The sequence below is a fragment of the Cibotium barometz genome, chromosome 11, assembly GCF_041138505.1.
Source record: "Cibotium barometz isolate CiBa-2024 chromosome 11, ASM4113850v1, whole genome shotgun sequence".
Lineage (NCBI taxonomy): Eukaryota > Viridiplantae > Streptophyta > Polypodiopsida > Cyatheales > Cibotiaceae > Cibotium > Cibotium barometz.
This window is the reverse complement of record NC_141056.1, coordinates 12,903,955-12,976,043: the sequence shown is the minus strand read 5'-3', so window position 1 is coordinate 12,976,043 and position 72,089 is coordinate 12,903,955. Positions and strand designations below refer to the sequence as shown.

Sequence of the window (72,089 nt, the reverse complement as noted above, 5' to 3'; positions counted from 1 at the left end):
GATGGGTGGTTGCAAGATCAGGGTGCCCAGTTTTGTCCACTCAGGCACCTTGTAAACAGTAAAAAAAATAGGCATTTGTTTACCTTTAGTGGCTAATCTCTCCTAGTAAATGAATGAATTTTGTTTCAAGTTCTTTTGTTGGAACATCATATTCAAAGTTGAAAATATAGTTGCATAATTTGATTAAGCATTAGATAGTCAAAAGTCCTCATTTTCTTAGGTACAAAGTCAATGTATACACCCTGTCCCAAATTTGAACTGATTCCATAAAATGCTATTATCTTTTACATATAAACTCATACGAGATTCCCACTTTGTACCTTAGATCTTCACATAATATGGAGCTTAACTTGATTTTTTAAGAAATATTTAAGATATTTGTCTATTTTCTTTAAATATTTCAAGGTCGTTAAAGTGTTATAATATACGCCACTTTTTGTACCCACAATAACTACCACTTAAAATCCTCAATCTTGTAGATCAAAAGAGTGGGTAGATACTGAGACATTAGTAGAATGTGGTGGTTAGTAAAAATTGCAAATCCAATGGTTGGATTTTTAATGATCTCTTTTTCAAAATTCTTCCAGACTATCAAAAGGCCTGCAAATATTAATAATCTATTTAGTAAAATTACATTTTTGATGTAAATCATCTAAAACCTATAGGGACTAGTGTACTTGTAATGGTGCATCCATGGAAAAATAAATTGGATCACTCTAAGTATGGAAAGATCATTTGTTTATCATTTCATCATATTTTTGATTAATTTTGATTAATTAGACTATTTTATATTAATTTAAGCTATATTGGGTTAATTTAAGGGCAAGCGTATTTTCTTGATCTCAGTTTAAGTACCTTGCCTCCCAAAATTTACTCTCCAAGCATTGTCCCAGTCCAGCATAAACTGGATAAAACTGGACACCCTGATCTTGCAACAACCCGGATGAGATGTGATGTCATGTGAATCAAGATGTAAATGAATGATATCGGATGTGAGTAGATGTATGTGAAGAATGGATGTGAATGAGTATGTGAAAGAATGGATGTGAATGTGTATGTGAAGAATGGATGTGGATGTATGAGAAAGAATGGATATAGATGTGTATGTGAAAGAATGTGATGTGATGTAAAGAGATGTGATGTGACATGAATATATGTGGATGTGAAGTGATAGATATGAATGTATGGATAGATGTGAGAAGTCATACAGGTGAACGATTGGATGGATGTGGATGAATGAGATGAGATGTGTATGAATGAGATATGATATCGATAGATGTGATGTGATATTATGTATGTGATGGGATGGTGATGAGAATGAATGTGATGGATATGAGTGAATGTGATGTGAATCAGGATGTGAATAAATGAGATGTGATGTCATGTGAATCGGGATAGATGTGAATGAATGAGATGTGAGGTGAAATGGATGTGATGTGATGTGAAGTGGATCGGGGTAGTTATGAATGGATGAGATGTGAATGAATGTGATGTAATGAGATGTGGAGATGGGTAGATGCAAGTGGATGAGATCTGATGAGGATAAATGAGGAAAGATGTGATGAGATGAAAATGATGTGATTGGATGAGAATGATGTGATTGGATGAGAATGGAAATACATATGAAATGGATGTGGTTTAAATCAGGTGGATTGATGTGGAACAATATGATTGGATGAGAATGCATTCATATGAAATGGATGTGATTTAAATCAAGCGGATTGATGTGGAACAATATGATTGGATGAGAATGGGAATACATATGAAATGGATGTGATTTAAATCAGGTGGATTGATGTGGAACAATATGGAAAGATGAGAGTTTGCTATAGAAACTGTATTTATGACCTGTTTTTAAAATGACTATTTTATATCAAGAATGCTGGGGAAGCATTTTGATCGTCTTGTGAATGAGGTCGTGGAGACCTAATCTGATAAAGTTGCAACAGTTGATGGAGAGTCAATGGAGGACGTCTCACGTAGCAAGGTCGATCGAGGTCTTGACTAGCCTCAGTTTGATTTAAATGGTGAGCTTCCGGTATGGTGGATGAGGGACCAAGGAAGCGGCCTATGAGTGAAGCGCTAGGTGACATGCGAAGAAGGATCCTAGAGGGTGCTGACTATACGGTGCTCGGGCTCTGGGTCGCCGAGGATACCCACACGTGTATTGTGGAAGATATTGGAACAAGAAGTAAGAGCTGTTTTCTGAATTCAAGTATGGATCTGGTTGATTGACCTTGCTGGTCCTCAACGGATGAGTCCATGGCTCTTTTATATGGATCTGTTGGTTGATCTTGCTGATCTTCAATGGAGATTCCATTTTGATTTTTATAAGTGAAAATATTGCCGGTTACTATGAGCCAGGAACTATCAAAAAGGCCCCTGAGTGGACAGGTGGTGAGCGTTCTGGTTGCCAATGATGCCATAGGTACACCGATGAAGGGAAAATTGGAAATTAGGATTCAATCGGATATTTCGGAGGTTTATGATCAGTGATACTATAGTTTCATTAAAAGATTGTTTTAAAGACAGCTGAATCTGTGAAAATTTCATATTGGGTGTGTAAGTGGTGTGACTAGTTTTAAGTTTGCATGAATATCCGGCTAGGGGCCTGGGAATCTGTGAAAAAGGCAATTTCATATTGGGTGTGTAAGTGGTGTAACTAGTTTTAAGTTTGCATGAATATCCGGCTAGGGGGCCTGGGAAGGCAATTTCATATTGGGTGTGTAAGTGGTATGACTAGTTTTAAGTTTGCATGAATATCCGGCTAGGGGGCCTGGGAACTCTTTTCCCTGGTACCCAGGACAAAACCTAACCAAATTCTTACTTGGATTCCATCACTATAGTGGTTGGGCGGTTGGCTAACCCACGGAATTGGATGGGGTTAGGCTGGACTGATGGATCCCTAAAATGAGACTCAATTCTGTTATGGTCCAATAGATGAAGTAAATCTCGAATAAAAATTGTTCTATGGAAAAGAATCAACAGCTGTGCTTCTCAATGAGGAAAAAAGCATTGGTCTCTATGATCCAAGTGCAATCTTTTCCTTGATTTGACTATGGGACTTATGGGTTCGGTCAAATCAGTTCAGTTAGATAAGGCTCTTGTCTACGTTAGAGTAAAAATATCTTGGAGGAATCGCCCGTGCTTTCCGGGCAAGGAAAGTTTTTCTGGGTTCGGAAGAACCGAGGGATTAGTCTTTTGTCCGGATATCCGTGGGCGAGGCCCCAAGTGAGGGACCCTGCCCCATGCAAGAAGTGCTACTTCTGCTACTAGCACCCATGAATTCGTTGTGCGGTGGGGACAGGGATCTGGGGTTTAGGCATGGCCACTTGAGGAATAGGCACTAGGGGATTTGGGGGCACATGTGGGGCAAAATATTCATTTGTCAATATCATGTTGGCAAATGGATCTTCCTCGGCCTTAAGCATTTGCGGGGGCTTCTGCCTTACCTGGTGCAAAAGTTCAGATTCAATGGGGGACAGCGTGCACTCAGGCACTGGGTCAAATGTTACAGAAATAGGTGGTGGTTCAAGTTGAGCCTAGTATTGCTCTACCAGTGCTTGGGCCTCCTGAAGATGTTGCTTCTCAAGGATGGCATTGGGCTATGTGGCCATCCATTTTTCCCATTTGGTGATTTTTTGCTGGGCTGCATGGGAAAGTGGCAGTTCGGCTCGATCATCACTCCCAGAGAAGGCTAATGCGGACCCTAACCCGATCTTCTCCATGGTGGCCAAAGTGCTTATAGCATTGTTTCTTTTAGGATGTGGCCTTCTTTAGCCTGGCCTGCAACCATGTGACGACATTCAATGGGACAATCAAAATCTTCCCATGTTGAACACTCAACACATTAAGGGATAACATGCCTTTGAATGTGGAGTGAGAAACTGATTGCAAAGGGCAATCCTTGAAGTAATGGTCGATTCCAGAGCCATGACATTGTGGTGTCACTGGTAGGTGTTTCTTTTGAGGGCATTTAGCCACTCTATGGGGTCCTTAGCAGAGGAAACACAAAAGAGATGGTTTCCTTGTGGGTGCACCTATAGTGTGCACAAGTGGTTTAGGGTCCATATGAGGGCATTGGCAAAGGGAGATAAGGTGTTAGGGGTGCCTCGGGGATGACAGAAGAGCGCATGGGCTCCACAAGTTTAGCAATGGACCTAGTTTAAATCTTTCCATGAGCAATGGGGTTTGCCTGGAGAGGCAACGGTTGGAATGGAAAGATTGGCACTGGAGAAGGTCGTGGTGGCACGTTGTGTGAGTAGTTAGTTTGGGGTGGTGCCACAAGTAAGGCTTAGGGCCCGGGAAGGGAGGAAGGTAATGTTATAAATGAGCTTTGGGTTGTTATTGGCACAGTGACCAGTTGCGTGGAATAGCTTTCTCGCATGTTATCATCGAGAAAGATCACCCATTTGCAGGCCTAATCAAAGGTGGAGGGGTCCTTGACCAACATGTGGTCGTGTAGTCTTGGATTGTGCAACCCCAAGAGGAAACGATCCATTAAGTTCTTGTCACTCAATTTTTCCCTCTCTTCGTCGCAACGCGAATCAAGGTACTTAATGTGATGTAGTCGCATAATGTTTCCTCCGATTTTTGTTCCAATTGAAACAGTTAGATGATGGTGCTCCATTTGGGCCCGTAGGGTGCAAAGCCAAGTATGAAGGCCTCTCTCACTGCTTTTGAAAGCGTGTGTATGCCGAGGGTCCAAGGATTGGAACCATTGCACAGCCTTGCCTTCAAGGTTGAGTCAAAGGGAGATGGACTTTGGTTGCACTTTGGTTGCATCGTCAAAAATTTCAAATGCCTAACAAATTTGGTTAAAGACCTCGATGTGGTATACGCAGTCTCCAACTTTGTGGAATTTCGATAGAGGTTTAAAAAAATTTTCCCACATGTTTTGTATGTGATGTTTGTGTGTGCAAGTGTTGTGACACTCCCCTTTCTAGAGCTTGTGCTAGGCTCAAAATGTCAAGTTGTGGTGCAAGGGTGGGGGGTGGAAATAGATCCGTGGTGGATAGAGAAGAAGGTACGTGAGTGTGCACAGGGTGTCTATCCACATTGGGGTGCAGGTATGGAGGGGCCCCACTAGATGGGGGCTCTTCAAAACCATTTCTCCCTCCTGGCCAAACATGTGTGGCGTGGCGACCACATGTGAATGTGTAATTGAGGTCGGGTGCTGTCGAATGGAATAGAAGCATTGGGGGCATACAACCATGACCGAAAGGTGTCCATGATGTGCAGGGACACTTAGAAAAGCTTTGACCATGCGCACGTGGGCTCAAAATAGGAGTTTTAGCTCACTTTTACCTTGCGCATGAATGCAGCCTTAAGGTTAAAAGTGGTCTTTTGAGACGTTTTATGCATGTAAAAATGACCCTAGTGAGTCGGGGAGGAAAAGCACCTCTAAAGATTTGGAAAAAAATTTAAAAAAAATAAATAATATTTTTTCGAGAATAGTATGTCCATACGCTTAGGTTGGCAGCTGTACGCTTAGGATGGTACGCCCGTGGCTAAGGTTGGTACCGGGGTACGCTTAGGATGGTACATCCGTGGCCAAATAAAAAAAAATTTAAAAAAACTTTTAAAATTCAAGAATGGTACGACTGTTTTTGGCTTAATCCTGTCCAAAATAATTGGTGGCCACTCTTGATCAAAACAAGAGTAGAACCCTTAATCCCTCAAGCCAAAGGAAAGCTTACAAACTCTATGTAAGCTGAATTCTTCTTACTTTTAAATTTTGAATCTATGGTTTTCTTAATCTTCTTGTTTTTTATAGTTGATTATATTAAATTCTGATGCTTTGCCTTGATGAAAAGGCCATCCCCTTCTAGGATGGTATGCTCGTGGTAAATTTTTTTTTAAAATAATTTTTTTTTTTAAAAAATTGGTCTCGTACGGCCTACGCTTAGAAGCGTACGCCCATGGCCTTAGGTGTGAACGATCGTGGCAAGCTGAAATTTGAAATTGAAATTTGAATTTGGATTTTGAAATTTGAATTTGGATTTTGAAATTTGAATTTGGATTTTGAAATTTGAATTTAAATTTTAAATTTAGAGAGAAGTGAGTGGGAGACAACTAAGACCCCCTCATTAATGCTAGGTAGGTGGAAAAAGGCTAAAGTTAGAGGAACCCTCTAAATTAGTTGATTTCGACTAATTTAGAGGCACTCTAACTTAACTAATGATTAATCTTCTTAATCTCACTATTAGTCACTCCTTAACTCTCTTCTTTGCCCTCTAATTACGAGGAGTTTAAGCATGGGGATTTGATAGGTGGATTAGCTAGGCTCAAGAGCTCCACCATAGTCGCTTGTCATCGCTATCGTCCCCCACTCGTTGTCACCTTGAGGTGGTTGCTCTAATCCAACGGGTGATAGAAGCTCTCTCACGAAGATCGTGTGGGACCTCCGCTGAAGAGGATCACGTTGGTTAGCCTAATCACTCAAGCAAGAGAGAGAGAGAGAGAGAGAGAGAGAGAGAGAGAGAGAGAGAGAGAGAGAGAGAGAGAGAGAGAGAGAGAGAGAGAGCATGAGGGAAGCATGAGGAAACAAGTGATGAGCACTAATCACTCCCAAACCATAACCCTAAGCACACCTCCTCCGCCGGTTTCATGTCAAAAACCAAGGAAATCGAATTGTGCCTTATTCCCAAGCGCGTGGCGCTTATCTCGTTAAGCTCCCCCTAATTGGAGCAGGAAATACAGGAACCAAAAGCTTTGGGCTGGCCTTCCCATTCGTCATTGAGCCATATGCGAGGAAACTTGCACACCACACATGCTAGATTAGAGTTGCAAGAGAGAGGGAGAGAGAGAACAGCCACTTCTATTTCACAAGTGGGAGAATGAGTTACAAACAAGAGAAATTGGCTTTTATAGTTCCAAACCTTTTGCCACTAGGCTGCCCGGAAGTAAGTGACCCAGGACGCCCAAAACATAGTTACAAGACTTTTCTCTATGGTTTGGCCAACTGACCAAGATCCTCTTGTCTTTCCATCGAAGCTTAGTACTTGGGAGCCTCTTTAGGGAGTTTCCCTCATCAAATAACGGGATTTACAATATATAGTGCCAGTGCCCATTACATAAGTGTGCGGACATAGTTCTCGTAGGAATGTGCACCAATATGTGGGTAACACCAAGTGTATAGGTCAGTGTCATAAAATACAAGGGCTTACAAGTCACAGCAGTCTTGGATGGTGGCACTAAGATCAGTATCATCACCAACAAGCAGTGATGGGATATGCAACATTGGGGATAATACTAGTCTAATAATGAAGTTGGCTATTCGATCCACCATAAAACCAATGGGACTTTTGCAGGATATCAAAATCAAAACCTTTGGCCTAGGCTTTTGCCAATATTTTATGGTGATGAACTTTGCACAGCTCTTACGACTGCATCTTAGGCATATCCGGCATGCAAAAAGCAAGATTGGCTCGTGATGATTGGGACACATATCACATTTGAAACCATTACAATGGAAGAACCTTTGGATCCCAAAACCAAAGAGACAGAAGAAGAAGTGCAAAAATTGCATCTTCATCAACATGGCCCAAGTCATTGACTTGGAGGAAGAGGAATGTGAAGTGAAGTCAGTCTCATAACCATGGAGACTGGATTGAAACATAAGTTAGCTCTAGCTGACATAGGAGCTCACCATTACCTTATATCTCATGAAACCTAGGTAAATCAACAATTTCACCCACTAAGGCATATATTAGAATGGTAGATTCATTTGAAGTGGCATGACCTAGGGTATTTTTTATTATGTTTCACATTGGAAATAATCCCTTGGAGGGAAAAAAAATTTATGTAATGCATGTAGGGACTGTCTCTGCAAGAACCATGCAAGAAGAAGTCCTCATGGGGAGCAGTCACAATGGAGGCCAAATTGGACTTCAAGAATGGCCTCATTACAACTTGCCTTCTTCAGGCAAGTAGCAATACGACAGATGAGAAACCAGAAATCTTGAGAAAGAGAAAATAAAAGGACATCTCCACCAAGGATACCGAACCCAAGAAAACCTCGTAGTAGTCAGTATTGCCTCTCAAAAAGAGGCTTGTGTAAGATGTGATATTCCTTTAAAATCCTCTCCAAGGTAAGTGTGGCAACCTCACATTTGCCTACCTCCTAGGAATAACTACCCTTATTACCTACTAACACTAACCCAACTAGCCTCATCGCCTACTAACGCTAACACTAACACTACTAACACCTCCACTAACTTAACTAACCTCCCCACAAAAACTCTCCTTGAGAAAACCCCAAAGGACCTCAAACCAACAAGATATATCATCAAGAAGGTCACAAATGGTGGGTACTACCCTACTCCAAGCACAAGGCTACTGCGAAGGTAGTGGGGTAACCTCTAGATACCTGAGAGAGTTGTTAAACACATACCCCTCACAAAGAAGAGAAATAAGAGACCAACCCATAAGATCTCAAATCCTCAACCATAGACAACGTGGGTCAAGGAGGAATTGTGGCTCTCTTAGGACTCAACAACACAGTCCTCTTGCTACCTCATCACCTAAGAGGTAGTAGGTCCCATAACCATTGCGGGTAACTACCAAATTTGGGTGCCCAAATTAATCATCTTCTCTAAACCTAAACCATCTCTACCTCATATGCTCCAAAAAACCAAGTGAACGACCAAGCTGTAATGGAGGCTAATATCCCCCAAGGAACCGCAATCACCACCTATGGCCTTGCCGAAAGGCAAAGAGAAGATTGAGGGCACCCACTTCATAGAGTGTCAACTATGCCACACTAAAGAGGAGGAAATACCCTCCACATCCTCTTACACCACAAGACACTACCTAATAGGTTCAAAAGCTAGGGAAATCATCAATCACCAAACAACCATAGCCCAATGGAAGAACATACCCTCCACATCCTCTTACACCACAAGACACAACTAATATTCAAAGCTAGGGCAATCATAGCCCAGTGGAAGAACTCCTTGCCTCACTACCATAAGTGACAAACACATGGCCACAAAGATGCCACCATCTTGCTCACCCACCCACGCCTAATCAAGCTAAAATTATCAAGCCTTGTCAAGTTGGAAAAAAATAGGTATTAACCATCAGCAGAGTGGGGTACCATGAACCTCAATAGCCTTGAACCCCCATGCCTAATCAAGCTAAAATCATCAAGCATTGTCAAGTAGGTAAAATAGGTATAAACCATTAGAGTGGGATACCATGAACCTCAATAGTCTTGAATGTTGAGATGTCAAGCTCAACATGAGCTAACACTCACGAGGTGTCTGCATGATCGTTTGATATTTGGTAGCTGGCACCGACAAATCTTCACGAGAGATTCTATAGCTGGACTACACTGACTAGTCCACACTTACCCACTCCTCTTAGCGTGTTCACATTATGGACCACTTGTATATACTCTGTTGTGTATGTTAGTCACTTTATCTTCTTATTAGACCTCTTTTGTTGTGTGAAGAAGAAGAAGAATTTTTCAACCTCTCACCTTGTATGTTCTCTTCTAGGGTTTGTGTGTGTGTGTGTGTGTGTGTGTGTGTGTGTGTGCGCGCTTACAAGAGCTCAAGCTCTCTTCTCCCCTGCATCTTTTCATGGTATCAAATCCTAGTTCATGCTAAGGGCTGAGTGGCAAGGAAGAGAAGCACAGGAAGCGATACAAGGGTAAGAGCTTCATATACTCTTCCCCCTTTGTGTAATACACCCTTGTGTCGAGGAGCTCTTCGGGAGGCACTGGCAAACGAACTCCAATTGAGGAGCTTTCTTCGCGGGGCGGGGGGGGCTATAGAGGACAACTATATTATCTGTTGGGCCCAATTTTTTGGGCTAAAAAAGCATTTCAAGCGCATCTGGACCTCCATTTTCCGTTCGCATGCGTTCACGGGCATTGCGGGTAAGTTTCGATTCTCTGCAAAACTCTGTTTTACGAAGAGTGTGGTTGTGGAGATACTGTGTGTACTGCAAAGAGACCATAAAGTTGCCATTGGGTGTATGTATGTGAATTGAGATCACCAGTTTGTGACAGTTTGGGTGCAGTATAGTACCGTTGCAAAGAATACAGTAGTTATGCAAGTCAAACAAGAGTGATGTTTTTAGTAAATTTGTATTGCAAACAAGATGTCGAATGATGGAATAAACCAAATTGTTGCAGAGAAGCTTGAAAAAAATAACCTCCATGCTTGGAGGTCTAGATTGACAAATTTTCTGATGAGAAAAGGTTATTGGGACTACATAAGGAGGCACCATAGATACCAAAGATTAATCCAACTGTTTCAGATGTAAAAGAAATCAAGGATTGGAATCAAGGAGCAAGGAAAGTTATGTATTAGCTTTCTACTATCAGCATACAAGACACTATGATTAGTAGGCATAAAGAGGATGCTAAGTCACCTAAGGAGGCATGGGACACCTTGGTGAAGCTGTATGAAACTAAAACCAAGGCACGAAAGATTCAGTTGAAGAATGAGCTTCATAATACTGGAGAAGAAAAATATGTCTGTGAATGATTATGCCTTGAAGATCAAGGGCATTGTGGAATCCCTTGCATCAATTCGTGTTTCTGTTGATGATGATAATAAGGTGGAAGTGTGTCTACGTGGACTCGGGCCACAATACAAGGCACTCAAGACGTCTATTCAACATTCCCAACTTCACAGATTTGGTGTCAACGCTAATCATTGAAGAGAAGAATTTAGGTGAAGATCAACAGTCTTCACAAAACAAAAACAGTTCAGAGCAGTAGGCCTTCTACACGTGTGAGAAGAGGATGAGATAGAGGTCGTGGACGTGGCCAAGGTGGTGGCCAAACAAGTAATCAAAATTATGGTCAGCATCAACAACAGTCTTAGGATTTGCAAAACAACAATACACAGGTGGAAGAGGCCAGTTTAGAGGCAAGGGGAGCCAACAAGGTCTTGGTAATTGGCAAAGGCAGCATAATGATACATGAGGCTATTTTCAGTATGGTAAGCTTGGACATGTGCAGGCATATTGCTATAAGAAGGAGAGTGCCATGCGAAATGGAAAAGTGCAGCAAAACAACTATGCATCCTCTAGCAGAAATAATGAGCATAATGAGAGGTTGTTTGTTATGCAACATGTGGTTAATGATGTGTCTGGAAATGATGTAGTAGCATGTAAGGATGATGTATGGTATGTTGATTCAAGTGCTTCGAATCACATGACAAGTCATGTGGTGAGTGGTTCAAGGAAATGAAGAGTCTTGAAAGACCAGGTTTTGTTGAAATAGGGGATGACACTACTCATCCGATTGCCCATGTTGGGAGATGTGTCATTGTCTATCACGATGATGTGTCATTGTCTATGCACGATGGTAAGGTGAAGTACCTTGCAGATGTACTTCATGTTCCGAACATTACAAAGAATCTAGGTTCAGTTGGCCAAATGATTTGAACAGGGTTTGTAGGTCCGATTTAACCCTGATGGTTGTTATGTAGAAGACTTTAAAGATAAGTGCAGGTTGGTTGCAAAAGACAACAGAGTAGGAAAAATGTTTACATTGAATGTAAATATGCCTAAAGTGAGTGCTGCAATGTTTGCAAATGGTTCAGGAGTTGTTGCAGATACAAAAATTTGGCATAAGAGAATTGGGCATGTAAATAAGCAAAGAATGAAGTCTATACAGACTAAAGAAATTGTAACAGGGCTGCCTAAGTTTAAAGTTGAAGGTATGTAGAAAGTTTGTGAAGCATGTCAATTTGGAAATCAAACAAAACATGTATTTCCACATGACAACAATGTGAGCAGATGTTGTGCATTCAAATGTATGGGGTCATGCAAAGGCTGTCTATGGGTGGCTACAGTACTTACGTAACATTCATTGATGACCACACGAGGAAAGTGTTGGTGTATTTCATGAAGGAGAAGAGTGAAGTGTTCACTCATTTTCAGAATTTCAGAGTGATGGCTGAAAAAGAGAAAGGAAAGCATGTAAAGTGCCTAAGGTCAGATGGAGGGGGAGAATACTTCTCCAATGAGTTCTCTGAATTCTTGCAAAATAATGGCATTCAGAGACAATTTACATATAGATACACTCCGTAACAAAATGGAGTTGCTGATGAGCGAAAAAACAAGCACATTGCAGAGATAGCATGAGCATTGATGTGGCAAAGAAGAATATGCCACATAGCTATTGGGCTGAGCCTATGTCTACAACAGTTTATATCATGAATAGGACTCCTAATGCAACCATACATGATATAATGCCAGAGGAGAAGTTTACTGGCAAGAAACCTTATTTGTCTCACTTGAACGTTTTTGGATATATTGCATATGTGCATGATTTGCGTACTAAGCTGGATCCAAAAGCAAAAAAATGTGTGTTTATTGGGTATTCCCTTGAGCAAAAGGGATATAGATTTTATAATCCTACTACACGTGAATTGAGGGTAAGCAGGGATGTTGTTTTTGATGAGATGAGTAGCTGGTATGTTGCTGAAAAAGATGTTGTTGGGGCTGATGTAAGTGGGAATGTGGTTGTACATAGAATGCAAGTTAGCAATCACATGAGTGGACTAGGAAAGTCCTCATCCAGTGGTTCTAGTGGCAGGCTGCGTCATAATACCAGTCCTAAAAATTTAGTTGGTACACACATAAAGGCAAAGAGAAAGTGGTTGATCCCCTTGGTATATATGATGTTTTTGCAGGGTATTATCTTGTTGATGGAGATTCTAGTGGCTCAAAGATGAGCCTTGATGGACCTTGGGATTCCAGCAATGAGGAAATCTAGTGTGAAGAAGGCTATGGAAGCCATGAATGCAAAGTTATGAAGATCTAGAAAATTCAAAAACCCTGTGTAGAGGCTGACTTATGATGGTTATGTGGCACATCACTATGCTTATATGGCAAAAGTTATGCAAGTTGTAGAACCCACATGTTTTGATGAGGCTATTGGAAATGTGTGTTGAGAGAAAGCTATGGATGATGAGATGGATGCATTGTATGGAAATGAGACTTGGGATTTGGTGTCATTGCCTAAAGGCAAGAAAGCTATTGGCTGCTGTTGTTAAGTGGGTGTATAAGGTGAAAAAGGCTGTAAGTGGGTGTATAAGGTGAAAAATAAAAGTGATGGCAGCATATGCAAGTACAAGGCTAGATTGGTAGCCAAAGGATATGTGCAGACACATGGGATTGATTATGAGGAGACATTTGCCTCGATTGCAAAGATGGCAACTGTGAGAGCGGTGATTGCGGTGGTTGTAGCTAAAGGCTGGTTTTTACATCAGATGGATATAAAAAATGTGTTCTTACATGGCGACTTGCAAGAAGAAGTGTATATGGATCAGCCACCTGGTTTTGAGGATACAGGTCACCTAGAGTATGTAAGCTTCGTGGCCTTGTATGAGCTGAAGCAAGCTCCACGAGCATGGCATGACAAGATTGTTGCGTATCTTGTCACTATTGGTTTTCATATGCAGATGCAGATCACTCTTTGTATGTGCACAAGAGTGATAAGGGTATTGTGATTATCACCATATATGTAGATGATCTTATTGTTGGGGGTGACAACTTGGATGAGATTGATTATGTGAAAAGTCTTCTAAAAAGGAAGTTTGAGATGAAGGATTTGGGAGATCTACGGTACTTTTGGGAATTGAGGTCATTCGTACACCTGAGGATATTTGGCTATTCACAGAGACAGATGTATTGGACATGTTGTCCAAGTATGGGATGGCTGATTGTAAGCCAATCTCAATGCCATTAGATCAAAATGGCAAGCTTAGTATGGATGCAGGTTATGTGTTAGAGGATCCCACTATGTACAAGAAAATTGTGGGGAGTTTGATCTATGTCACGATCAGCAGGCCAGATTTGAGTTACACTATTGGCTTAGAGAGCCAATTTATGCAAGTTCCGTGCAAACCACATCTTGATAATGTGTGTCGCACACTTCGGTATTTGAGAGCCACTATTGAATATGCATTATTTTATGGAGTAGGTGTACCATTGGAGCTATATGGGTACACAGAGATTGGGTAGGTAGCATCTGAGATTGGGTAGGTAGCATCTGAGACAGGAGATCTACAAGTGGATTTATGTTTTCATTGGGGAGTGCTGCTGTGACATGGAGCAGCAAAGAAGCATCCCACAGTTACCTTGTTGAGTACATAGGCAGAGTACAGAGGAGCTACGGTGGCAACGTTTGAGGTAGCTTGGTTATCCAAGCTACTTGTTGCTGATTTTGAGGTTGCATGTGGAGAGAGAGGTTGTCATATATTGTGACAATCTAAGCAGTATACAGTTGGCTAGGAACCCAGTTTTCCATGCGCGGACAAAACATATTGACGTACAGTACCACTTCATCAAGGAGAGAGTCTTGGTGGGTGACATCGACTTGGCCTATGTCAGCACCACACAAGATCAAGTCGCTGACATCTTCACGAAGGCCTTGGGAGTTGAGAAGCTCTATAAATTTTTAGATATGCGTGGAGTTCATGAGCTGGAGATAAGCTTGAGGGGGAGTGTTGAGATGTCAAGCTCAACATGAGCTGACACTCACGAGGCGCTTGCATGACCGTTCGACATTTACATCATTGGCGACATATCTTCGCCAGAGATTCTACAACTGAACTACACCAACTAGTCTGCACCTACCCACTCCTCTTAGCATGTTCACATTATGGACCGCTTGTATATACTCTATTATGTGTGTTAGCCACTTTATCTTCTTAGTAGACCTCTTTTGTTGTGTGAAGAAGAAGAATTTTTCAGCCTCTCACCTTGTGTGTTCTCTTCTAGGGTTTGTGTGAGTGTGTGTGTGCTTGCAAGAGCTCAAGATCTCTTCCTTCCTGCATCCTTTCATTGAACACCCATGAAAAGGGGTTTAAGGGTAAATGTCTAGGAAAGCAACAAAGAGTTGAAGTAAGCATAAGAAAGAGTAAGTGAAGGAGTGTCCCTTGCATGAATCTACACACCACACTAACCACCATAGCCTCTTCATCAATAGCCATCCAAGTACATCACTAGATGGGGAGGGCATCATGGATGCAAACCTAGTCCACATTTGAACCCAATGATGACGTTGGTCTTGTGTGTCATCTTTTCACACCATACCTGCACATTCTAGTGGGCATCTACCTTCCAAGCCCCTTTTCCCTTTTTTATATTATTCCAATTGGGGTCTACCTTCCATGTCCCTTTTTTACATTATTGTAGTTGGGGTCTACCTTCCAAGTCCCTTTTTTACATTATTCTAGTTAGGGTCTACCTTCCAAGTCCCTTTTTTACATTCTAGTTGGGGTCTACCTTCTAATTCCCTTTCATCCCTTTTCTCTTTTTTACCCTCTTCCTCTATGTTATTGTTTTAAGCTTTGTCTTTTCTTTATCCAAGTTAGAATGCCTAAGTTCATGGACCTCCTACTAAGGATCATTTAAGAAAAGATCTTTATAAGTTTGTGTCATGAGATGAGAAGCGATCACACGAGCCCAAAACATGGCTCTCAAATATCGAGCAGAAAGGCAACCCATCACCCTTATCTCACCAGGTATCTTGGCTTCACCGATCCATCAAGCACGCCATCGCACGTTTTGCCTTGTCAGGTCACACTCGTCTCATGTCTCCCCACCATGGCCAAGTTAGGCTCGGGTCATTCCCTCCATCTCGATTCCATGATCCCCACCAGTTTGGCCTCATTGGCTTATCGGCTCAACATAGCTCGCATCTTGATGGCGTTGTCGTTTCTACCATTTTTTCTTTCGTGGATCCCATTTTTACATCAGCACTCTTTGCTGTCAAGGTGGGGAGGGCATCCCCCAAGGTATGCGGCACCTCAAAACCCCACCGCCAGGCCTAGCGTGCCTACGTGCTACATGAGTGCATAATTAAGTATGTCTGTCTCTCCTTTGCATAATTAAGTATGTCTGTCTGTCCTTTGCACTTCATTCCCATCCAAGAGGCCTAACGTGCCTAGGTATGAGTTTGTCTCTCCTTTGCACTTCATTCCCATAAAGATGCATGAAGCTCGATGTGAGCCAGCATCCCTCCAAAGCCCCCGTGGATAGAAATCCCAACCTCACATGCACCCCCTCTTTGTGAAATTGACATCCTTGTCAATTGATTTTCAAACTAGACTGAGCATCTTCATTATCACCATGTGCCTAAGTGCTGCTAAGAAAAATGAAAAGCGAGAGGTCTTAACTTTTTCTTTATAAACATGAGTAAAGTCAGTGTCTAACCCATTACATCTGTGAATATTTTTATTTATGACCATGAGTAAAGTTACTGTCTAACTCGTTATACAATTGTGTATATTTTCGTATTATTGATCTACATTGGCCTGAACTACAAGCCCCTGCTTGTGAGAGTCCCCCAAATCCCCAATGTGTGAGGCACAACACTATAGTGTTGGTCCCTCATGACTCCTATTTGAGTCAAATGTAGATGTCTTCTAGACAATGCAACACTTGCCTTGAGTTATGAAGTACCACACCACAATGTTGGCCTTCACGAATGCCTTCTTTTTTAAGACTAATGTAGTTCCACAATAGTGTAGCACCTTGTTGGTTCCTATGTCCTGTATTTTCTGGCCTTCTTGTCATTGTTGCAATCTCAAGAGTTCCCAATGATCAATCGCCGGGGAGATCAAATTCGTTGATTGTCATGAACTTTGTCTTCTTGGCCTTCCATCACGCCATTCTAATCTTTGTTGTTGATGTTGTTGAGGACAAAATTTTCTTGGTCACTAGCTATCTTGACACCACGATAAGCTTTTTGCATGTTCTTTACCATTGATTCCTTGAATCCTTAGTTTCGTGTTGAGCTTGTTGCCGTTTACACTTCTTGGACATGAGTTTCCCAACCTTACTTACACCAAATCTTCATGTGTTGATGAACTTGCTTGTAATCATGGGCACAAAGTCCTCTGGCTTGAGCATGCTCTAGCCTTCATGACACCATGCCGGCCTATACATGATCTCTTACCTTCATGAACTTCAACCATGTATACATGTGAGCCTTGATGCTCAAATCTATGTTGGTTCCATTATCTTTGTGAACTTGCTTATGCTCGTGGGCACAAGGTCCTCTTGCTTGAGCATGCTCTAACCTTCATGACACCATGTCGGCCTATACATGATCTCTCACTTTCGTAAACTTCAACCATGTATACATGTGAGCCTTGATGCTCGAATCCATGTTGTGTCCATTTTCCTTGTGAGCCTTCATGCTCGGATGTAGAAGTTGTGGACACAACTCTTGTATACATGTGAGTCTTGTCTCTCAAATCTATGTTGTGTCCATTGTTCTTGTGAGCCTTCATGCTCAGATGTAGAAGTTATGGACACAAGTAGCTTAGTAGGCTAATCCCAAGTTACCTACTTGAGTGTGTGCCCTTCTGGTCCTCCTTTGACCTCATGTAGCACGTTGTTGTGTACAAAGACGTTTGCCCTCTCTTTTGGGGTGCTCCTCCTTGTCACATTTACTTGCCCAATTGTCAACCAGTTGAGGAATCTCCCTTGTACACACAATGTTAGCAGGAACTTCAAGTCGCCCATGTCTTGGTACCACACCCAACACAAGGGTCCCATACCCGCCACATCATGTTTCTTAGGACTAACGCCCCAACCCCATAACTGATCGCTTTAACTGCATGCATGGCCCTTTGTTGTTTCTTTGTTTTTTGTATACATTCCCTTTTTGACTTTCCACCTTTGCTCACAACCTTGTAGGTTTCATCCACATGTCATTTCTTCTAGGAGGAGTACATTCCGCGCACCTCACGCTACCGTATGCTGGTGTCATTTGTCATATGCAAACTTCTTCCTTGCATCTGCACAAGAACAAGTCTTCTTCGCTCTACGGTGCATCTTACTTGCCTCATGGTAGTCTCTAGCTTCATAATCACAAGCCTGCACCTCCACGGGTCAATTTCCCCATGTTACCTTCAACCCTATTCTTTTGCATTCTTATAGCTTCAGAGCCCCTTCATTTCGGCCAATTATCTGTTTCAAGTCAATCCACTTCCTTTGGAACCTACATTGCCATCTTTGCATTATGTTGATTCTTGCTCAATTCTCATCTGCTCATGCATTCAAAAGATCTACATTCCCTTGAGTCCCATCTATGTACATGTCTTCAAAAGATCTACAGTCCCTTGAGTCCCATCTATGTACATGTCTTCAAAAGATTTACCTCCCAAGTCATACTTTTCAGCTAGCTCGACAACCCCTGCCATATTGCAGTGGATGGTCTTAAAGCTTTGTAGACACTTGATGACACCTCCTTTGATATTTTTGTGGCATTCCCATCTCGCAACCACGAATTCAGATGTTGCCCGTTCGTAATGTGCCACTTTATCTTCATTGCGTGCCTTTGCCATTTGTTTCAATGCTTCACCTTCCATGGTGGCTTCTTTATGTGAGGTCCCAAGCCCGATGTTATTATTTGAAGGGTTGTCAGCCCCACCAAGACCAAGTTTTGTATCTCTTTGATTCAACTCGTCTATTTTGGGCCTCTGTTTCAAAATTGGCCCTTGCAAACAACTTAGTTTGGACTTACACTCTAATACCTTCCCTTTGCATTCAAACCATCATTCCACATGCCAAACAACTTACTTGTCAACTTTAGATTTTCACAAAACAAACAACACAATGGCATTCAACTTGAAAAAACTGATCACTTTTCATGTAGAACATGTCCCCAAAATCCATCGTTTGGGTTACCATCCAGAGCTGCCTTGTTATTCAAGCTTATGTATCTGCAGCCCGAATCCCCGACGGGCCCAACCAAGCATGTCATCATGTACCCTACGTCCACATGCTCATGATAGGTATATGTATGTAATGATGGACAAATTCCTTCATCTTGACAACTCGATGCTCAAAAATGTGTTTTTATGTTGTCGGCTAATTTCGTGTCATCGTTTGTGTGGCCGTCACATAGTCTTGCTCGAATCACCATTTTTGCCTTTTTCTAATGTTTTCCCTATCCTGCCATCACACGCCCCTTGAGGCTTCCCAAATAACTCTACTTTATACCAAGTGTCACGGACCCAACATGTGGTTCCCGGACATCGGGCCGCAAGAAGGCGACCCATCACCCCCATCTCACCATGCATCTCAACTCCATTGGCTCGTCGAGCGCATCATCGCACATTTTGCCTTGTTGGGTCATACTCATCTTATGTCGCCCCAACCCGGCTCCATGACAAGGTAGGCTCGGGTCGTTCCCTCCATCTCAATTCCATGATCCGTCCCGGCCTCGTTGGCCTGTCACCTTGACACGGCTCACCCTTATGACAACTTTACCATTTCCATCGATTTTCTTTCCATTTCTGCACCAACACACTTGTCATCAAGGTGTGGAGGGTATTGTCGGGGCACATGGCACCTCGTAACGCTACCGCCATCCGTGAGGCACATTACGTGAGGCCTAACATGCCTACCCGGTGTGTGAGTACATTCCTAAGTGTGCCTAGATATAAGTATGTGCTACACCTCTTCTTTGTACTTTATCCTGGATAGAAATGCCAACCTCATGCCGTGTCCCCCCCCCCCTTCGCCCTTGGGCACCAAACAATGCGTAGCAAAATGCCCGAACCTCCCACACTGGAAGCATGCCCCCAAGTTCACTTCAATCAATTAGCACGGATATGCACACTTTATTTAAGGTCCTTCCCATAGAAGAATCTGTTGGCACATATAGGGTTGGACCTAATTGTTTGGCACGATGCCTGAAAGGGGCATTCTGAGCTTCCACCCTTTCTTTTCCATTTCTGTTGCCACTCATGTATGAGGGCATTCATGATGATGTGTGTGTTTTCACCAAAACTTGATTGTGATGTGTGCGCGCGTGCGCATAGGGTGATTATGCTGGTGACAATTGTTATTTACGGTGCCTACTTCCTCCTGTTTCTGCCAGAAGGGATGCCAGCATGGCATGGCAAAGGGATACTCGGTAGCTTCTCTTCTTTTGATTAATCACCACTTTAACCTTCACATTGATATTTTAATATCTTGTTCACCTACTTAATAGCTCTCTTACCACCCTTAGCCCATAACTTTGTTATTTGATGTTTAAATTAGTAGCCATTTGATCATGTGTATGGACATGACGAGTACTCATCATGTCCACTTCAATCACGTTCATTTGATCATATATGGGTTCTACCTTGATATGGGTTTACATTAAAAGGAACCCATCATGTCCGGTGTCATTTGAAGGCCAAAATGGGCTTCAAATTTAAGCATTGATCTGATTCTGATTCCTCAACAGTAAATGAATGACTTTACTTAAAAATGACTGACTAGAAATGAACTGCATAAAGCAACTAACTTATAACCTTGTTCTAGGCTTTGAAACAATATGACCATCGAACAATAAACTTAATGGCCAATACTAACACCCCTTCATGTTCTGTATTTTAAGCACATATAGCGTAATACTCACATATCATACTATCACAGGAATGGATTTTCCCTTCATATATATAATTAATTGCGGCTTCTAAGAAATCACTACAAATGGGACGAAGCCAATTCAATATTCATGCTAATGAATGCTCTAGGGACAAATCAACAAGGAACTGAAGACTCTGACAGCTCCGATATCACAACACAAACTACTCCTATTGCTAGTCAATGCCTCGTGAAGTCTACATGTACAATATAATCCTTTGTCCTAATCAATAACTAATGGACAATGTCCAAGTTTTTTTTTGGGCATCTTTGGGCTTGTGTGCATGTGTGCGTTTCATGCCGCCGTCAACGGTTATAGCCATGGCAGGACCATGGATATACAGGAGTAGTGCTAACAAAGACATCATACATAGACGCAAGTATTGAAGTTAAAAGAAAGGAAATCAGCCTTTACATGAGTATCTTTATGTAACTCCAGATTCTATGTTTAAAGGACTGCAGCATGTTGAAACCACTCTTGCAAAACTAGATTACCACAAAGTGACATAAATATCATAATACTATATTTATTTTCTGGTAAAATTGTGTTCTGTGCACACAATACAGTGTTGAGACACTAAGCTTACTCATGAATGTCTTAAGGGTGCTGCGTTTGTTTAGAAAAAGTACGCTAGAAAGTCTGGACACGAGTGCCAACTTAGCTTCCTGATCTTTACGTAATCATGATCTCTACTTTGGCAGCAGTAGTTTTGGTTCCACTCGTGCCTTGTGCCAACAGACATTTTGCCCCTACATCTTTTGAGGTAGCCCCAAACATGAGGCCTAACCTTTTTGTAGCCCAACTTCCACATAATAGTATCTCTCACTGTGATCGATGACACAAATTCAACAAGAGCTACTCACTATTAATCACTAGACTTGACCTTCACCAAGCAGAAGCGTTTCAAGTACACGTGTTGAAGAATACAATAGTGCTCAATCCATAGAGCTTCGAAATAGCTTCATCAAATGTAGCTGTTTTTTAACCACTAGCAGGAAACTTGGTGTTGATTTTTCAGTTCAAGTTCAAGGATTCCCACAACAGAACATAATAAGCATATTGCTAGTGTACAAGTAACTACAAATTGTTTAACAATGACTCAAGACCAATGTTCCATGCTAACAATTCCATAAGTGATGTTTGTGAGGGGTCAGATACAAATAATCATGTCATGTAAATCAAGCAGTGGAAAGCTCGTCCATTAACTAAAACTCCCTGTGCACAACTACTCTGACACTAGATTATGTGAAGATGGCACTAGCATCACAAGTCTACAGTTTTTGGGTCAACGTTGCATCTTCTTTCTTGGAAGGATTGGCGCTACTTGCCTACTTAATTGTTACAGAAATTACACGCCCTGTCAAAGTTCAACACATTTCATATTCAAGACATTCCCCTTTGCATAAACACACATGTACTCTCTCTCTCTCTCGCTCTCTCTCTCTCTCTCTCTCTCTCTCTCACACACACACACACACACACACACACAAAACAATACAAATTTCAAATTCTGCTCAAAGCCTCTAGAGAATCTAGCTTAGCGACAAAGCACTGGAGACAGCAAGCTCCCATTTACATCAAAACCTTATTTATAGCACGGAAACTCCAACAAAAGCTGAATAGAACCTTCGGGCAAGGATTCATAAGCAGCGAGGCGGCCGATAATGACACATTGACCTGTGAAGTGTAATAATGGGGCAGACTAGGGCTTCACAGTGATGTGTTGGTTTTTTACATGTGGTGCCTACACTCATTGCTAGGTAACGCAAAATCCTTGATCAAGCTACAGGCTGAAATACAGTTCAACCTCCATTGCCAATCAAGGTCATTACATTTCCAAAACCCCAAAGGGCCCAAACACACTTCTTTTGGCTAGTATTAGACAATTAGGCCATTACACAAACACATTTCTTTTAGCTAGTATTAGGTCAAGATAATAGAACCACACAGCTTTGACAACAATCGCTTCAACTCTCTGAAAAAGAATTACCGATAACCATGTTGTTTCTCTCAGTTCTTTGCCTCTGAAATCTGTACACTGCTGAATGCTCAAGTACTGCAATAAAAGAGGGTAATCTGAAAAGGCCCCAAACAAACATTTGGAGCAACTATAACCGACTTTCTGGTTGTTCACAAGAACGCATCCTTCTCAAGTAACTTCAAAACCTCTGTTTGGTCATTGAGCTTTGCTACATCAATTGGAGTTTTACCATCCAGATTTTGTAGGGTGCTGTGACAAAATAAAGAAGTGTTATCGCTCTTCTCCTCGTAAACAAGAGAAACGTACTAAATGAACCAAGTCCCTTCTACTAGAAGTTGAACATACAAGGAAAATGTCAAGGATCTAGTCCTCATTATCTGGAGGCAGGCACTTTTTATGACAATATCTAGAATTCTTGGAAGGATAGCAAAGAGGGAAAAATATGTTGATGGGAGAGAAAGTGGAGGGCCTTAATAAATTGGAGCAAAACGAGGACAACACCAATGAAGACACAGAGTGGTCCACAGATTTTAATCCAAAACACGTGGAGGGACGCAATAAGGTGAATTCGGTGGCCAGGTTCGAGGGCCATGCTGTAAATGTGAGGAGCAATGGGCAGCTCCCATGATGTCACATGGAGGACCACAATGGGGATTGATGGGTGGCTTGAACCGATGACCGAGATGTGACCCAAAAGGGTAGGTAACCTCACCCTCATGCTCATCTATACAATATTGTTCTATCACCACATTCCCTAAAAAACGAGCAATGAAGCTACACATCAAGAAATGATGATAGTACACACTGAACAAAAGTTCTTTAGCATGGAAATGAGAACCAAGGCTCAACAAACTACTGTACTAATCAACATAAAAAGGATACTTACACAGCCGCTCCATTTTTTAATAGGAGCTCAACACAGTCCTGTCTTCCATATCCAGAGGCATAATGAAGAGCCGTGTTGTTGTTCTTGTCCACAGCGTCTACAGCCACTCCAGCCTCCAAGAGCACCTCTGCGCACTTGACCTGCCATGAGAAATAACTCAATGCTAATGCTTGAATTTCTATAAAACCTGTCTAGCTATTACCCCACAAAAACAGAAGGCTTGCATCACATGATAATAATCCCTAACTTGTCTAAAATTTTGCTTAAATCTGTATACTCCAACTTTCCCTAAAAGACAACCGGCATGGGTGTTTAAAATACTAATTTGATTTTGTCACAAACGTTGCCTTAAAAAGGGTTATTGTAGACTCACCTCTCCATACCCACACGCAAAATGTAAAGCAGTCCGCCCTTCAGAGTCCTTTTCATCTTTATCAGCTCCATCTGCAAGAAGGGCCTTCAATGCCTGCAACATTGAAAGCTGACGGTAAATTGAGAGCCATACGTGACAAAGATTTTTTTTAAAACATCTTACTTTTAAACCCTCAGCTCTTCATGTCACGAGAAGTAAGAGATTCTCCTTTGCAAAGAGGAGCACAGTGGAAATGAGAAAGGTAATGCATACTCAAACCACATATACTGGAGAGGTCCAAGCATGTGCGTTGTGTGAGTGAAAACAACTGCTTGGAGAGAGGCAAGCAAAAAAGAAGTGATCAGTGACCGACCTCCACATCCCCAACACTTGCTGTATGATGCACCGTCAATTCCTCATCTTCCTCCCCAACCTCCTCTCCTTCATGCGCATCAGCAGATTCATCTGCAAACGGCATCCCTCCTGGAAGTGCAAATCCCATGACATCGCTGAGCTTACCTAACACTTCTGGATCATTCCAGTACCTGCACAAAACAAACGAACTCTGCAATAGATTCAAGGACCTCTGAGCCTCTAATTGCACAACTAGCCATCATACATCTACCCTAACAGCACAGCTGTCTGGCAGGCACAGCTAGCCTGGAAACCCTCTCGGAGATAAAGAGTCTCTCACTAAAGGTATGGAGAAGACGGACTTACAAGGACAGACCCCAGCTGATGGCAACAAAGTCAAGGCAGGCTGCAGTAGACATATTCAAACATCTAGCATGCAAATGCAATTCAGCGAGCTGCTGCAGGGGTAATAAGACTTAATCCCAAAGCAAAGGTGGAAGAACTGATCTTAAATGCTGAGAGCAAGACCAAGAGTAAGGGCAGAATAGGCATTAACATGCATCACCAAAAAACATATTTTCATCAAAACACTCTGCTAACTAGCACGGCAAATCCAATCCATACTTCATCATGGCTGAAGGTCCTCCGTTCTCAATCTCCTCCAAAATGGGCTTCAAGGTTGGATCACTTCGAACCTCTGCCATCTTGGATTCTAAATGCTCTTTCCGTGCAGGGTTTGTTAGGTTTTCTAACATGCCAGCCATTCCAGGATCCTGAGAACAAGTAAGCCCAGCCATGTATCCATTCATATACACCCAATTTCAAAAAGCATTCATGGAAACTGCCAGCTCCATCATGTGCACAAGTGAGTACATTGCAGAGAACCTTATAAAACACAAAAGAGCCAAGCCAGTATTCACACCTGCAGGAGTGCACCGCCAAGTTTCTCAGCCATGGTCATGAACTGGGGATTCTGCATAACCTGTTGCATGGCATTAAAGTATTGTTGTGTGTCTAGTTGCGGAATACCATCTCCAGCACTTTGGACACTGTGTTGAAGTTGTTCGGCCATGTTGGTAAAAGCAGGATCATTTGCTATCTGCTCTGCAAGCTCCTTAATACTCGGATCCTGCACCAAAAGCAGTGATAATGAACTTTTGTCAATAACAAAACATCAAGGAATTGTATTGCCGGTATATCCATGCTAGGCCATGTATCACATCAACAAAGCTCATTTACAACATCGTGCATGCAGGGTTGTCATTAGACCTCACTAGCAGCTTTCAAAGAAAATCACTGGAAGTTGCTTGTGTGCCAGTGTTATTTTAATAACAGCATCCCAAGAGTTATTGCATTTATAACAATGTGAGTTCTAGTGTAAAAGATGAGAGGAAGTGGTTTGACAGTAGCTGAAAGTTTTCACAATCACACACATTTAGAAGATCTGCCAGATGCCATATCCAATACAAGGGTCCGTGGGCACCTTGGAACCTTGTAAGGTGCCTGGAACAAGCGTTTGGACAAGGGGAAGCATGCTTGTCAGCAAGTCTCTCAAATTTGGGAAGGATTTATCGTGGAAACAGGCTGAGAGTGTGGAAGGGCAATTTATAGAGGGCACCCCGTGTTTTTAAAGGTGTTCACAGTGCACGCTCTCATTAATGGTGGCCAAATTATAAGCTGGCCTCTGGGCATAGACCAAACAAGGTAATGTGGGCATGGATCAAATCATGGGCTGCTACATTACTCCGGACACCTATGGACTTTAACAAAACATGTGGCATTTATACTTTGCATGGTTTTATATCTTCTTAGGTTAATTAAAAAAATGTCGATTTCGAGAAAAGTCTCGCCCGTACATGCATTTGCACTTCACTTGTCACAATCGCCTGATTGTCTGTACCTTCCGTAGAGCTTACATACACCCATACAGCACCCTGCCGTACAGCCTGTACACCTACAACTGCTCGTACAATCGTTGTACCTGTTGCGTTAGGTTTAACCCTAATGTGCAGGAAATGGAGGCAGAAAACAGCACGCGCGCACACACACATGGAAGAGCAACACAATGCTGAATGTAATTGAATCATAAGGTTGTATGTACACAACCACGAGTGCAAGGCATAATAAAAAAATGTTGTCCATATGGTGTCCTTTCACACCGGGTGGTCAAGGGGGGAAAGCCCTCCGATATAGAAGGTAAAAGTGCCCTTATAAGCCCATGTCGACACCTAGCACTACCACGATGACTTTTCCTAAACTGATCTCAAGCATGGAGCTCAAAATCACCCCCTGGCATAGAAAGAACCTAGAAACCGAGTGCCCTCTATATATATGAACACGCGCTTAACACCTTGTCAATGCTTTGTCCCTGGGCTGTCCATAAATTTGCTCGGCTGGCACACTCCAAACTGTATGTCCGGCCTTGTGTTACACAAGTATATGAAGCAGCCGACAGCCTAGTTGTAAAGAGTGGCATCACAAGGCTCTCCTACGTCATACATACTCAACCTAAGCCCAGGTTCTACTGGAGTAGAAATAGGCTTACAATCCTGAAATTTGAACCGTTGTCGCAGTCCCTTTATGTATTTGGACTGCAGAAAAACAAAGCCCTCGTGTGATTGTACAAACTGTATGCCCAAATAATGGTGTAGCAGCCTGAGATCTCACATCTCGAATGAGGATTCAAGATCAGCCTTGAATACTACAATTTTACCCTCATTGGTCCCTATTAGCGACACATCATCAAATCCTCTTTGTCACACCTTAACGTAGAGGGTACTCTCCGTTTGACTATTTTGAAAGCCTTGGCTGGTCAAATAAGCATGTATCTTTTCATACCAAGCTCGAGGAGCTTGTTTGAGGCCATACAATGCCTTGTATAATCTACATACTTTCCCTTCTTGACCATGCGCCACAAAACCCATGGGCTGACTCACATGCACTTCCTCGTGCAAGTCCCCATTAAGAAAGGCCATTTTGATATACAATTGATGTATATTCCAACCATGATGGGCAGCGAATGCGATAACACTTCAGATGGTGGTCATCTTGGAAGTAGCTGCAAAAGTCTCATCAGAATCAATGCCCTTTTGCTGAGCACATCCTGTCACCATTTGGCCACCCAATTGGTCCACCCGTGCTGTAACTCGCGAACAGAATTTCCATCGGAGTCGGGCCAAAAATAGCAACTCTCCTAAATTTTAGGAGTGTGGTCCTTTGTATTCTAGGATAATCCCCCATTCCCAAAGCTTGTACTTTCCAAATATTTAGACATCCTGGAGTCCACCAGACCCCTTTCATACTGGGAAATGTCCACGCTGGTGACACGTGCTTTCTCATCATGTATGTACATTAGACTGGTGTCCATGGCAGTTGTATAAGCCGGGGATTGATGCCACTCATGTGATATTGTGGACTTGGCTTTCCATTGGGACTTGTACCTCTGTGTACATGCCCGAAAATGCCTGGTGGATTGGTGTTCCATTGGGTTTGGTACCTCGTGTACTTGCCTGGAGCACGTCTATTTTGGTATAGTCTCATGAACGGGGATTGTCCATACCATTGTTGCATTGCATAGCATCTTTATGTGTTTGCTTGCAATTGAAATTGCATGCTGTTTTCATGCTTGCTTGACCAATGTGTAGTTCCGAGTAAGGGGACGCCTGCCCGCGAACTGTGCGTGTGAAACTGTCTGCTGACATGGTTATGTGGCATGTGACAGGTGGTAAGTATTGGTCATAAACCTAGCCTTAGGAGTTAGCACTAATTTATAAGTGAGTGTGTACACACTTCATTAAGTTTTGGGCGACCAAAACTCACTTATAAATTATGACCAGCCCTGTGTTCACACACACTGATGTCCCAAGGTGGACATAACCCAATGTCCACCGCCCAGACCTTGTCCCCTGTGTACAAAGGGAGTAACCAGCCATGTGTCCACTCTAGCTTACTCCACAAAGCTCTTGCCTGCCACCTACACTGGACAACTCACCACCTCACTCTTCCTCCTCCCTCTAGAGATTGGCGCCTCCTTCATGAGGGCTGTTGGGCTGCATTTTCTGCACTTTCTCCTTCCCAACTCCATTTCCAAGCTTGCTAAGGTGTTTCTCAAGCTTCCAAGAGTGTTTCCAGATGCTAATCACTCTCCTACACACTCCCAATGACTGAAATTGAGAAAAACAGCTCTCTTTATTGCTGTAATTTCTGGTCTTTTTGCTGAAAACCCTAATTTCAGCCCTCCTTTCTCAAGTTGAACCATAGGGGAAGCTTTCCCAAGGTTCCCTTCATCCTCTTGAAGACTTTTGTCGCAAAGAAATGCGATAAATCGAAGAACTCAACACTCCAAGGACTTCCATCGCGAAGACTTCCCCTGTCATCGACTCTACTTGCAATTGGTAAGCTTTTATGCTTAAAAATGGAAGAAAGTAGCAAGAGGGAGGAACCGGATTACAAGATCACATACCCTGTGTAGTGTTCTCTTGTCCTACGTGCTCTCTTGCATATTGTTGCTACCATGTATTGGTGGAACAATAGAGAGCAGATGGTAGGGAACATGGGCACTTGAGAGGGTAGTGTGGATTGCAAGTCTACATCGACAACCACTTGTTTGCAATACTGTATTCATATGCATTGGTATGGAAATCTGGTCAGAAATGCCCATGACACTATGTACTTGATTCTCCCAAGATCAATATACTTTATTTAAGGGAGGGGTCAGCCGTTCCGGCTCATTGTGTGTCTCTTGTCAATTCAGCAAATTACTTCTTGTATTTGAGCAAGTGTCCATCAAATCTTAGTGTATTTCAGTGTATTGATTAGCATTGTGTTCAACCAAGTTACACATCCCTTTGCCACAAGTCTTGCTTTGTACCTATCAATAGTACCATCAAACTTTCCTTTGACCTTGTAAACCCACTTCGTACCAATAGCTTTCTTGCTTAAGGGCAAGTCAACCAAGTCCCATGTGTCATTCTTATGTATGGCATCCATCTCATCATTCATAGCTCTCATCCAATGTTTATTTTCCTCAGCTTCGTCAAAGGAGTTAGGCTCATCTGCATCACAAAGACTACTCATCCAAGCGACATCAACATGATTTCATTCTCCTGAGCTTCTAGAACTAGATCCATGTCCTACTAATAGATCCATGTCCTACTAAGGGAAGCAGAGAGTTTGCTCTCTTGCAAAATACGGACCAGCCACCTTGGGACTGATTTAGCCTCTTGTAAGGCTCTCCTCTCTTCCCTCACAATGTCCTCCTTCTTTGGTGAGACCGCCAAAAAAAATCTCTCGCCGACTTGATTTGGGCTTCTCCAAGTAAGCTCTACCCAGCCGTAGTTTCACCTGACCTCCTCCCTCTTCCGCCCAAGTTCTGGACTCCCAAGCCAACCGCCGTCCATTCCCACCACCAAAAGCGGGCGGCACTAGTGAGGAGAGGACCACTGCCGCTCCTCCCACTTGCTGCACTAGTGGGGAGAGCAACACCAACGCCCCTCCCAACCACCACCGACAGTAGTGGGGATAAGACTACCGCCGCCACAAGCATCCTCCAATAGATCGTGTCCTCGTCGAACCACCTATTGTACTAGTCATTGTACGTGCTGTACCAACATTTTTACTTGCTGTACCTGCTGTACCAGCCATCATACCGACTATACCAACCACTGTACTGGCTGTACCAGCCATTGTAGCTACTGTACCGGCTGAATGGAGAGTTGTACTTGCTGTACCAGCTCTATTGCATGAAGACCCGTAGTTTTTGGGGAAGAATAAGTACCCACACGGAGGTATATGGATTATGTTGTTGACTTGGCATTTCCACAGCCTATGTTCCGGCTTGGTTGCCTCGTGTTGGGCTGTGTTATGGCATTTGTATATGGATAATCCGGCATCTCCCGTGGGGAGAGTACGGCACTCAAAGCTTGTACATGATATTATTCTCCTTGGGTAATAAAATACTCCAAGGGGGGGGGGGGTCGGCCCATTCCGGCCTCTATGCGGTGTCACACGTGCAAGCTCCATTTTCAGCAGTTGTGGATGTTTTATCGCTTTTATGTTTTATGCAAAGTGATGATGGATATGTGTTAAGGCTGTGGCTATGTTTAATTGATTTAATATGCATTGATGGTATCAACAAGTGTGTCAAAGGCCCTAGTGCCCCGGGCACCGGGCACCGCCTGCGAGTTTTATCTACGCAAACCAACCAGCAAAACCAGGCGTCTAACCGGCAATCAAGTAAGAGGGCTCCCAACAACAACAACAACAACAAGGATCAAAAGAAGAAGGGCCATAATAGCTCCGGGAAGGAGCAACAAGATGGGCCTAAGAAGACCCCTGAAGAAAAGATCAAGGAGGGCCTTACTAGAGGATTCCTGCAGTCAGATAAAAAGAAACGATACTTCAAAGAGAACAGTTGTTTTTTCTACCACCACATGGGACATGCCAATATGGATTGTACCAAATGGCAAGCGGAAAAAAGAAAACAACCAACCTCTACAGTGGCTACCACTATAGTTGTACCACCCCCTCCACCTCCGCCCTCAACCACCAATGTTGTTCAGCTTTTGTCCACTTTGTGCGGTGCCCGCTCTGGTATTCGATGGTAAGCAAGAGGGCGGAGTTGACGAGCGTCAAAAAGGTCTTATCAAAGCTTATGGCACAGCGAAGGGGCATCAGTTTGTTGTTCTCTTCAACATGGGAAGTTTAGAAGATGCCATCTCTCCGCACTTGGCAACTAAGATAAAATGTGTCCTTGTGTCGTATCATTTGGACGTCGACGGGTTCACTTCCAGCCTACGTACTCATATTTCTCAAACAGCTCAACAGTTTGCCTTCGTAGTTCAAAAGGCCCATTTTCAGAGGGACTTCATTGTCTCGCCCTTTTCTCGGGTGCGACAAGATCCTTGGAATTCAGTGGTTCTGCCAATATGCACCCTTTCCTAATTGGAGGCATGACACCTTCACAATCGTCGAAGGTTTGCCTGAGCCTACTATCATTCACAAGGATCGGAGCATTCTGGGTATTCCACTTATTTTCCACCTTCAAGCCAGTAGAGCTATTAGAAAGGGAGCCGCGTGTGCGATGATCTATGTCCGCCCACGGCAAATAGCGACATCCACCGCAACTCCATTAGAACCCCAGATGACCGGACTCCTACAACAATTTCAGGACATCATGTTGAGGGACACCCCCACCTCTGGTCCTAAAGACCATCATATCGAATTGGTACTTGGAGCTGAGCCACCTTGTAAGATTCCATATCGTCTTTCCAAGGCATTGGAAGCTAAGTTGGGGACGCAACTAGCATAGTTGCTAAGGTCTTGTTTCATCGGGCCTCTTCCTCTCCATTTGCTACATCGATTCTGTTTGTACAAAAGAAAGATAAGACCGCGTGTCTCTGTGTGGATTACCGAGTCTTAAACAAGTTGACAATCAAGAATAAGTTCTCAATGCCAAGGATAGAGTGCATCCTTGAAAGGCTCATACTTCACAACGATCGACCTCAAAAGTGGCTATCATTAAGTCAGGATTTTCAAGGCTGCTATCCCAAAGACTGCCTTTCGAATAGAACGAGGGCGTTATGAGTTTGTGATCATGCCTTTCGGTTTGACCAATGCACCAACGACATTCAACAAGATGATGTCACAAGTCTTCGCCGTACTCATCGGTATATGTCTTTTCATTTTTTTAGATGACATTCTTATTTTTCCTGCCACTGCAGAGCAGCACATGAAAGATGTGCAGAAGGTCTTGCAGCTTTTGCGAGGAAACGAACTCTACCATTAATGCAAACAATAGCATATTTGGAGTTCAAGAAGTCCAATATTTGGGCTATGTGATCAGTTCTGATGGCATTCGCCTTGATCCTGAAAAGATAAAGGCTGAAACCGGCCTTCAGCAACTTGACGGGCAGTGAACACACTCTAGCTCCACTTAAATATTTTCTTTTTCTTCCAAATTTACTATTCTAATTCATAAAGTGATTAAAGTGTGATTAAGTGTGTTCACCGCCCGTCGAGTTGTTGAAGGCCGGTTTCAAAGGCAATCCTCGATTGGGACGTTCCAAAGACAACACAAGAGATACGTTCCTTCGTGGGCTTGTGCCAAGCATATAGCTCACATATGGATCGGTTTTCTAACCTTGCAGCACTACTAACAGATTTGCTAAAGGGCGTGAAGACTAGAAGACATAAAGTTTCAATCACGGGTAAAAACAACCCCGTAGCGGATGCTCTTAGTCACAAACATAGTATTCAGACAATAAAAGAGTCCACTATGTTGGAGATACAAGGAAAAGATTTAGACAGTATGAAGACACGGTATATAGATTGTCTAGAATTTGGAACTCCTTACAATATGGCCCTTTATTTAGAACCGGGTGATTAAACCATTCAGGATGGTTGGCTCTTTTATAAGGGTCGACTATGTGTTCTCAGGAACAAAAGACCGGTGCTCCTCCATGATGCCCATGATTCACTTGTTGGTGGTCATCGCAAATCAACAGTACCTTGGAGAAGTTAGAAAGATCGTTTTATTGGCCAAAGATGCGCAGGGATGTGTACAACTATGTTTCTCAGTGTTCCATTTGTCAAAAAGTGAAAGTACCTTGTGTACCAAACAGGCAAGGTTGCTTCAGCCATTGCTCATTCCTGAAGTCCATTTCACGACATTTCGATGGATTTAGTTGGACCCCTTTTTGCATCTACTGGATCTCGGAATACTCCATAGTTGACAGATTCAGTAATTTTTGTATGCTTATGCCATACAAACAGACGGCCACAACAGAAGATATAGCCCGGCACTTTCTCCGACATTGGTATCCAGTTTGTGATTTGCCACGAACCATTACTTCAAATCGAGACCCAAAGTTTACATCTCACTTCTAGCGCGCTGTGTTCCACAACTTTGGTACCAAATTGCAATTGTCCAGTGCATCCATCCCTAGACCGATGACCAAACCGAGATTTACAATCAATTGGCTTTCAATGTGCTTAAAGCGTACTGCCATGATCAACAATCGAAGTGGGAGCTTCATCTCCCGTTGGTACAAACGATTCTCAATGACACTCACTCATCCAATGTTGGCAGAACTCCATACGAGCCCGCCTTTGGTCGAAGATTTTCATCCCTTCTTAGGAGGATGATCTCTCCTTTCTTGAAAGCCAACAAGACGAAAGAAACTTTTTAGCCATCATTGAATCCGTCAAAGAGCGTCTTACCGAAGCTCAAGAGGCTTCCACCAAATAGGCAAACAAGTCACGGAGAGACATCAATTTCAAAAAAGGTGAATGGATATATTTAAGGATCATGAAGCACAGACTCAAGCAAGTCGGCAAGTGCTGCCCAAAGTTGTCCTTCAGAAGTTTTGGTCCTTTTCCCATCATAAAGAAAATAAGCGACGTCGCCATGCAACTCAGATTGCCAGACAGTTGGACGATGCACAACATCTTTCACGTCTCTTGGTTAAAGCCTTATATTGGACCTTCATTGCAGAATGTTCCAAAAGAGCAACAGCCAGAAATGGTTGATGAAGCAGAGGTGATAGAGCTTGAGTAGATCCTTCTACATCGCTGGGCGCATGGTTCTAGATGACGTCTTCGCCAATTTTATGCAAAGTTCAAAGATCGAGCGACGCATGAAGCCGTTTGGCTAGATGAAGAATTCTTCCTCGAGTATCCACGCACCTCAAAGCTATGAACCTATAGCCAAGCTATGCAAGAGGGAATGTCACGTGCACCCATGCACTGTCGTACACGGTGACAAACTAGCTCATGTACAGAAGAATCATGTCCAGAAGTAGTACCTTTTAGGATTTATTTGTCGTATGCCGTGACCCCTTTGTGAGCCCAATCCGGGACATGTCAAGCACAAGCTACCTAGGTCATTCTCCTAGCCTGTCACGACCCTGTGAATTTGTGCAGCATTATTGTAAGCATGGTGGTTGGTGAGCAAGACATATTTTTTTTATGTTCACACTTGGGACAAGGGAACAAAGGTTTTAAAAACTAATAAAACCCCATGTGTGGAGAAGACAAGGGGACAAAGGTTTTAAAAACCTTTTAACTAAAAGAAAATCATTTTTTTAAGTGAATCGTGGCCTTTTTAGAGGAGCCCACGCTATTATAGGAAGGGCTAGCTTTTTGGACTCGTGGGTCGAAAGGAAGCGTGGAGATGAACAACATGTAGGCTTCTCTCTCTCTCTCTCTCTCTCTCTCTCTCTCTCTCTCTCTCTCTCTCTCTCGCGCCAAGAGTCTACTGCAACATACACACGCATGTGCTTTTCTCTTGGAAAGGGTGGGCGGCTAGACTGCAGCTACACGTAGGAGGATTAGTGCTTGGGAAAGCTGCCGATTGGTTGGGCTGCAAGCTAAGGACACACAGGACAGAAACGATCTTCTCTCTCTCTCTCTCCTTGGCGATGGCTAGACTACACATGGATTGGGCTGTGGAGAACCGGCAAGTGTGGATTGCACATGGGCGGATAGGCTGTAGGAGAATAGCTCTCCCCTTTGTGAGTAGGCCGGCGGCCAGGAGAGCAGGACAGCAGGTTGCAAGTGAAGGTGTGGGCTGAAGCCTCTCTCTCTCTCTCTCTCTCTCTCTCTCTCTCTCTCTCTCTCTCTCTCGGTCTTGGTGAAGATAGAGATTGAGGCACGGATGATGGTTGCTCTAGTCACACACTTGCGAGCCTAAGGAGTACATAGTTTCTCTTTCTTCCAATCAGAGGGCTGTTCGGGGGTTCTTCTCTCCGTTCCTTGTGAGAGGAGGAATTTGCAGCCCAAGAGGGCAGAAACAAGAGCAACAATTGAATATTTCAGGAAGGGTTCATGGACTATTTCATGGCTGAGTTTTTGGCTACGTGCATGGGCAAATTGATTGTGTTTACATGGCCTCATGGATGTATTATCTTGGCTGATTAGAGGTGAATAACAGTGTGGTGTTTTGGGGCATAGGACTGTGAACCCTCTATGCTAAGAGGTCCAGAGGACTGGCAGTTTGGACATGCATATGTATAAGCCATGGATGGCCATGATGTATTCAGTTAAACTCTTCCATTGAATTTGAATAAAGAAATACCGAAAGGGACGCCAAGCTTTGGGGCCAACAGGTGTCGCTGTTCTTTTTGTGTAGGAGCACTCTAGCTCCCTTTTACTTGTCTTATTTGCTGGATTACAACTGTGTTTGGGTGACTGCTAGTCTACCGCACTTTGGTTTCTACCAGAGGCCGGTTTCACAACCTTAAGAGTGTCAAGCCAATCCTCTTAACCCACTATGTAGAATTCAGCATAGCATTCAGGAGCATGTAGATGTCAACCATAGCACTACATGCATTAGAGCATATAGGTCAGGGTTGTTTCTCGTACCGGTATGAACCTATTCATATCGTACGGTATGAGTCCCGCCCCCCCACCTTGAGAAAAAAATTCCAAATGCTCAAAAAGAAATAGAAATCCTGCTCAACGAAGATCCCAAATGGCCGCAATACTTCGCAACTTTCGTGTCCACTCAATATTCCATATGGGGTTGCTGAAAGACCTAAAAAATCTAGCAAGGTAGACTGGTAGTGTACACTTGATTGGTAGGATGAGAGAATCTTGCTACATAACTTGGAGACCCCTGGTATAGGTAGGCTAGACAATCATATCCTCAAGTTATGTACGAGGGAGAAGATTTGGACATGGCCATTTTGATCTAGAGAGGAGTCCCTACCCTAGATGCTCTGCTCGTATTTGTGCAAGGACGGTTCCTTAGTCATAAACACTACACTGGGAGACCGTTGGTATTGAATTACCCATGCAGGTTCTTTTTTGGAGACAATTTTGTTACATTCATTGATGACCATTCCAAATTCAGCTGACTCTATGCTATGAAGCAAAAGTCAAAGGTACTTATGTGTTTCAGGCACCTTCACCACATGGCTGAAAACATGTGCTGAAAACATGTCAAGGTGCAAAGTGCAGACTCTATGTATAGATAGAGGGGGGGAGTAGAATTCAATGCATACTTGTCTGAGGGAGGCATTCAACACCAATGTACCGTGCCATATACACCTCAACAGAATGGTATATTGGAAGGAAAGAATGTCTCTTGTGGAGATGGCACGATGTATGGTCAAAGGCTAGAATTTGATTCACAAGTTTTGGATGGAAGTTGTTATGTGTGCAACATATGTGCTTAATAGGTGCCCAACAAAAGCCTTGCTGACTATCACTCCTTACGAAGCTTGGCATGACATAAAGCCACGAGTGGCTCAAATGTGTCTCATTGGTTGCTTGGCTTATGCTCTTGTGCTTGAGCGGCACCACACAAAGCTTGATGATAAGGCAATGAAATGCATCTTTGTGGGCTGCTATAGTTCTGAGAGTAAAGGGCATGGTCTCTACCATCGTGCTTCTCAACGGATTATGGTTAGCCGAGACCACATTTTTTTGGAGAATTCATCTCAGCCCTTACTTGAATGTAGGAAATAGCAAATTGTTGGCTCCAATGACCTCTTTGATACTCTCCTCCCCTTGTATGGGACACACTTACTAGGTGTTGGGCATTTGGACATAGCCTATGGTTGGAAATCAGCCCATAGTTGCTGGAAATCAGCCCACAGATACTGAAAATCAGCAACCAGAAATGCTAGATGTCGAGCCCATTGGTTAGACAGACATTGATGATGCGGTGTGTAAGAAGAAACCACAGCAATTGAGTAAAGTAAATTGTTGCCTCGTTGGCTGTTGCAAACCTTGCGGGACAGCAATGTGGTGGCTGCTTTGGCGGGTAGAACATGTGCTAGTTCTTGCCATGCATTTGGGCATTATGTGGATCGTGCTCCTTTGAGTAACTTGTGTGATGAAGAAGAGCCAATCAATTTTTGATGAAGCACAAGAGGATCAGAATTGGATGCATGCCATGTAGCAAGAAAATGATTCCATTTTGAAGAACGACTCTTGGGATTTAGATGACCTGCCTTTTGGCAATAAGTATGAAGTGGGTCTATAAGATCAAGAGAAATTCTTATGGTAGCATCGATTGCTACAAAGCCAGACTTGTAGCAAAGGGCTATCCACAATAGAAAGGCATAGATTATGACAAAACCTTTGCACCCATGTCTTGTATGACCACGCATCATTGCTATGGCAGCACACCATGGTTGGAATGTACATCAGTTGGACATTAAAATTGCCTTCTTGAACGGTAATTTACATAAGGAGGTATATGTTTCTCAGCCTTGTGGTTTTGTTCAGAAGGGTTGTCACCAATTGGCCGACCATTTGGTCCATCTCCAGTTTTTGCGTCTCGTTCACTTGAGGCCAGGCCAGTGTCTCGTGTGAAGAGGCCAATATTTTGCTGACATGGACGGGAGCCAGACTGGTGCCACCCGTGTGTTAGCAGGATGGTGTCGTATGGACGGGAGCCAGATCAGTGCCACCCGTGTATGACCTGGACTGTGTTCGATCCATGGGACTGTCACGCCATGGAAGAGCCAGTATTCGTGCCGTGTTTTGCCTATGGGACTGTCACACCATAGGGAAACTCGTGCCTGGAACTGTGTCTTACCTATGGGACTGTCACTCCATAGGAAGACCAGGTTTTAATGTTTTTATGTCGTGCCAGTTTTGTGCCGACAGATATTTTGTACTTGTTCCATGAACGGGAGATATGTCCATGTTACTATTTGCACATGCACACATGATTTGCATGCTTGAAACTGTTTTCGCATGACATGTATTTGTGTGTTTGCCTGCTTGACGTGTTACTTACTGAGCGGGGACGCCTGCCAGTGAGTCGTGAAGTCTGCTCTGTATTCTGACGAGTTTTAGTGCATGTGAACAGGTGGTAAGTATGTTGCACATGTAGCTTTTAATTTTTTATTCTAACCCTTTATTTTATAAGGTTAGGTGTTCACACTTATTTAAAAGTGGGCACCCCCTTTGGGCACCCACTTTGGGGCCAAGGTGGGGAGCCCCACTTTTAAGTGAATGTGGGGGTGGGCATGGTCACCTACTCCCACTAATCCCCCACATGCATGCGTGGGTATCACCAAAGTTAACTCCACATTAATTTTATTTAAAAAAAGGCTTCATCCATGAAGCGGAGGGGATCAATCGTTTTCTCTCCTTCAAGCGTGGGCATCCATCGCTTCCATCTAGCGTTGAATTCATCAACCGGCGATCACCTTGGCTGGCGGCTCTTTCGTCTACAGCACCTGGCGGCTGCTTCACCACCCCTACAAGCGGCTGCCATCTCTCCCTTTACTACTGCACGTATTCTGCCCCAGGCGGCTGGCTGCAACAGCACTACAGGCGGCTGCCATCTTTCTCTGTACTGCTGCGCATACACCCTTCAAGGCGGCTGCATCATCACAGGCTGCAGTTAGGCGCCTATCATCCATCAACCGGCTTCATCAACTGACGGCTGTGGTGACTATGCGCCTGTTTTCAGCCAGCAAAACCCTTTCCTCTTGCAAACAAGAGTGGGTGAATACTCTCTTCATAACAGGTTGCTCCTCCACACAGCAGCCAGGTCTCTATCCTTCTTGCAAGTGGATACTTCTTCTCTCACAGCAGGTGGCTGTACCCTTCGTGGTGGTGCTTGTCTTGTTAGTTCTACACGAGGCAACTCTTTCTTCAACAAGGGTGGCTTCATATTCTACACAAACACCACAAGTATTGGTTTTCTATCAACCATCTACAAGTAAGTGATTTTCAGATTTGAAAAAGTATTTTATGTTTAAATCTGATAAAGGATTCATCCCGCTCGGCCAACACCCGTTCGGTGCCGGGTTGTCCAAGCTATATTGGCGAACCTCGGTCCAAAGGTGCTGAGATCGGGAGAGCCAGGCGTTAGTACGAGAGCGCCTGTTTGTGCGTGGTCTCGGAACACCAGTGAGGCGCTCTCTGCGGAGTCCAGTGAAAGCACAGGACCGTAGCGATTGGACCACACTAGTGGTCGTTCTGCTTCGAGCTTCTACATCGAAATTTGAGCCTATTTGTTTGGTACTGTTTGAGAGTGAGAGTGAGAGAGGAGGAGCACACCGACACACACAGTGGAGAGAAGTCAAGAGTTTGGGGATAATGAGTATGTGTGTACCTCCCCAAGCACACAGTCAACCTTTTATATTAATGGATAAGGTTACAACACTAAGTACACCGTACTTAGTGTACGTAGCAATAAAAAAGTACTAACTGTACTTAAGTGTACTAACTGTACCAGGGTGGCATTAGTGCCTTTACCCCAACAACCTCCCACTTAAAGGCAATGTGCCCTCAAGTATAAAAAAGAGAAAAAATACAGCATATACACAATGGAGTACATGGCCCAGTAAGGCTCATCCTATACCCATCAAACATCGGCAGTGTGCAAACCGCTCTGTAGGCAAGCCTTTTGTCAACAGATCTGCTGGATTGTCATCCGTATGAATCTTGACAAGCTGAATCAGCTTATCATCTATCACCTCCCTGATGAAGTGATACTTTACATCTATGTGCTTCGTCTTTGCATGAAAGACAGGATTGTGTGCCAACTGAATAGCACTCTGACTGTCACAATGCAACAATGGGATATCTCCTGTAATGCCCAAGTCTCCCACTAGCCGAGATAGCCATAAGGCTTCCTTGCATGCCTCTGTGGCTGCAATATATTCAGCTTCTGTGGTGGACAAGGCTATGCACTGCTGCATCCTTGATACCCACGACACTGCACCTCCTGTGAATGTATAAACATAACCGGTAGTAGACTTCCGGTTATCTGGATGACCAGCATAATCTGAATCAACATAACCATGCACTTTTGCATCCTGCTTGCCAAAGCATATGCACAACTCCTGTGTGCCCTTCAGGTATCTCATAATACCTTTCACTGCATCCCAATGCTTCTTGCCTGGATTTGCCATATACCTGCTAACCACTCCCACTGCAAACGCAATATCAGGCCTGGTAGCAACCATAGCATACATGAGACTGCCACAAGCTGAAGCATACGGAATCTTGGCCATCTCAGCCCTGTCAGCATCTGACTGTGGGCTGTCCATTGCACTGAGTTTCACATATGGAGGCAATGGAGAACTAAGAGTCTTCCCCCCCTCCATGTGAAACCTTTGCAACACTTTGCCAATATATTCTGTCTGAGACAAATACAACAGACGCTGTCCCCTGTCTCTCCGTATCCGCATGCCCAGTATGTGATTTGCATCACCAAGGTCCTTCATATCAAAGGCCTCATGCAATCTCCCTTTTAGATCATCAAGCTCCTTACGAGCCTTACCGGCAATAAGCATATCATCCACATATAAAATGAGAATGATTAAGCTGCCATTTGCAGCTTTCTTTGTGTACAAGCAGTGATCGGTATCACTTCTCCTGAAACCTTGGGACCTCATGAAGGTATCAAATTTCTTATACCATTCTCTTGGTGCCTGTTTCAGCCCATAAAGGCTCTTTTTCAACTTGCATACAAGTGACTCCTTGCCCTTGACTGCAAAACCCTCTGGCTGCTGCATGTAGATCTCCTCATGAAGATCACCGTGAAGGAAAGCCGTTTTCACATCCATTTGGCATAATTCCAAATCCTCACATGCAACCAAAGCAAGTACAGTCCTGAGTGTGGTCATCTTGACCACGGGAGAAAAGATTTCATCAAAGTCTACACCGTATTCCTGCTTAAAACCCTTGGCAACTAATCTGGCTTTATACCGTGGTCTAGCTCCAGGTGTGACTTTTAGTCTGTATACCCACTTGCATGGCAATGTCTTCATGCCCTTTGGCAGCTGCACCAATTCCCAAGTGCCATTTTTATGGAGACTGTCCATTTCGGACTTCATGGCTAGTTCCCATAGCCTCTTATCATGCATTTGCACTGCCTCCTTATAACAGGAAGGCTCTCCACAGTCTGTAAGCATTATAAAATCTGCTCCTGGAACAAATCGGGCTGGCTGCCTCCTTTGTCGTGTGGACCTACGGACCCATGGGTCTTGCTGTCCAGCCTGCTGGTCACCAAAAACAGGTGGCTGTTCCATCAAATCTGGTGGCAAAATAATGCCTGGGAGATCTTCCAAAGGTGGCATGTCCTGTAGGACATCTTCTGCCACTGCTGGCTGATTATTTTGACCTGCTGCAGCATCATTTAAAGGCTGATTACGCTGCTGTAGTGGCTGATTAGCAGGCTGCCTGAATTGTACAGGGTGTTCCAAGTCATCAACATCAATGTCTAAAGCATCAGAAGACTTACTGTCTGCCTTAAACATGCATGACTCGTCAAACAAGACATCATTGCTGCGTATAAGCTTCTTATTTACTGGATCCCATAGGCGGTAACCCATCTCACCTTTGTCACCATATCCAAGAAATATGCATTTTAGAGACTTAGGATCTAACTTGGTTCGTTCTTCTCTGCGTATGTGCACGTACGCAGTGCAACCAAAGACCCTTAAGTGCTTATAGGACGGAGGTTTTCCTGTCCAAAGCTCTTCTGGCACTCCGCCATCCAGTCTCTTATTCGGTGACCTATTTATGAGGTGTACTGCTGTCTTAACAGCTTCAGTCCAAAATCCATAAGATAAAGCAGCATGTGACATCATAGAGCGGACCTTTTCCTGTATGGTTCTATTCATGCGCTCTGCAGTGCCATTTTGCGGTGGACTGTAAGGAGCAGGGAGTTCCCTTTGAATACCTCTAGCATCACAAAAGTCATTGAATGCTTTAGACATATACTCCCCACCATTATCTGACCGCAAAGCTTTCAGTGTTTTGCCTGTCTGGTTCTCAACCAAAGCAAGCCATTTCTGAAACACTGTAAAGACATCGCTCTTCAACCGAAGAGGGTACACCCACACCTTACGTGTGGAATCATCAATAAAGGAGACAAAATACCGTGCACCTCCAAGTGATGGACTAGGCATCTCACACACATCTGTATGTACAAGCTCAAGCTGAGCATCCTTATGTCCTATTCTCCTCTTATGAGGGCACTGTAATTGTCTACCATATATGCAATGCTCACAAAACTTAAGATCAGAATATTTAAGAGACGGTAAATAGCCAAGACGAGCCAATTGCTCCATTCCACTTATGCTCATATGTCCCAACCGGCTATGCCACATTGAAATATTCGGCAGCTCGGTGGCATGAATATCAGTATGATTACACACTTTGGCATGAAGGGTATACATTGTGTCTACCTTGGGCCCTCTGGCAATAACCAGGGCACCTTTGGTGACCTTCCAACAACCATGACCAAAGCTGGTCACAAATCCCTCATCATCCAACATACCAGTGGAAATCAGATTTTTCTTGACTTCCGGTACATGCCTGACATTATGGAGCATGAGCTGAGTACCATCAGCAAACACAAGCCTGACATCTCCAATGCCAACAATACTGCATGCATGATTATCTCCCAGAAAAACGACTCCATTACTGCCCCCTGCATACCTCACAAACAACTCTCTGTAAGGTGTGACATGAAACGAGGCACCTGAGTCAATAATCCAAGAGTGCATGTCTGCAAGACCACCTGCATGGAGAGCATGAGCATCCAAGGTAGAGAGAAATAAGACATCTCCCTCACTGTCATAACCGTGTGTAGAATGAAGTTCCTCAATCTTCACACTACTCTTGCCCTTGCTTACTGGTACTATTGCCTTTGCATCTGCATCATTCTCCTTGGCTTTGTCCTTCTTATCATTCTTAAGCTTGAAACACTGCTTCTTGGTATGTCCCTTCTTGCCACAGTAGTAGCACTCAACATCCTTGTTGGAGCGGGACTTGCTCCTACCTTTTCCCCTTTCCTGGGATTTGCCTCTCTGCTGACTTCTGCCTCTTGCATTCAAGGCATTGTTAGGCTTCACTGCATCTTGAGCTTTCAGCTTTTGCTCCTCCTGCAAAATCAGTCCTGTGATATCTGAGAAGCCTATGAAGGCATTTGCATTCGTCACAGCTGTGGTGAAAGTATCCCAACTCTCTGGAAGAGATATCAAGAGTGCCATACCCTTGGTTTCATCATCCACCACGTACTTCTGATTCGCAAGCTGAGTAACAATAGAATTGAACTCATTAAGATGTGCATCCATGGAAGTCCCCTCCTTCATCTTCAAGTTGAAGAACTTGCGCAACCAATATATCTTAGAGGCTGCACTCTGCTGCTCATATGTGTCCCGTAGCTTTTTCCAAACACCCCAGGCGGTAGTTTCACTGTCCACATTCCAAACAACACTCTCATGGAGTGACAGTTCAATTATGGACTTCGCTGACAGATCAGCCAATGCCCAAGCATCATCAGACATGCCTTCGGGCTTTACACCTTCGTGTACTATAGGAGCATGAAACTGCCTGAGTATAAGCACATTTAGGACCATCTTCTTCCACATAGGATAATTTGCAGCACCCTGCAACTTCTTGATGTTCAAAAGTGAGGACTCCGATGATGAAGCCATTACAATCAGCAAACTGAGTAGATAACCCAAATATGGGTGCCTGACTCCCTGCAAACCAAGTGCAAGCTTGCACTTGGAACTGTGCTCCTGCAGCGGAACAATTAAGATCTGCACTTGCACTGAATCTCCCACCTAAACAGAGATTTATGACTGTTTACTGCATGCAGCAGTTTCCGAACAGCAACTCTGTTTGCATCATTCAATGCACCGTTGTGCAACCAGCATAAATCTGAAATTACAGAAGCATTTGCCTGTCACGAACAGTGAAAAACAGCAGTATAAATAGCACTCTGTACCGCTGTACCTTGACTGAGTTCAGTCAACCGGTTGACTCAGAACAGTTCTGACTGTACCAGAAAGTACAGAATCAGATTTTTGACTGTTTGACCATTCAACCTTGTCGATTTCGAACTTCCAGACACCCCTAAAACTGTATACAACAGTTTAGGACAGAGATTGGGCAAAAGCCCCTTGACTGGAGATAAAGAAATCAGAATTTCGAGTGCATTACCGCTTCACTGACAACAATTAGGCATCTAAATGCTTCCCCCAGCACTGATATGCATCCACCTTGCAAAAGCCCAAATCTGATTAGCACATTCCGTGCTCCAGTCTGCAATGTGGTACTCAGTGTATCCTCCACTGTACAGTAGGTCACAAATGCATACAAATCTGCAAGAATCAAACTCCAATCGGGAGTATATAACGCAATGCGTGCGTATATAAGCCAAATCCTGGCACTGGCTACAAAAGCCCCTTGATTCTGCAAGAAATTTCTTACGCAGTAGGCATACACGCGTACTGACTATGCATCTGACCAAAATGTGCTCACAGTGAGCTCAATAGCTGTACCTGCACCTACTCCTGCAAGTACAATGGTGAAAGGATGAAGACACGACGTACCGTGATGCGAAGAAACGCAGTGACACCCGGTGTCAGATGTAGTGTCTCGAAAGACACCCTTTGAACACGAGGGCTGTCAAATGTCTGCGAAATGGGAGCTTTGGAGGGGCGTTTGTGTTGCCAGAAAGGCTACACTGGCCCCCTCCTGCTAGGCGACCTGGCTGCGAGTGCTGGGTCGCTCCTGGCGGTGGAGGAGCTGGGTGGCGGCGCTGGCTGGATGGCTGGCGTCGCTGCCTGGGTGGGCGGCGATGCTGTCTGGCTGGGCGGCGCTGCTGCCTGCTCCGAGCTAAGACCCCCGTGTGGGCAACTACGCGAAGCAAAGATGCGAATGCCGAATGCCAAGCTCCAGCCGAATGGAGGGGAGAGAGGTGTGCGAGGCTCTGATACCAGTTGAGAGTGAGAGTGAGAGAGGAGGAGCACACCGACACACACACTGGAGAGAAGTCAAGAGTTTGGGGATAATGAGTATGTGTGTACCTCCCCAAGCACACAGTCAACCTTTTATATTAATGGATAAAGTTACAACACTAAGTACACCGTACTTAGTGTACATAGCAATAAAAAAGTACTAACTGTACTTAAGTGTACTAACTGTACCAGGGTGGCATTAGTGCCTTTACCCCAACACTGTTTTCATATGTACATGGACATTATCTGGTTCTTGGAACCCATGGAGCATTGTATTTATTAAATACTCCCAATAAATATATCATATATTGAGGGGGGGGTCGGCCCGTTCCGGCCCCAGTGCTGGTGTCCATCTTTCCATTTCATTTCATTTAAATTTCAAGTTGTTTTAAGTTGTCCATTTCAAATTTGTGGTTTTAAAGTTGTGCTATTAAGCGTGTGGGTGTCCAACGGAGTCTTTCCCACTTGACGGGATCGGTTTCATTGGTATCAGAGCACGGTTGTTTCCCTCTTCCTAGTGGGGAAACGAACCTGTGTACTGGACATCCCGCTTTTAGCAAACTTAAAACACAATGGACAGCCAAGGCAACCCTTTGGAAGTACCAAATTCGAGGGGTCCATCTAGTGCTTCTCGTGGGTCTGATGCCCTGCGTGGTAGGCACAAGCCCCTTGAAAGGGTTATGGATAGTGAATCCAAGGGTCAACTGTCTCCAGGGAAGACAGTTATGCTTGAACAAGAGCCTGATGCTATGAGGGCTGAAATGGAACATATGAGAAAACTTTTGCAGGCTCAAGAGCAAGAGTTAAAGTTCTTGCATGAAGATCCACATTTGCAAAGTGCTATTGAAGCCAGGAAGACTGATGCTATGGTTGATGTAACTTTTGAATCAATGGCTCGTGAAGTGGGCAAGAAACCAAGGGAGTTGGCGCTTGCCTATCTCCTTCGCAAAGGTGATAGCAAAGAGGGGGATGACGGAGAGCTGAAATTCAGAAATCCACCTCGTTTGAAGCATGGAGATCCCGCATCCCAAAGGCTGAAATCTTTTATGCAAAAGGAAGAGGTGACAGTCACCTCTCGACATGCATCTTCTCCCCAAGGCACTAAGCCTGACAGATATATGTATGCCAGTGCTCATGGAGGGCATGAAAGTCACATGCACGCAAGATATGTATCTCATGGTGACAGGTCTACTTCCAAAAAAAATTTTGCCTTCTGAGTTGTCTCATGGAGAGACCATGCCATATGCAGGTAAGTCACATGCATCTGAGTTTCGAGTTCGTGGAGCACATGCCACCGTGCCCCATGAAGCTTCTATGACGGCCCATGGAGCCCATGCAGACAGGGCTACCCCGTTGGATAAGGGGAAAAGAAAAAGAGAAGACCATGAGCCTCATGCCAGGAAGCTCAAGGAATTCAAAGCAGGTGATAAATCTGTCAAATTTGATGTCTTTCATGGTGAACATGATGCTTCTAAGGTGTTAGCATTTGTGGCACAGTTCGACATTGCTTTTAGTGATGAGGATTTCACAGAAAAGTCAAAGGTGCGCCATGCTAGCATGTTTTTGAAAGGGACTGCTGCCCATTGGTGGATCACTGAAAAGATCACCAAGGATCCCATCTCTACTTGGAAGGAATTCAAAGATAGATTTTATGCTCAGTTCTTGCCACCCAATGCGGAGCAAACTCTCACTCAAAAGTGGGACAGGCTGGAACAAAAAGATAATGATAGTGTGCAACAGTATGTTAACAAATTTTGGAAAGTGTTGCTGGAAGTGACTCCCTTCATGCAAATCACAGAGGATGAAAGAAAGAGGAAGTTTCGTTCTGGACTGCAACCAACATATAGATCGGGTATTGAATTGCACCCAAAACATACGTTGCAACAACTCACAGCTTCTGCTCTTAGCAATTGGTGCTCAAGATTAAGCAGGATCAAGGAGGTTCCAAGGGGAAGGACAAGGCTGTCCCAAATCAGCAAAAGGGTGGACAGCCACCTAAAAAGAACTTCCGGGAGCCTTACAAGGGTGGTAAAGCTGAAAATAACACATCAAAAGAACAGGGCCCAAGGAAGAACAAATTTGGATTAACCCCGGAGCAAAGAGAGCAATATGCTAAGGATGGAAAATGCTTTTCTTGTGGTAGCAAAGACCACATGTTCCGACAATGCCCAGATCGCAAACCAAAGCACGAGGACAACCACACCAAAGCAAATGTTCATGCAGTTCCTGATGTGCAAGGTAATACAGGTCACGATGCAAAAGAGCGTATGGTTTGCAAGGCTTGGGGGCAAATCAAGGATCAGCCCGCACTCTTTATGTTTGATGACTGTGCAACTGACAATTTCATCTCTATGCAAATGGCAGCTGCATTAGGAATTGAGGTTGAAAACATGGGACCTCAGATTGAAGCTGAAGCTGCATTTATTGGTAAAGAGGTGCAGGTTACCCCTTTGATAGGGAAGTTGCGCATCCATATACAGGGCTATCTTGATAATGAGCATTTCCTAGTTGCTCCACTGAACGGATGTGATGTATTGTTGGGCAAGCCGTGGCACCATAGGCTTGAGCCCCGCAAAGACTACAAGTCTAATATGATTTCTTTTATGCATAAAGGCCGCATGCATTTTATTGATGCTGGCAAAGAAGGGGATTCCATCCCACTTGTATCACACATCCAAATTAATAAGGCAATGAAAAAGAGTCTTTCAGCGTACTTGGTTTTTGTGCGTGATTGTCTTGTGCCAAATCATCAAAATGTGGATGCTATGTCTAATGATAGGCTGAATTTTCTTAATGCATTCAAAGACTGTTTTGCTGATTCATTGCCAGGTGAATTACCTCCCCAAAGGCCCGAAGATCACCGTATAGCTCTTGTGCCAGGTAGTTCTCCACCTAACAAACCCGCATACCGAGTGAGTGCTGCACAAGAAGAAGAAATTATGAAGCAGGTAAACGAGCTTTTAGAGAAAGGTTTGGTTCAGCCCAGTTCCTCACCTTACTGCTCTCCTGTGCTTCTTGTTCAAAAGAAGGACGGATCATTCCGTATGTGTGTGGACTATAGAGCTTTGAACAAGCTTACCATCAAGAACAGATTTCCAATTCCACGTATCGATGATATCTTGGATAAGCTTGATGGCTCAGCTTGTTTTAGCAGACTTGATTTGAAGAGTGGTTATCACCAGATACGCGTGGTGCCACAAGATGTCCATAAGACTGCATTCAGGACAGCCTTCGGATTATATGAATTCTTGGTAATGCCTTTTGGTCTCACCAATGCTCCTGCTACTTTTAATCATATGATGGATAGGATATTCCGACCCCATCGCAAGTTTACAGGAGTCTTCTTTGATGATATCTTGGTTTTCTCCAAGAATGAGCAAGAACACAGAACTCATTTGGTCACAGTGTTCGAAGAGTTGCGGAAGCATAAACTTTTCGTCAATGCCAAGAAAAGTGAGTTTTTCCTTTCAGAGATTCATTATCTGGGACATATTGTATCCAAAGATGGAGTTACAATGGATCCTACAAAGATAGAGACTATTCGGAATTGGCCCGAATTGCAAAACGTACATCAAGTACGTAGTTTTCTGGGATTATGTTCGTATTACAGGCGTTTCATAAGGCATTTTGCTATGATTGCCACTCCTCTACATGATCTCACGAAGAAGAAAATTGCTTTCAAATGGACTTCAAAGGAACAGGATGCTTTCTTGCAACTCAAGCATGCGATCATATGTGGTCCAGTATTGATTGTTCCTGACTTGCACAAGTCATTCGTGCTTGAATGTGATGCTTGTGGTGATTGCATAGGAGCTGTCCTAAATCAAGAAGGGCATGCAGTCGCATACGAGAGCCGTCGTTTGCATGATGCTGAGCTTCATATGGATATCTATGAGAAAGAGCTCTTGGCTGTAATTCATGCCTTAAAGATATGGAAACATTATCTTCTTGGGGCTGAATTTGTAGTCAAGACAGATCATCAAAGCTTGAGATACTTTCTATCTCAAACCAAGCTTTCAGAGAAGCAGATGAGAATGGCAAATTTTCTTTCCATGTTTCATTTTCAGATTGTGCATACTCCAGGAAAGAAAAATGTAGTGGCCGATGCACTATCTAGGAGGCCTTATGTTGCTGCAGTCTCAGTGGCCTCTCATGGAGACCTATCTGCTATGAGAGATTTGTATCATTTGGATGCTGATTTTTGCCATATATGGACTGATTTGATGGCTAGTCATTCACATGCCTCTTATGTTATCAACGAGGGTTATCTCATGAAGGATAATTGCCTATGTGTGGTGAAGGATTTGCGTCCAAAGGTTATGGACGAATGTCACGCTCCACCATATGCTGGTCATCGAGGTATTATGCCTACTACTCGCATGATTCAGAGGTATTTCTTTTGGCCAAGCATGCGTAAAGACATTGAGGCTTATGTGCGTGCATGTATTACTTGCCAAAAGGTGAAATTTGATAGGCAAAAGCCTCCAGGTTTGCTTCAGCCATTGCCTATTCCCTCGCAACCTTGGGAAAGTATCACGATGGATTTTATTATGGATTTGCCTAGATCCCAGCATGGGAATGATGCTATTTGGACTATTGTGGACAGGTTTAGCAAGCAAGCTCACTTCTTGCCCGTCAAGAAAACCATTAAAGCTGATCATATGGTAAAGCTTTTTCTTGCTAATATTTTCAAGCATCATGGTATGCCTAAATCCATTGTTGGGGATAGAGATCCCAGGACTACAAGCCTATTTTGGAGGGCTTTGTTTGATAATATGTGTACTAAGCTTGAGTTTTCATCAGCTTATCATCCCCAAACGGATGGCCAAAGTGAAGCTGCCAATTCAGCCGTGTTGGATTTATTGAAGTGTTATGTGGCAGATCAAAAGAGTGCATGGGAGAAGTATCTTCCACTTGTTGAGTTTGCCTACAACAATACAATCCATGCTTCCACAGGAAAGGCTCCGTTTGAGATTATTTATGGCAGAGTGGTATTGCCACCCATCCTTCGTACCAAGGATGAGATTTTTGCAGCTGATGAATATGTTCGTGACTTGGATGTTGCCTTTGGTCAGGTGCGGACAGCCATTGCAAGATCTCAGGATAAGCATAAAATGGCTGCTGACAAGCATAGAAGGGACATGGAAGTCAAAGAAGGTGATTGGGTATTGCTGAAATTTGAGAAGGCTAGGCTTCAAAAAAGGCCAGGACGAGAAGGATCATATCCTAAGCTTTCTCCTTGCTATTATGGACCCTTCAAGGTGATTCACAAGATCAATGAAGTGTCCTACAGGCTTGCTTTACCTAGTCATTGGAAGATTCACAATGCTTTTCATGTGAGTCTATTTCGGAAATATGTGGGGCCAGATCCTGATGAGCCTGTCACATAAGATCCGCCAGAGATTGAAGAGCTTGAGGAGATCCTCCAGCCAGAACAGATTGTTTTTCACAAGGAGAGAAAGCTACCTGCAGGAAAGCTTTCCAAGAGATACCTTGTGAAGTTTAAGAATTATTTGCCTATTGATGCCAAATGGGTAAATGAGGATTATTTTGCAGATTATCCGCAATTGTTGCAGGCATATCTTGAGGCTTTTCAGTTGAGGTCAACTCTTTAGAAGCCCGGGGGGATGTCACCAATTGGCCGACCATTTGGTCCATCTCCAGTTTTTGCGTCTCGTTCACTTGAGGCCAGGCCAGTGTCTCGTGTGAAGAGGCCAATATTTTGCTGACATGGACGGGAGCCAGACTGGTGCCACCCGTGTGTTAGCAGGATGGTGTCGTATGGACGGGAGCCAGATCAGTGCCACCCGTGTATGACCTGGACTGTGTTCGATCCATGGGACTGTCACGCCATGGAAGAGCCAGTATTCGTGCCGTGTTTTGCCTATGGGACTGTCACACCATAGGGAAACTCGTGCCTGGAACTGTGTCTTACCTATGGGACTGTCACTCCATAGGAAGACCAGGTTTTAATGTTTTTATGTCGTGCCAGTTTTGTGCCGACAGATATTTTGTACTTGTTCCATGAACGGGAGATATGTCCATGTTACTATTTGCACATGCACACATGATTTGCATGCTTGAAACTGTTTTCGCATGACATGTATGTGTGTGTTTGCCTGCTTGACGTGTTACTTACTGAGCGGGGACGCCTGCCAGTGAGTCGTGAAGTCTGCTCTGTATTCTGACGAGTTTTAGTGCATGTGAACAGGTGGTAAGTATGTTGCACATGTAGCTTTTAATTTTTTATTCTAACCCTTTATTTTATAAGGTTAGGTGTTCACACTTATTTAAAAGTGGGCACCCCCTTTGGGCACCCACTTTGGGGCCAAGGTGGGGAGCCCCACTTTTAAGTGAATGTGGGGGTGGGCATGGTCACCTACTCCCACTAATCCCCCACATGCATGCGTGGGTATCACCAAAGTTAACTCCACATTAATTTTATTTAAAAAAAGGCTTCATCCATGAAGCGGAGGGGATCAATCGTTTTCTCTCCTTCAAGCGTGGGCATCCATCGCTTCCATCTAGCGTTGAATTCATCAACCGGCGATCACCTTGGCTGGCGGCTCTTTCGTCTACAGCACCTGGCGGCTGCTTCACCACCCCTACAAGCGGCTGCCATCTCTCCCTTTACTACTGCACGTATTCTGCCCCAGGCGGCTGGCTGCAACAGCACTACAGGCGGCTGCCATCTTTCTCTGTACTGCTGCGCATACACCCTTCAAGGCGGCTGCATCATCACAGGCTGCAGTTAGGCGCCTATCATCCATCAACCGGCTTCATCAACTGACGGCTGTGGTGACTATGCGCCTGTTTTCAGCCAGCAAAACCCTTTCCTCTTGCAAACAAGAGTGGGTGAATACTCTCTTCATAACAGGTTGCTCCTCCACACAGCAGCCAGGTCTCTATCCTTCTTGCAAGTGGATACTTCTTCTCTCACAGCAGGTGGCTGTACCCTTCGTGGTGGTGCTTGTCTTGTTAGTTCTACACGAGGCAACTCTTTCTTCAACAAGGGTGGCTTCATATTCTACACAAACACCACAAGTATTGGTTTTCTATCAACCATCTACAAGTAAGTGATTTTCAGATTTGAAAAAGTATTTTATGTTTAAATCTGATAAAAGATTCATCCCGCTCGGCCAACACCCGTTCGGTGCCGGGTTGTCCAAGCTATATTGGCGAACCTCGGTCCAAAGGTGCTGAGATTGGGAGAGCCATGCGTTAGTACGAGAGCGCCTGTTTGTGCGTGGTCTCGGAACACCAGTGAGGCGCTCTCTGCGGAGTCCAGTGAAAGCACAGGACCGTAGCGATTGGACCACACTAGTGGTCGTTCTGCTTCGAGCTTCTACATCGAAATTTGAGCCTATTTGTTTGGTACTGTTTTCATATGTACATGGACATTATCTGGTTCTTGGAACCCATGGAGCATTGTATTTATTAAATACTCCCAATAAATATATCATATATTGAGGGGGGGGTCGGCCCGTTCCGGCCCCCGTGCTGGTGTCCATCTTTCCATTTCATTTCATTTAAATTTCAAGTTGTTTTAAGTTGTCCATTTCAAATTTGTGGTTTTAAAGTTGTGCTATTAAGCGTGTGGGTGTCCAACGGAGTCTTTCCCACTTGACGGGATCGGTTTCAAGGGTCAAGAATGCAAAGTGTGCAGGTTATGGAAGGCTTTGTATGGTCTAAGCAGGCTCCCAGAGCATGGTACTAGAAGATACATGCGTACTTGTCTCATGGGTTTTCTAACAATCCAACAGAGAGCACCCTCTAAGTCAGGAAGACAAGAGGATTTGTTGGTTTTATATGTTGATGACATGCTACTTAATGGCCCAAATGTTAAGAAGATTTCAGCCTTTAAGGCTGAATTACAAGCTTCTTAAATTTGCTGACTTGGGATACACTAAATTGAACATCTGGTCTTGTGTTGCGCACAAGTAGATAACACACCCAACCTGACTGTACAAACTCATGTCGAAGAACTCGCCAATATCATACAGGCTCAGCCTAACTCTTGGTTGTACTGGAGTGGATGTAGGCTTGCAATCTTGAAACCCAAATTTATGTAACAATTTCTGAATGCATCCAAATCAGACATTTAAAATGTTCTCAATTGAGCTTTGAAAGCTAAAATTTGCGTCCTTTTTATTCCAAGTCAACAACATGTCATCAACATAGAGTATGAGCACAATGAAAATCCCATGATCCTCTTTAACATAGAGTGTGCTCTCAGTCATACTATTCCTAAAGCCTTGACTGACCAAATAAGAATGAACCTTCTCATACCAAGCTCTGAGAGCTTGTTTGAGACCATAAAGTGCTTTGCGAAGCTTACACATTGCAAGTATATGAGAAAAAGACAAAGTGCAAGGTATAAAGAATGTATTGGCAAGTATCTACAAGAGCAAGAAATTGGTGTAGGGAGCTAATGTAGCACTCAGAAACCTCTCTGTTTGCATTGAGAGGACTCTTCGAAGGTCTAGACAGCAGCACAAAACCTATCTTCTATTGGAGCTTGCACTGAAAGAATTCTTCTAAGGTTTGGACAGCAACATAGAACCTGTCAGCTGCCATAGCTTGCACTCAAAGATCTCTTCGAAGGTTTGGACAACTTCAACTGGCCGCACGTTGGGAACACGGAGCTTGTATCGGGTAGAAATGGGCTGAGTTGCCGGCTGTGAGGATTGGGAGATCCAACTAGGAGAGACACATCTCCGTGTTCCGGTTCCTCAAGCACTATAGACTCCTCCCTCCCCAACCTTCCCTCACATTCAAGCTTGAAGCTCCATAGTTTGTAAGTGTTTTAAAAAAACCGTATTTTATCGTACAACATCCAAAAATTTCATATCATACCAAAAATTCTCGTACGGTGTTTATCATACGGTATCGTATTTTCGTACCGTACAACTATGATGTAGATGCACTCATATAGCAAGGGCTGGCCAGCCCCAAGGCAGTCCCAAGGAGTGGGCAGCCTTGCAAGGGGTAGGTAATATCCCTCGCCACCAGTCGGCAACCCTTATGGGCTTAGGCATGCAGTCGGCCAAGGCCAGGATGGCCTGGATAGCAGTCGGCCAGAGGCAAACTGCAGTCGACCAGGTGTTGCTGCAGTCGGCCAGTAGTCCGACCAGCCACGCAGCAAAACAAGCATTAAATGCTATTTAGTACAGGTCGTGGGCATTTTCTGCCAGCTGACCAGCATAACAGGCAGCTGACTTGCATCACGAGGCCATATAAAAAGGCCAGACCAGTTCAGTCCATAAAATCATCAGATACAAATCAAAGATTATCATCAAAAGTCAAGCATGCGTGCCTAGGCTTGTGCCTATGCATACTTACAGCCCTACTTGTGCTCTCAGCCCAAGGCAAAGAAGCTCAGTCTGTTCAGGAGTTTTCAACACACCTTCCCTCAGTCTCGGGCCAGTGTATTTCTCTCAAAAATAGCTTCATAGTCGCCTAAAGCTTATGCACAATTCTGCCCAACGTTTGGTCACTTTGTCCTTGCATATGGCAGTCAATCAGTCAGCTTGTCCGCTCGGTCTTGTGGACACACTTCAGCTTGCATACAGTTCTCCAAAAGAAGAAATAAAGCAAATACTCCTGCTTGCAGGGGGGCCCTTCAATGGGTGATTCGGGACCCCATCTAGTGTCGTCTCTACTACATCTCTTTCAGATTCATGTATGCTGTTCCACACGGTCCTAGCTCGGCGCATGCTACAGCAGCCCCCCAACACACCCTGCATACGGCCTGCTGTACAACGCGCTACAGCCCGACTCTCTCCACCACTCTGCAGCAAAAGTGTGCGAACTCCAGACAGCGAGCCCAGCACACAATAGGACTCTCAGTCGACCAAAGGTATCACACAAAGACACAGCCTACTGCTTACAGCCACACGCACAGAGAAAACAGTCTAGTAAGATCCAAAAAGCATGAATCTCTCGAGATGCACACGGAACTTAGCCTTCCATAGGACCAAACTAGCCCTCGTATGCCTCTATTATACAGCAAAAAGTCCCCCTTCTCTAGAGTATATTCAGGCCCGACAGCTTTCTCCTTTGCATGCATCTAAAGGCTCAAATACTTCATGCAAGCTTGCACTTGTACGATGCGTGCCTGTTTTTTCATAGATATGCAGCGATTCAGAGATCACTCCATGCATAGCCTTCCACCATGAGTGTCTCATACCATTGGGCCTTGGAAGACAAGAAAGCCATCCCACAGATTAGAGCCCAGAAGATCCAAGCAATGGATTTTATCTCCTCCTCCTTTTGGAATGTTCCTCAACCCAGCAACCCAAAGCAAAGTTCCAGCCCATACTTCCTTGTTTGATGGCTATTGCATTCCACACAGCAAATTCATCAAGTCATCATGTTTCCACAACTGGTCTAAACAATGTTGGAATGCATATGTGATCTTTATACTCTAGTTCATAAAATCACTTCATACACAAGAAACATCTGATATCAAAGGACAGACTCATCACAGAAAGAATCAGAGGGCTGAATTGAGTCTGGATCCCAAACATCATCCCACAACACAAAAAGCAGCTGGTATCTGGGCAATCCACAATATAGTTCATCACCACAGATATGAAAGGGCCTAACTCAAGCAAGCATGTCAAAATTGCAAACCAAAAAACCAGATCCTAAACATCAAACCTTCAAGCATGCAACTGACCTCAAGCTCTCTCTAAAAGCTTAAGCATGCATTTGAAGAAACGTGTTTATAAATGAGGATCAGGTCAGAACCTGTGTAGCACAACACTACAAACATGGAGGAGACAACCACCTCCTAAGGAATGCCTTAAGGCTTGACACTATGATCGGTAAGCAGAATGGTTAAATTGGCAGCACACCAAACTCTGAATTCCACTCAAATCAAAGGATGCCTCTCTTAAGAGGACCTTTCAAAATGGCATTCATTCAGCAATTTAAGATACACTAATGATTTCCCCCTGCCATGTAGCCGAGCAATTAGGGGGTCAAAGTCACAATAAGAAGTGTGTTCAACCACCCCTCACTGTAACCGGTAACCCATGGTGAAAAACCCTCCCAAAAAACAGAGATACACTAATGCTAATCGCGGGAGACTACAACCAACTTGGGGAAAAGCGCAAGGAAACAAAACAGCTTGACAACTGGCTGAAAACTGAATACCTTGTCAACTGTAACATACGAGCCATATACATAAAATCTGGTTCAATCTTGATGGCAAGTTCCAACCATCACAACCTTAAGGAGCTGCTTGTTGTGAACTTGACAACTTATGTAATATCTGCTTTTTCCAAAGAGCTCACCACTTCATACAGTCAGTATACACACACAACTGGTCACACGAAAAACAAGTAAATAGCCTACCTAACCACTAGCTAACTTGATTTTAAATATAAAGTGTTGCTACTCTACTTCTTCTTTGCTCCCTTGCATTATATCAATCCGACATTCTTCATAAGCTCGTATGGAGCTATCTAAACTTCAATTTTCCACTGTGTAATGTACTTGCATACGAGAAACAATATGAACTTGAAGGGCACATATTTCCATACTGATAAGCTCAAGAGTACATACATTCAAGAGGCCTGACATGGCTGAAAAATCAAATGGATTTTGATACTTGATTCCCTCCTCGGTAGAAGCTATCTTTTCACCTAACAAACCTTCCGTCTCCGCAGCTACCTTAGTGCTTGAAGTCTCAGCACCTTTGTCACTTGCTCCATTTTCCTTGATATCTACACACATTTGACTAATTTTCACTACCAAGGTCACGTTGCTTACCAGAATATTATACACAAAAAGATATGTAGACAGAATAAACATGATGTTCACTGCATGCTTATAACAATGGGTGATTTCTTACATCATAATCCCTGTGCATAAATCATTGAAAAAAGATCCCATGTAGGTATAAGGCTGATTAAACATTTCACAGGTAGCAGATATAGGTCGTGAATGCCTCAATTGACAAGACTGGGGTGACAGGCCCCAAACATGCAATATATGAGCATGTCTGCCAATACTTGTAACCAGCCTAAGTGCACGTGGATAAATGAGGTCTTTGTTGCCATTGACGTGTACACCTTCCTTCTGTAAGATTCTTTTGCAGGAATAGTGACAAAGAAGATTGTGGAATAAATACTGTGAGCTAAGTACTGTGAGCTAAGTACCTTAGTACTGTGATTATAAAAAATTGATCACTGGATAAATGTGTAAATTTTCAAAATTATAGCTTCGATAAAGAACAACAATCAGCTTTCATGTCAAGCAAATATTGAGATGCATGAACTAAAGGTAAGAAATAAAGCCCATGGTGAAAGCCCTCACAGCAGAAGCCAATGTGTGATTCTGCTCAATACATAAAGCGAGAAACTCGATGGGCAATCAAAGTGTACTTCTACTGATCCCTGTAGCAGCAGAATGTATTCCTAATAGGTGTGTTGAAGGAACCATACCAGGTGAAGGTATCAGATGAGAACCTAGCAAGCGTGCTTGTGCTAAACTCTCAAATCTAGAAGAAACCCTAACAGTTATGGCATGATAAATTTAAAAGGCACTCTAGAAAATAAAAGCCATGCCTCAATCATACTTAACAGAGAATTCAAGACACTAGCAATGCACTCTCCGTACTCTTCTTGCAGGATCTTACTGAGTTTAGCTTGGCAAGCACTGGAATTCGGAAAGACCCATGCTGAGTCTCATGGAGCCCGTGGTTCGAAGTCCAAGGTGGCTCAACCACCGTTGACCCCAGACCAGAAAGCAACCCAAGGTATTCTAGGAGGGGGTAGAGAAATGAGGAGGCCACTACTGGGAGTTTTGTCATGCCTTCATTGCCTAATGTGTAAATTTTCTATACATGGGAGGCTATACAAGAGTATTTTGCTGATAAAATACCCTTGGGGGCCTTCTCAATTTTACACAGGACTGTAGCTTATGATTTAAAGCTTGCCTTGCAATTGAAGCTATCCATGAAGACGCATGCTACAGGAGAACATCCGATGAACTCTTGACAGGTATTGCGTATGCAGTGTATCTTGAATCTGATGACAAGAGTGTTTGAGCTGATTTCTTTGGCGTAGATAAAACCCTAACAGAAATTCTTCCAGTCAGATGAAGCCCTGACAGGTATGTTTCTGCACAAATGAAACTCTTAACAGATAGGTTTCTGCTCGGATAAAATGTTAACAGATAGGTTTCTGCTCAGATGAAGCCCAAAAAGAACCCTGATCGATTAACCTAGAATCATAATACAGTCATTCTGCAAAAGAAAACCCTAATCAGAGCAAAAAAGATTATTTGAACTGACCTGAAGGTGCAGAAGCCATGGCAAGACAGTGCTAGATGTGTTGTTGTCTGCGTGCTGCAAGAACAGAGATGGAGACAGCCCGTCGCCGCGCTCAAATACTTTTGCTAGCTCCAAGCGATCGAAGTAGCTCGCTTTGTTTGTGGCTGGGGTTCTCTTTGCAACAGCCTTCGTGTAAATAAACCCTGATCCCAAGGACGCCCTCCGAGGACCCGTTTCACATGCAGGCCGTCACACACTATGCAATGAGCGGTGAAAATTGTTTGATAGGGACCAATCGTAAAATAGCAGTCTCAACATGTGCACCGCTTCCTTGTTTTCAATCGCATATTCAGGTCGCATATTCAGGCTACCCCTATATTAATTAATTAGTGCCCAGGGCACTAATTAATTAATGAGAGCAAATCACATGTGTGAACGTCTCTCTCTCTCTCTCTCTCTCTCTCTCTCTCTCTCTCTCTCTCTCTCTCGCTCGCTCGCTCTCTCTCTACAGAACATTCAATTAAATTTTTTGTTTAAAAACGACGTCCATCTTCGCACACGTCTTTCTCTCTCTCTCTCTCTCAGGCTTCAAAGAGCCAAAAGGCCAGAAGGGATCGCCTCCTCCCAAGGTTTCAGACAGATCGTATGGAGGCACAAGGCCTCGAGCAGCTAGGAGGCCACTCCCATTTTACAGCCCCAACTCGAACCGCCGTCAAAAGAACTTTCCAATTTAAAAACCCAAAAATAGTGTCTACTTTGAAGTTAAGCACTACAAGGAGCATTCAACACAATGCAAGTCATGGCTAACTTAAGGGGATTAAACATGCCCTTTAACAAAATTGAATCTAACAACAACTAAAATCTACCAACCCTTGAGGTCCATGCCTTGGGTACAACTCCCAATCACATCTACCATGCATTGGTGGACCCATTATATATCAAGTGTGCCATCGCCATTCACGCCCTTATTGGTGTCTCATATTCCCCAGTGACTAATCCTTTACCAAAAACCACAACGAGTTTCAATCTCTTGCAAATTCTCAGACTTAACTCTCAACACCTAGATGCCAAAAATTTTAGCAATATTGAATAGCCTAGGAAGGGGGGTTACACAAGGAATGAACAAGATAATCTAAACTCAAGAGAAGTTGCACATGGCCCTGAGCGAGTCATCAAGAATCATGGCCATAACGATATTCAAGATCATGGGTAAATATGATGAATCTACCAATCTTATTCAATTCATGCAATTGTTTGAGCAGTGATGTGAAGTTTTTGGAAATCCGAATTACATACATTGAATCCACTTACTGGGAAAGGTAAGTCAATGGCTTATCACATTGATACTACATGCGATTAAGGTAAACTTTAAGACATACTTAATCTATGGATTCTCTAGGTAAGGGCCTAGGCAAAGTGCAGCAAATAGAACTCAACATGATAGAGTAAAAACCTAAGGAAAATGTAAAGGATTACATCTTGCACATGAAAATCCCTAAACTAATGATGTGACGACTAGGAGAAACTCAGTGATGCACAAATGAAACTCCATGATACACAAATGAAACCATGTTGCCTCATGGGATTGAAGGGAAATACTTTGCACAATTTGATAATCGTCTTAAATCTGGATTCTTTTGATCAATGTTGCAAGGAGATTACCAAAATGAAAATATTCCTTGTCTAAACCAATGGAGGTAATGTCTAAAGAGAAATTGATGTTTGAAATGTCCATCACATATATACCACCTTGCTTAAAAACTTTGAGAAGAAAATCTAAAAAGGGGTGACTTCAATCGAACACAATCCCTAAAACCTCTTTCATTTGTGGACCAAATGTGTTGTGTACATTGCTAGCACTACCACCCTAGCCCACATTGTCCATACCCTAAGCTAGTACATCTATATTGCAATTATTGCAAAACTTTGGGTCATGACCCGTTTCCATTCACATGCAATGACTATATACAAATCTCACCTCAATCCAAGGAACCCCATGCATGCATCAAGTTTCCTTGCCTTAAACAAAATTAATCCAAGGGGTAGAAACTGCTTAGGAAGAAGTTAGACAAACATTGTAGTGCTTCTATTGTCGTAGATTACACAAAGTGGTAGTTTGCTACTTATTGACACCTTACTTGGAGTTACTGACACCTTACAACCCCTATGTAATCGATATACCATCAATGATGATCACATGTTGATAGATGGCTCGAGGAGAGCTACTACATTATGGTAAGCCACCTCAGAGTACTCTCAACATTCAAATATTAAGCGTGCAAAATGGATAGTTTTCCATCGCCCCATTGAATGTGCTTATCGCCCGGCTTGCAAGACAAGGTGCAAGCCAAAAATCTTATACATTGGGGATTTTCAACAATGGCAAGAGTTATGATGAAGAACTTAACACAAGGGCCCAAATCCTTGACAATGCACATGAAACTCCAAACTCAATGCTTCCTCTCAAAGCACCTCTGAAGGTATGGCTAGACATTCCAATGGGTAAGAATGTTGATGGAAAAGTGCATTTATTTGCCTTGAGAATATAGTCACGCTATCATGTCCTAGGAAACGTGGATGAACTAGTCATCCGTAGAGACTATGCTATGCTAGATGCTAGTGGAGAATCGATTGAAATATTGGGCCATCTCAAACAAAACATACTCATAGTGGGACCATGGTGTACGTAAGCTCTATGTGATTGCTTCAAAAACACTTACGGGTGAAATCATACTTGGTGAAGTTTGGATGGGTGGTGATGCATGGTAGGCAATTTCAAGATGAGGATCCCTTGAAAATTAAAAACCTCTCTCTCTCTCTCTCTCTCTCTCTCTCTCTCTCTCTCTTATCTATCTCTGTGAATCTCTCTCTATAGCATAATAAAATTACTCCAATAAAGTGATATATCCCAATAAAATGATACAAGCTCAAATAAAATTACTCCATGGAAATTGTTCCAATAAAATGATACCCTATAACATTTTTGCGCATCCCATACTTCTCTAAAGTGCAATCAAGACATGAGTTGTTCATGGTAAGTTCGTTCTTTGTGTAGACATTTGGTTACCTCCCTTTTTGTCAAAATTGGTTGGTGAATAAACATATTTTTATTTTGGCTCAATCCCATGACTCTCATGTACACAAAGTACAAGTGCTTGCATATTAAGTAGGGTTTTTGTTGGTTGACCTTTCCCAAAAAATATGGACATGAGTATGATGGATGCATTTTGGTATGCACATCATAACTTCTCACATGAGAACCTTCTCCAAATGTCTCAATGGTGAAAGCCTCATGTTTGGTAGTTTGGAACGTGTCCAAATCTTCATCCATGAATTGTATTTTCCTACGACATCCAATAAACTTTCTATCTCTCACGTGCACATTGTACTCAGGTCTATGACTAGCATCACCATCCACATCAATTACATTGTCGTCTCTTGTGTCGGGCTGATTCCTGATCACCTGTCAAAGGAGTAGGGGCCTTGTACATGGGTGTACCCGTAGTGGTACTCTTTGCTGTCCTTACAACTTGTGCTGGACTTGGAGTATGCGCATTTTTCATCTTGATCTGTAATTACAGGATGACTTCAAGAAGATGATTCAAATGAAAACTAGATGATTGTCTAAGGAAGGGGAACACACAGAAGATGAGGAGGAAGTGTACCAGAATTACTTGAAGGAAACATAGTAGATTTTTATTTAAAAAAAGGGATACACATTTGTAGCCATCGCAAATCTTGATAATGAAAATGATTTCTTTGATCTTATATTTAAGTACGAGGATTGGCATGAGAAGTAGCAACAATTCAGAATAGAGAAGCTGCAACTCATTGCCCACTCCAGCTTACCTCGAAATGAGTAAGTCTAGTTTGCTATGTAAAAAGAGCAAGTTGATTCAAATAATGTCTAAGAGTGTAATGTATGGAAGGAGTGACTTCAATCGAACACAATCCCTAAAACCTCTTTCACTTGTGGACCAAATGTGTTGTGTACATTGCTAGCACTACCACCCTAGCCCACATTGGCCATACCCTAAGCTAGTACATCTATATTGCAATCATTGCAAAACTTTGGGTCATGACCCGGTTCCATTCACATGCAATGACTATATACAAATGTGACCTCAATCCAAGGAACCCCGTGCATGCATCAAGTTTCCTTGCCATAAACAAAATTAATCCAAGGGGTAGAAATTGCTTAGGAAGAAGTTAGACAAACATTGTAGTGCTTCTATTGTCATGGATTACACAAAGTGGTAGTTTGCTACTTATTGACACCTTTCTCGGAGTACTTACTGACACCTTACAACCCCTATGTAAATGATATACCATCAATGATGATCACATGTTGATCATTCAAATATTAAGCGTGCAAAATGGATAGTTTTCCATCGCCCCATTGAATGTGCTTATCGCCCGGCTTGCAAGAGAAGGTGCAAGCCAAAAATCTTATACATTGGGAATTTTCAACAATGGCAAGAGTTATGATGATGAAGAACTTAACACAAGGGCCCAAATCCTTGACAATGCACATGAAACTCCAAACTCAATGCTTCCTCTTGAAGCACCTTTGAAGGTTTGGCTAGACATTCCAATTGGTAAGAATGTTGATGGAAAAGTGCATTTATTTGACTTGAGAATATAGTCACGCTATCATGTCCTAGGAAACGTGGATGAACTAGTCATCCATAGAGACTATTGCTATGCTAGATATGCTAGATGCTAGTGGAGAATCGATTGAAATATTGGGCCATCTCAAACAAAACATACTCATAGTGGGACCACGGTGCTCGTAAGCTCTATGTGATTGCTTCAAAAACACTTACGGGTGAAATCATACTTGGTGAAGTTTGGATGGGTGGTGATGCATGGTAGGCAATTTCAAGATGAGGATCCCTTGAAAATTAAAAACCCTAGTGCCTAAACTTGTCCCTGATCTAAACTTCCTAGAATAAAGGTTGATATTGAAGTGTCCATGGCAATCAATACAAGCTCAACTTTACCTGCAAGTGGGCAAGACAAAGATGCAAGTGGGCACGAAAAAAAAGGTGGCAAGTCAAATGTGGAGAGAAGTGGTCCCCAAAAAAGGAAGAAGGTCACAAAAAAAAAAGAAAGGTTGTAAGCAAAGACGAGGAGCATGATGACAAGGTAGAGGAGGACGATTATAGGGAAGATGAGGAGGTGGAGGAGGACAAAATAAAAATATTCCTTGTCTAAACCAATGGAGGCAATGTCTAAAGAGAAATTGATGTTTGAAATGTCCATCACAGAATTCTATAGCACCTTGCTTAAAAACTTTGAGAAGAAAATCTAAAAAGGGGTGACTTCAATCGAACACAATCCCTAAAACCTCTTTCACTTGTGGACCAAATGTGTTGTGTACATTGCTAGCACTACCACCCTAGCCCACATTGTCCATACCATAAGCTAGTACATCTATATTGCAATCATTGCAAAACTTTGGGTCATGACCCGTTTCCATTCACATGCAATGACTATATACAAATGTCACCTCAATCCAAGGAACCCCATGCATGCATCAAGTTTCCTTGCCTTAAACAAAATTACTCCAAGGGGTAGAAACTGCTTAGGAAGAAGTTAGACAAACATTGTCGTGGTTCTATTGTGGTGGAATACCCAAAGTGGTAGTTTGCTACTTAGTGACACCTTACTTGGAGCACTTAGTGACACCTTACAACCCCTATGTATACGATATACCATCAATGATGATCACATATTGATAGATGGCTCGAGGAGAGCTACTACTTTATCATTAGCCACCTTAGAGTACTCTAAACATTCAAATATTAAGTGTGCAAAATGGATAGTTTTCCATAGCCCCATTCCAATGGGTAGGAATGTTGATGGAGAAGTGCATTTATTTGCCGTGAGAATATAGTCACGCTATCATGTCCTAGGAGAATCGATTGAAATATTGGGCCATCTCAAACAAAACATACTCATAGTGGGACCATGGTGTACGTAAGTTCTATGTGATTGCTTCAAAAACACTTACGGGTGAAATCATACTTGGTGAAGTTTGGATGGGTGGTGATGCATGGTAGGCAATTTCAAGATGAGGATCCCTTGAAATTAAAAACCCTAGTGCCTAAACTTGTCCCTGATCTAAACTTCCTAGAATAAAGGTTGATATTGAAGTGTCCATGGCAATCAATACAAGCTCAACTTTACCTGTGGTGTGAACACAATCTCATGACCTTAGAACTCTAGGATAAGCTCATCTTAAGTGGATTCCCTTCACAAAGGAAATGAGAATAAATCGAGTTGGGGGGGGGGGGGGGGTTTAGCGAGTATTTACGAGCGAGCAATTTTGCCAAATATGGTGAGTAGTTTTTTAATAATGGGTCTCTCTCTCTCTCTCTCTCTCTCTCTCTCTCTCTCGCCCTCTCTCTCTCTCTCTCTCTCTCTCTCTCTCTCTCTCTCTCTCTCTCTCTCTCCTTTTCTCTTTCTCTCTCTCTTTACATGTCTTTCTCTTTCTCTCTCTCTTTACATCTCTCTCTCTCTCTCTCTCTCTCTCTCTCTCTCATGATCTGCCCGAGTTCAAGTCCCATCGTTGGTCATATATGCCCTCGTGTTGCATTATACCAATGTTAATCTCCCTCCCTCCCTCTCTCTCTCTCTCTCTCTCTCTCTCTCTCTCTCTCTCTCTCTTATCTATCTATCTCTCTGAATCTCTCTCTATAGCATAATAAAATTACTCCAATAAAGTGATATATCCCAATAAAATGATACAAGCTCAAATAAAATTACTCCATGGAAATTGTTCCAATAAAATGATACCCTATAACATTTTTGCGCATCCCATACTTCTCTAAAGTGCAATCAAGAGCATGAGTTGTTCATGGTAAGTTCGTTCTTTGTGTAGACATTTGGTTACCCCTTTTTTGTCAAAATTGGTTGGTGAATAAACATATTTTTATTTTGGCTCAATCCCATGACTCTCATGTACACAAAGTACAAGTGCTTGCATACTAAAAATAGGGTTTTTGTTGGTTGACCCTTCCCAAAAAACATGGACCTGAGTATGATGGATGTATTTTTGTATGCACATCATAACTTCTCACATGAGAACCTTCTCCAAACGTCTCAATGGTGAAAGCCTCATGTTTGGAAGTTTGGAACGTGTCCACATCTTCATCCATGAATTGTATTTTCATGCGACATCCAATAAACTTTCTATCTCTCACGTGCACGTTGTACTTAGGTCTATGACTAGCATCATCATCCACATCAATTACATTGTTGTCTCTTGTGTCGGCTAATTCCTGATCACTTGTCAAAGGAGTTGGGGCCTTGTACATGGGTGTACCCGTAGTGGTACTCTTTACTGTCCTTACAACTTGTGCTGGACTTGGAGTATGTGCATTTTTCATCTTGATCTGTAATTACAGGATGACTTCAAGAAGATGATTCAAATGAAAACTATAGGATTGTCTAAGGAAGGGGAGCACACAGAAGATGAGGAGGAAGTGTACTAGAATTACTTGAAGGAAACAGAGTAGATTTTTATTAAAAAAAAGGGATACACATTTGTAGCCATCGCAAATCTTGCTAATGAAAATGATTTCTTTGATGTTATATTTAAGTACCAGGATTGGCATGAGAAGTAGCAACAATTCAGAATAGAGAAGCTGCAACTCATTGCCCGCTCCAGCTTACCTTGAAATGAGTTAGTCTAGTTTGCTATGTAAAAAGAGCAAGTTGGTTCAAATAATGTCTGAGAGTGTAATGTATGGCTACTCTATTTGTGTAGAAAGAGTAAGTTGGTCCAAATAATTGCTAAGGGAGAGAATGCCATGAAGATTGCTCGTATACAATGCGGAGAAATTGCATTACGTGTGTTCTTCAACAAGCACGTGCATTGGCATCACTTAATAACCATATCTCTTGATATAAAGTGCAAAATGGAAGAAAAGAATCCAATCTTGTAGGAGGTTCATGCGGAAGGAGAACCAAAGGGAATAATGTCCTTGAAAGATTATTTGAGCGATTGTAGGGCAAAACACTTCGACACTGCATTTGTGTCTTGGCAAAAAGCAATGTGGTCTTTGGTCACAGCATGGCTTAGCCACACCTTATGTGTACAATAAGACGCACCATATATAGGTATGCAAAAAAAATAAGATTTCATTCCACAATCTTGTGCACGTATGCTAAGAATACTTCTGAATTGTCTTATTTATTACCAGGTGGTGGGTTTTGATGAAGGACATAGTTTCTTTCCCCGAGCTTCGTCATCCCGTAGATGAGTGGGTGTTGAGTGAGGTTGAGAATAATGGCATATATCCATAAATCTGGATAGAAGAACTCATGGGAAAAGAGGTATGGAGTTTGTGCCCATGGTGGTTAGATTATGCTAATGGGACATACCCCCCCTTGACGAGGCGGCCTTGTGGAAAGGTATAGTTCCATGCCTTGCTCCATGTTATCCTTTTATTTGACATAATTCTGTGAAGCAGATCTACATCAACCTAAATGGTTTGGAGCAAAGGGATCTAAGAAACCTACAGTCCATGGAAAGAAAGGTGTAACCATGGTAGGCAGCAGTGGGGAAGCATTGCCTACAAACATCGCAAAAGATGCAAGTGGGCAAGACAAAGGTGCAACTAATCTTGGCACGAAAAAAAAGGTGGCAAGTCAAATGTGGAGAGAATTGGTCCCCAAAAAAGGAAGAAGGTCACAAAAAAACAAAGGTTGTAAGCAAAGACGAAGAGCATGATGACAAGTTGGTAGAGGAGGATGATTATAGGAAAGATGAGGAGGTGGAGGAGGACAAAATGAAAATATTCCTTGTCTAAACCAATGGAGACAATGTCTAAAGAGAAATTGATGTTTGAAATGTCCATCACTGAATTCTATACCACCTTGCTTAAAAACTTTGAGAAGAAAATCTAAAAACGGGGTGACTTCAATCGAACACAATCCCTAAAACCTCTTTCACTTGTGGACCAAATGTGTTGTGTACATTGCTAGCACTACCACCCTAGCCCACATTGTCCATACCCTAAGCTAGTACATCTATATTGCAATCATTGCAAAACTTTGGGTCAAGACCCGATTCCATTCACATGCAATGACGATATGCAAATAAATGTCACCTCAATCCAAGGAACCCCATGCATGCATCAAGTGTCCTTGGCTTAAACAAAATTAATCCAAGGGGTAGAAACTGCTTAGGAAGAAGTTAGACAAACATTGTAGTGCTTCTATTGTCGTAGATTACACAAAGTGGTAGTTTGCTACTTATTGACACCTTACTTGGAGTACTTACTGACACCTTACAACCCCTATGTAAACGATATACCATCAATGATGATCACATGTTGATAGATGGCTCGAGGAGAGCTACTACCTTATGGTAAGCCATCTCAGAGTACTCTCAACATTCAAATATTAAGCGTGCAAAATGGATAGTTTTCCATAGCCCCATTGAATGTGCTTATCGCCCGGCTTGCACGACAAGGTGCAACATTGGGAATTTTCAACAATGGCGAGAGTTATGATGAAGAACTTAACACAAGGGCCCAAATCCTTGACAATGCACATGAAACTCCAAACTTAATGCTTCCTCTCAAAGCACCACTGAAGGTATGGCTAGACATTCCAATGGGTGATGGAAAAGTGCATTTTTTTTCCTTGAGAATATAATCACGCTATGATGTCCTAGGAAACGTGGATGAACTAGTCATCCATAGAGACTATGCTATGCTAGATGTGCTAGAGTGGAGAATCAATTGAAATATTTGACCATCTCAAACAAAACATACTCATAGTGGGACCGTGGTGTACATAAGTTCTATGTGATTGCTTGAAAAACACTTATGGGTGAAATCATACTTGGTGAAGTTTGGATGGGTTGGTGTACGTAAGTTCTATGTGATTGCTTCAAAAACACTTATGGGTGAAATCATACTTGGTGAAGTTTGGATGGGTAGTGATGCATGGTAGGCATTTTCAAGATGAGGATCCCTTGAAAATTAAAAACCCTAGTGCCTAAACTTGTCCCTAATCTAAACTTTCTAGAATAAAGGTTGATATTAAAGTGTCCATGGCAATTAATACAAGCTCAACTTTACTTGTGGTGTGAACACAAACTCATGACCTTAGAACTCTAGGATAAGCTCATCTTAAGCGGATTCCCTTCACAAAGGACATGAGAATAAATTGAGTTGGGGTTGCCAAACAGTAGTAGTTTTTTAATAATGGGTCTCTCTCTCTCTCTCTCTCTCTCTCTCTCTCTCTCTCTCTCTTTATCTCGCCCTCTCTCTTTTTCTGTCTGTCTCTCTGTCTCTCTTTGTCTTTGTCTCTCTCTCCCTCTCTCTCTCTCTCTCTTTTTCTGTGTCTCTCTCTCTCTTTTTTCTCTCTCTCTCTTTACATCTCTCTCTCTCTCTCTCTCTCTCTCTCTCATGATCCACCCGAGTTCAAGTCCCATTGTTGGTAGTATATGCCCTTGTGTTGCATTCTACCAATGTTAATACCTCTCTCTCTCTCTCTCTCTCTCTCTCTCTCTTATCTATCTCTCTGAATCTCTCTCTATAGCATAATAAAATTACTCCAATAGGTGATATATCCCAATAAAATAATACAAGCTCAAATAAAATTACTCCATGGAAATTGTTCCAATAAAATGATACCCTATAACATTTTTGCACATCCCATACTTCTCTAAAGTGCAATCAAGAGAATGAGTTGTTCATGGAAAGTTCGTTCTTTGTGTAGACATTTGGTTACCTCCCTTTTTGTCAAAATTGGTTGGTGAATAAACATATTTTTATTTTGGCTCAATCCCATGACTCTCATGTACACAAAGTACAAGTGCTTGCATACTAAGTAGGGTTTTTGTTGGTTGACCCTTCCCAAAAAATATGGACATGAGTATGATGGATGCATTTTGGTATGCACATCATAACTTCTCACATGAGAACCTTCTCCAAACGTCTCAATGGTGAAAGCCTCATGTTTGGAAGTTTGGAACGTGTTTACATCTTCATCCATGAATTGTATTTTCCTATGACATCTAATAAACTTTCTATCTCTCACGTGCACGTTGTACTCAGGTCTATGACTAGCATCATCATCCAATAAACTTTCTATCTCTCACGTGCACATTGTACTGAGGTCTATGACTAGCATCATCATCCACATCAATTACATTGTCGTCTCTTGTGTCGGGCTGATTCTTGATCACCTGTCAAAGGAGTTGGGGCCTTGTACATGGGTGTACCCGTAGTGGTACTCTTTACTATCCTTTCAACTTGTGCTGGACTTGGAGTATGCACATTTTTCATCTTGATTTGTAATTAGAGGATGACTTCAAGAAGATGATTCAAATGAAAACTAGAGGATTGTCTAAGGAAGGGGAACACACAGAAGATGAGGAGGAAGTGTACCAGAATTACTTGAAGGAAACAGAGTAGATTTTTATAAAAAAAGGGATACACATTTGTAGCCATCGCAAATCTTGCTAATGGAAATGATTTCTTTGATATTATATTTAAGTACCACGATTGGCATGAGAAGTAGCAACAATTCAGAATAGAGAAGGTGCAACTCATTGCCCACTTCAGCTTACCTCGAAATGAGTAAGTCTAGTTTGCTATGTAAAAAGAGCAAGTTGGTTCAAATAATGTCTGAGAGTGTAATGTATGGCTACTCTATTTGTGTAGAAAGAGTAAGTTGGTCCAAATAATTGCTAAGGGAGAGAATGCCATGAAGATTGCTTATATACAATGCGGAGAAATTGCATTCCATGTGTTCTTCAACAAGCACGTGCATTGGCATCACTTAATAACATCTCTTGATATAAAGTGCAAAATGGAAGAAAAGAATCCAATCTTGTAGGAGGTTCATGCAGAAGGAGAACCAAAGGGAATAATGTCCTTAAAAGATTATTTGAGCGATTGTAGGGCAAAACACTTCGACACTGCATTTGTGTCTTGGCAAAAAGCAATGCGGCCTTCCGTCACACAGAGACACACCTCATGCGTACAGTAAGATGCACCATATATAGGTATGCAAAGAACATAACATTTCATTCCACAAGGTTGTGCACGTATGCTAAAAAGACTAATTTTGAATTGTCTTATTTATTACTAGTGGTGGGTTTTGATGAAGGACGTAGTATCTTTCCCCGAGCTTCGTCGTCCCATAGATGAGTGGGTGTCGAGTGAGGTGGAGAATAATGGCAAACATCCATAAATCTGGATAGAAGAACTCACGGGAAAAGAGGTCTGGAGTTTGTGCCGATGGTGGTTAGATTATGCTAATGAGACATACCCCCCCTGACGAGGCGGCATTGTGGAAAGGTATAGTCCCATGCCTTGCTCCATGTTATCCTTTTATTTGACATAATTTTGTGAAGTAGATCTACATCAACCTAAATGGTTTGGAGCTGAGGGATCCAAGCAACCTACAAGCCATGGAAAGGAAGGTGTAACCATGGCAGGCAGTGGGGAAGCATTGCCTACAAACATCGCAAAAGATGCAAGTGGGCAAGACAAAGGTGCAACTAATCTTGGCACGAAAAAAAAGGTGGCAAGTCAAATGTGGAGAGAATTGGTCCCCAAAAAAAAGGTCACAAAAAAAAAGAAAGGTTGTAAGCAAAGACGAGGAGCATGATGACAAGGTAGAGGAGGACGATTATAGGGAAGATGAGGAGGTGGAGAGGGACAAAATGAAAATATTGCTTGTGTCTAAACCAATGGAGGCAATGTCTAAAGAGAAATTGATGTTTGAAATGTCCATCACTGAATTCTATACCACCTTGCTTAAAAACTTTGAGAAGAAAATCTAAAAAGGGGTGACTTCAATCGAACACAATCCCTAAAACCTATTTCACTTGTGGACCAAATGTGTTGTGTACATTGCTAGCACTACCACCCTAGCCCACATTGGCAATACCCTTAGCTAGTACATTTATATTGCAATCATTGCAAAACTTTGGGTCATGATCCATTTCCATTCACATGCAATGACTATATGCAAATAAATGTCACCTCAATCCAAGGAACCCCATGCATGCATCAAGTTTCCTTGCCTTAAACAAAATTAATCCAAGGGGTAGAAATTGCTTAGGAAGAAGTTAGACAAACATTGTAGTGCTTTTATTGTCGTGGATTACACAAAGTGGTAGTTTGCTACTTATTGACACCTTTCTCGGAGTACTTACTGACACCTTACAACCCCTATGTAAACGATATACCATCAATGATGATCACATGTTGATAGATGGCTCGAGGAGAGCTACTACTTTATCGTAAGCCACCTCAGAGTACTCTCAACATTCAAATATTAAGCGTGCAAAATGGATAGTTTTCCATAGCCCCATTGAATGTGCTTATCGCGCGGCTTGTAAGACAAGGTGCAAGCCAAAAATCTTATACATTGGGAATTTTCAACAATGGCGAGAGTTATGATGAAGAACTTAACACAAGGAGGATCCCTTGAAAATTAAAAACCCTAGTGCCTAAACTTGTCCGTGATCTAAACTTCCTAGAATAAAGGTTGATATTGAAGTGTCCATGGCAATCATTACAAGCTCAACTTTACCTGTGGTGTGAACACAATCTCATGACCTTAGAACTCTAGGATAAGCTCATCTTAAGTGGATTCCCTTCACAAAGGAAATGAGAATAAATCGAGTTTGGGGGGGGATTTTTTTTTAGCGAGTAATTACGAGCGAGCAATTTTGCCAAATATGGTGAGTAGTTTTTTAATAATGGGGCTCTCTCTCTCTCTCTCTCTCTCTCTCTCTCTCTCTCTCTCTCTCTTTATCTCGCCCTCTCTCTTTTTTTTGTCTGTCTGTCTGTCTGTCTCTCTCTCTCTCTCTCTCTCTCTCGCTCTCTTTCTGTGTGTCTCTCTCTCTCTCTTTTTCTCTTTTTTTCTTTACATCTCTCTCTCTCTCTCTCTCTCTCTCTCTCTCTCTCATGATCCACCCAAGTTCAAGTCCCATCATTGGTAGTATATGCCCTTGTGTTGCATTCTACCAATGTTAATACCTCTCTCTCTCTCTCTCTCTCTCTCTCTCTCTCTCTCTCTCTCTCTCTCTCTCTCTCTTATCTATCTCTGTGAATCTCTC

At 42.9% G+C, this 72,089-nt stretch overlaps 1 protein-coding gene across 1 annotated transcript; it reads right to left on the bottom strand.

Moving 5' to 3' along the window:
* Positions 1 to 21,978: 21,978 nt before the first annotated feature.
* On the bottom strand, positions 21,979 to 58,170 carry LOC147633774 (ankyrin repeat domain-containing protein 2B-like). The gene is made up of 8 exons (XM_086804797.1): positions 58,013 to 58,170; positions 56,281 to 56,441; positions 24,903 to 25,109; positions 24,605 to 24,753; positions 24,000 to 24,171; positions 23,648 to 23,740; positions 23,275 to 23,414; positions 21,979 to 22,637 (listed from the first exon to the last, which is right to left on the bottom strand). The coding sequence occupies exons 1-8, from the start codon at positions 58,029 to 58,031 to the stop codon at positions 22,538 to 22,540; spliced, it is 1,041 nt and encodes a 346-aa protein (XP_086660923.1). The 5' UTR covers positions 58,032 to 58,170; the 3' UTR covers positions 21,979 to 22,537.
* Positions 58,171 to 72,089: the final 13,919 nt, after the last annotated feature.

Excerpts from the sequence above, each read along its gene's own strand:
- LOC147633774 (XM_086804797.1), bottom strand. Across the intron at positions 25,110-56,280 it reads CCATGTCAGGCCTCTTGAAT|GATCCGAGTATTAAGGAGCT; the intron begins GTATGTACTCTT and ends CTTTTGGTGCAG. Across the intron at positions 23,415-23,647 it reads TTGCGTGTGGGTATGGAGAG|GTCAAGTGCGCAGAGGTGCT; the intron begins GTGAGTCTACAA and ends TTCTCATGGCAG.